This window comes from Lithobates pipiens, unplaced genomic scaffold, assembly GCF_037356315.1.
Source record: "Lithobates pipiens isolate NorthernLeopardFrog02 unplaced genomic scaffold, aLitPip1_a1.2 Scaffold_18, whole genome shotgun sequence".
Taxonomy (NCBI): domain Eukaryota; kingdom Metazoa; phylum Chordata; class Amphibia; order Anura; family Ranidae; genus Lithobates; species Lithobates pipiens.
This window is the reverse complement of record NW_027507758.1, coordinates 615,099,558-615,171,646: the sequence shown is the minus strand read 5'-3', so window position 1 is coordinate 615,171,646 and position 72,089 is coordinate 615,099,558. Positions and strand designations below refer to the sequence as shown.

The 72,089-nt window shown below is 45.3% G+C and overlaps 2 protein-coding genes across 2 annotated transcripts in view; both read right to left on the bottom strand.

Moving 5' to 3' along the window:
- Window positions 1-21,529: 21,529 nt before the first annotated feature.
- LOC143986836 (uncharacterized) lies at window positions 21,530-52,894 on the bottom strand. The gene is made up of 5 exons (XM_077485245.1): window positions 52,868-52,894; window positions 48,858-48,981; window positions 33,850-33,999; window positions 30,078-30,227; window positions 21,530-21,653 (listed from the first exon to the last, which is right to left on the bottom strand). Exons 1-5 carry the CDS (start codon window positions 52,892-52,894, stop codon window positions 21,649-21,651), a joined length of 456 nt encoding a protein of 151 aa, XP_077341371.1. The 3' UTR covers window positions 21,530-21,648.
- A 7,909-nt stretch (window positions 52,895-60,803) lies between these two features.
- The window catches only part of LOC143986835 (uncharacterized), a 65,839-nt gene continuing 54,553 nt past the window's right edge, over window positions 60,804-72,089 (bottom strand). The window contains exons 8-9 of the mRNA XM_077485244.1: window positions 66,620-66,769; window positions 60,804-60,862 (exon numbers count right to left, since the gene is read on the bottom strand). Coding sequence (XP_077341370.1) covers window positions 60,804-60,862; window positions 66,620-66,769 — 209 coding nt within the window. The remainder of the gene's footprint in view (window positions 60,863-66,619; window positions 66,770-72,089) is intronic.

Sequence of the window (72,089 nt, the reverse complement as noted above, 5' to 3'; positions counted from 1 at the left end):
CTGGCAGTATGATTCGGTATGATTCAGTCTGGTTTTAGGTGCTGAAAGCAGTACAATTATTTTGCATGGAAATTTGGCATTTTATACTGTAGTCCTGTAATTCTTAGGAATAACTCTCTTAAATCTGTTCAAACCATCTAGCAGACATCCCGGGTATGATAAAGTTTATAATATAATAAAGAATAATAAAAATTATTCAATAATGTAATCAAATCCAAAAACACTGAAAAAGGGACACTTTTTGGTTGCTATGGACAATCTCCAAATTTCAGGCAGAAAAAAACAGTATTTATAATATAAAAGTGCATGCAGGGCACTGCACAGACCACTAGGGACAAAGGGGGTGTGTAATTTTTTTATACAGTACTGTAATCTGTAAGATTACAGTACTGTGTGTGTTTTGTATGTTTTAACTTTTTTGAATTTGCTGCCGTTCTCCGCTCCCGTGCCCCGTAACGTTGCAGGGAACGGAGCTCGGCGGCATTCGGCACTGTGAATTGAGCGGAGGACGGCTCGCTCACACAGAGCAGAGGACATCGCTGGATCCAGGGGACAAGGTAAGTAACTCTCCCTGTGTCCTCCCCTGTATCCAGCGATGCGATCCCGAGTCTGGCTCGGGGTTACCGCTCCTGGTGCTGAAATCCCAGACTCGGGATTACCGCTAGGAAGGTTAATAGGATGTGGCACCTTTTACTACCATTCATGCACCCACAGTAGCACCCTGCAAAGGTGTAATCGCTGTTCAATATACTAAACTTTATCTTATGCTAACTTTTTTTCATTATCAATAGCGCAAAAAATAGTTAGAACTGCTGTTAGGGTTTTTTCCATGTGTCCCATTGGGGAAATGTACCTTCACTTTCCATCCTCCAGATCAGGGATCTACAAACTATGGCCCCCCAGTTCTTCAGAAACTACAATTCCCATCATGCCTAGTCATGTCTGTGAATGTCAGAGTTTTCCAATTCCTCATGGGATGTGTAGTTCCACAACAGCTGGAGGGCCGTAGTTTGGAAATCTCTGCTCTAGATACAGCAGGAAGTGAGAAGCAAACTCTCCGAAATAAGAAAAAAATCCATCTGAAGATTGGATCATTATATTTACCTTTTTATTACCCCTTCCACACTCCATCCAAAAAAGGTTTTATATTAAATACACTTATAGTGTACATCTGCTTGGGTGTTTTTGTTTTTGGATAGAGTTAGGGCCGGTTCACACTGCGACGCGAGGCGAGGCGACACGGCTCGCCTTGCCTCGCTCCCGCAAGTCGCCCCCATTCAGTACTATGGAACCGTTCTGAGAGGAGCGACTCGAGCCGCTCCGACTCAGAAAAAAGGTTCCTGTACTACTTCGGGGCGACTTCGGGGGCGACTTGCATTGACTTCTATGCAGAAGTCCTCTGCAAGTCGCCGCTGAGCTCCCAGCAAGTCGCGGCGAGGTAAGTCGGAGACGCCTCGCCGCGGCTCGCTGTGTGAACCGGCCCTAAGGAAGAGTTAGAAACTCTGTCAGGTTCCGGTCTATGAATTGTTCATTAAATTTATCCGATTTCCTTTCCAAGGTTTTCAATGGCATGATGATTGGAAATCCGTCCAAAAAGCGCCGAACATTCAAAGTCTTAACACTTCATACTTCAGGCAGTATATGTTTTTGTATTGACTTTATTATCTTATTAAATCTTAAAATAGTTGATTTCATAGTGAATAGGAAAGGAAGTGGTGCGCTGTACGTTGGGAAAGTATATCTATTGGTAAAAGCAATATATAAAATCCACAGTTAGGGGATATACAAAAAACAATACAGGTATAATACGAAAGTGTGCCTGTGTGGCTAATTTAAACAATAACACTCATTTCTACTAATAATCTTCAACATAAATACATAAAATAGTGGAAAAAAGATTATATAAAATCCAAAGTGAAACGTGTTGCGATCGTAAAATCGCATAAAGTGCAATTGTGCTACTGTGCCTATGTGGCTGATTAAACAATAATACTCGTTACTACTGGTATAAAATCTACAACGTAAACTAATGGAAAAAAAAGAAAAAACACAATATAACATTCAAAGTGCAACGTGTTGCGATCCTAGAAATCGCATAAAGTGCAGGTGTTCTCCTGTGATGCGCATAGGCAAACCTTCAAGCATAAACAGTAATCAGGTGACAAACAATATAAGTGTATCAGACAAAAGTCCGTTTAAAGTGCAAAGTGCTGCGATTATTTCCAAAATCGCACAGGGTGTGACTCCTTCAACATGATAAACAATGTGGAAATGTTGCAATAGGAAGGGCAGTGGTGCTGGTGGAGGGGGATATAACCTTCGTGGTTCCGTATATGCCAATAATGGATGTCCACTTACCTTACAGCTGTAAGGTAACAGCGTATATATAGAGAGCTTTGGGATCCTTTAGTGGAATTTTCCCTTTAGTGTGGGGTTCCCAGGTCCTGACCAATGTTATGGTCCCTTTAAGGGGATTTCCTCTGCGGTATTGCAGTCAGGGTTCCTCAGTAATGTGGCATATGCATGGGTTTAAGCAGAGATGGAGGAAGGATGCTCCATAGTGTAAAATGCTTCAACAGGTTTATTTTTATTTAAAAGGTTTAAAAGATACTCACAAACAAACAATCTGTACAAACAGTGTATAAACGAGCTGCGGGCTCGGTCTACGTCACTTCCGGTCGCTGTGTCCCGACGCGTGTTCGTCACGGGTCACGTGACTTCATCAGGAGATCCCCTTAACACGCGTCAGGACTTATTAAAATTGATCTACAAATTTGACAGGGTACCATATCTATAAAATTCACAAAGAAGGATCAGTAGGGAAAGCATAGGATTTGTAAGTGAGAACATCATATCGTCCGCATATGCAGATACCTTCTGTTGGGTGTCCGCTATCTTCACTCCACCTATATCCGGGTTTGACCAGGCCATACAGAGAAAGTGCTCTAGTGACAAAGCAAATAGGAGTGGCAATAGGGGGCAGCCTTGTCTTGTGCCGTTCTTAATCGTAAAGGGCTCCAATAGCACCCCATGGGCTCTTACTCAGGCAGAAGGTTCCGAATATAGTGTACATATACGGTTGAACATGACGTCTCCGATCCCCACATATCTCAGAACCGCCATCATAAACTGCCAGTCAACCCTATCGAAAGCCTTTTCCGTGTCAGTTCCTAAAAATATACAGGGGATATGCTTCTTATTTACCACATGTAGAAGATTTAACACTTTAATTGTGTTATCTCTAGCTTCACGAGTAGGCACAAATCCAACCTGATCCAGATGGATTAAAGTTGGAATGTGCTCTTGAATTCTGGTGGCTATGATTTTTATGTCAATATTTTAAGATCGGTGTTAAGCAACGAAATCGGCCTATAACTGCCACATACGGTAGGATCTGGGATCAAAGTCTTTACCAAGTAACTACGGACCAGTTAGCTTAACTACTATAATAGATTGTTTTAAGAAAGATATATATAGTGTTGTTACTTCCGCCCTACCATTAACTATAGTGTTTAGGATGCTGCTCACATTCAAATGGGTTCCCGCACGTGAGAACATACTAAATAATGACAGATAAGGCGACGCTCCTTTTCAATATTCTGCAAGATATGTGACTCAATATCTATTTGTAAGCTCAATAAAATTGTGAATATGTGACCCACATGAATACACAAATGAAAACAAAAAACAAAACTCTACAAACAATATAAATAATATACAATCAGCATTTTAAATCACCATTAGTGTCTGTGATATAAACAAAAAGTCTATAGAAAGTCTGTTATAAAGCTCCGATTTGAATAAAATACCAGAATTCCATTTTCTTCCAGGACTCCTACGCCAATCCATGTGCAAATGATATGAGGTGACCCCCACAACGTGCTCCCACTAACTTTAATCCAACGCGGTCACCTTAAGGAGTGGACCTAAGAAACAAATGTTTGTTAGGTCAACTACGCTTGGACCCTCCAGGGGTATGCATGGATATATTATTCCTCCAATACTGGTATCCTTTATGATGGGCACTTCCCTGTTGTTGTGTGATGTTTGGTGGGCTTGTATTCCACTACATACTTTTAATAAATCCCAATAAGCGTATATTGATCGGTTTGCGAAAAAGTTATAGTGTCTACCATTTATGGGATATTTTTATTTATTTATTTACATTTTTTTTTTTTTACTAATAATTGCAACAATAAGCAACTTATAACGGGACTGCTATATTGTGGAGGACAAATTGGACACCTAACTGACACTTTTGACACTTTTTTTTGAGGACCAGTGATATTATTACAGTGTTGATGTTGATACAATGATTGTTTTCTGTATTAATTTTTTGTCACATATTTACAATATTATTGAGCTTACACATGGATATTAAGTCACATATCTCACAGAATATTGAAAGGGAGTGCCACATTGCCACATGTTTTAAGAAACAGCTGGGTGCATTTCTGTATGCACAAAATATAACTGGATATTAACATTTATAGATAATAACATCAGAGAGTAAAAACATTTTTTTGCCCCGCTGGACCAAATTGGATTTTTTTTTTCCCCCTCTGGATCAACTGTGGGTATAGGATTGTATATAATGGGATTTTTATATACAGCTTACCTGTAAAATCCTTTTCTTGAGAGTACATCACGGGACACAGGAGCTTCATTACTTAGTGGGTTATATAGGCACCTCTGGTGATTGGACACTGGTTGACCCTAATTAAGGAGAATTCCTCCCCTATATAACCCCTCCCATCCGGGAGGCACCTCAGTTTTGTAGCAAAGCAATAAGAACCACGTAAAACCCAAGAGGGGCGGGAGCCCTGTGTCCCGTGATGTACTCTCAAGAAAAGGATTTTACAGGTAAGCTGTATATAAAAATCCAATTTTCTTGATCATACATCACGGGACACAGGAGCTTCATTACATAGTGGGATGTCCCAAAGCAATGCTCAGGTTGAGGGGAGGGAGACACAGATCATAAGCATAGACCGCCAGGGACCTGAGGACCTAAACTGCAGCCTGCAGTACACTGCGCCCGAAGGCGATATCCTCTTGCCCTCTGACATCCACCAGATAGAATCTGGTGAATGTGTGGATTGATGACCAAGTCGCAGCCTTACAGATCTGAGCCAGGGAGGCCTGGTGATGCACTGCCCAAGAAGCACTGATAGCCCTAGTAGAGTGCGCTTTCACCTGAAAAGGAGGAATCTTCCCCTTTAAGCTATAGGCCTGAGAAATAACCTGTCTGATCCATCTCGAGAGAGTGGACTTTGACGCTGCTTGACCCCTTCTAGGGCCTTCTGGCAGAATAAATAAGCAGTCAGTTTTTCTTATCTGAGCAGTTGCTTGAAGATAAAGACTGATTGCTCTAACCACATCTAAAGTGTGTAAGGATTCTTCCTCTATGGACTGAGGATTTGGAAAAAAAGGGATGGTAGGATTATATCTTGATTCAGATGAAAACCTGAAACCACCTTAGGTAGAAAGGACCTGTTGGGACGCATAACCACCCGGTCCTTATGGATAATTAAATAGGGCTCTTTACAAGAAAGAGCTGCCAATTCTGATACCCTTCTAGCCGTGGATATGGCTACTAGGAAGACTAGCTTCTTTGTCAAGAGGACTAACGAAGCAAGATGCAAAGGTTCAAATGGTTGGGCTACTAAGGCCGAGAGAACCAAATTCAGATCCCATGGGCATACCGGAGGTCTGACTGGCGGTCTCATCCGCATAGCCCCCTGGATAAAGGCCCGTATCAGGGAATGTGATGCAAGCGGTCTTTGAAGAAAGACCGACAGGGCCGAAATCTGCACCTTGATGGTGCTTACGGCCAGATTCAATTCAAGGCCTGATTGGAGAAAGGCCAAGATTCTGTTAATGACATACCTTCTGGGATGCCATCTCCTGGGTTCACACCAGGAAACATATGCCCTCCAGATCTTGTAATAGATACGCCTGGAGGCCGGCTTTCTGGCATTGACCAGAGTGGAAAGGACTGGCCCCGAAAGACCACGGTCTTTTTAAAATGTGGGTCTCAGCAGCCAGACCGTCAAATTCAGACTGCGTAAAGCAGGATGGTAAATTGGGCCCTGCGAGAGCAGATCCGGCCGGAGGGGGAGGGTCCATGGCCTGCCCACTGCTAGCTTCATGATTTCTGCGAACCATGGTCGCCTGGGCCAAGCCGGGGCCACTAGAAGGACAGACTTCGCCTCCCTCTTGACCCTTCCCAGGAACCGTGACAGTAGCGGGTTCGGGGGGAAGGCATAGATCAGATTGTACTGATCCCAGGGAACCGTCAGAGCATCTGACCCCTGAGCAAGTGCATCTCTTGTCCTTGACACAAAGTTGTCCAGTTTCCTGTTGAATCTGGACGCAAAAAGATCCACGTCTGGAGTGCCCCATTTGTAACATATGTCTCGAAACACATCGGGGTGCAGAGCCCATTCTCCTGGGCACAACTGCTGGCGGCTGAGATAATCCGCCTGCCAATTCTCCACACCTGGGATGAAGACTGCAGAGAGGCACGGAACATGCTCTTCTGCCCAGACAAGTATGCGATTCACCTCGTTTTGGGCCACCAGACTTCTGGTACCGCCCTGGTGATTGATATAAGCCACCGCGGTGGCATTGTCGGACTGAATCCGAACCGGGAAGCCTCGCAGTCTGTGAGACCACTCTCTGAGTGCCATGTAAACTGCCCGAAACTCTAGGATATTTATGGGCAACAGACTTTCGGTCGCAGACCATTTTCCCTGCGAGCATGTTCCCTCTAATACGGCTCCCCAGCCTGTCAGGCTGGCATCCGTTGTGACAATCTTCCATGAGAGGGGAAGAAATGTTTTGCCCTTTAGCAAATTTCTGGTTTGTAACCACCAAACAAGACTCTTGCGTGCCCGGGGGGATAAACGCATAGGAAGATCCAGGGATTGGGGCTTCCTGTTCCAAATCGCAAGGATGCATCCTTGCAGGGCCTTGGGTGGAACTGGGCGAATGGAACGGCCTCGAAAGAGGCGACCATTTTTCCCAACAGTCTCATGCACAACCGAATGGAGGAAGATCTTCTGCCCAGAATCAGGCGCACCAGATCTCCAATGGCCAAGGCCTTTGGCTTTGGAAGGAACACCCTGCCTTGAGCGGTGTCGATAATCAGACCCAGGTAATCCAACCTGGTGGTCGGTTGTAAAGATGACTTTTCTAGGTTTATAATCCAACCTAGGTGGCCCAGATGTTCTAGCGTTTTGGTGACGCTGCGACTTAGGCATGTTGCAGTTCTCTCTACGAGAAGTAAGTCGTCTAGGTAAGCCATGACGGCTATGCCCTGAACTCTTAAGATTGCTAAGAGAGGGTCTAGAATCTTCGTGAAGACTCGGGGGGCCGTGGCTAGGCCAAACGGCAGGGCCACAAATTGAAAATGGCGCTGCTCTGCCGCGAACCTCAGAAACTTCTGGTGTGCGGGAAATATTGGCACATGAAGATATGCGTCTCTGATATCTATTGATGCCATGAATTCTCCTCCTTGTAGGGAGGAGAGCACAGTGCGTATTGACTGCATCCGGAAGGTCTGGATGTGTAGAAACCGGTTTAAGTCTCTCAGATCCAAGATAGGTCTGACACTTCCGCTTGGTTTTGGAACGGTGAAGAGATTCGAATAAAAACCTGAACCCTGATCTTTCGGGCTCACTTCTACTATCACACCCTGGGATAGTAATTGATCTAAGGCCACAAATAGCGGTTTCTGCTTTATCGGATCCCTGGGGATCCTTGACCTTAGAAAACGAGAAGGTGGAATCTCCTGAAACTCTAGCCTGTAGCCCAGAGACACTGAAGAGATCACCCATCTGTCCTGAATCTCCTCCCGCCAGGCGCCTGCAAACTGCAGGAGCCTTCCCCCCACTCGGCCGAGCGGGGGCGCCCCTTCACAAGGAGGTCTTGGAGGTTTGCTTGGCAGGCTTCCGCCCCCAAGTCTTTTTCTGTCCCTGGGCTCAGCCCTGAGGCTTTCCAGCCGAGGAGGGCTGGGAAGGCCGTCGCCACTGTTTAGAGCTTGATGCTTCGGGAGAAAGAGTACGCCTGAATGAAGGACGTTTACTCTTCTTGACTGGAAGGAGTGTAGATTTACCTCCCGAAATATTTTGGACGAATTTATCTAATTCCTCTCCAAACAACCGTTCCCCTTTAAACGGGAACCCAGCCAAATGCTTTTGCATGACATCTCAGCAGCCCAATTCTTTAGCCATAGAGCCCTTCGTATGTGTACCAACATGAGGGACAAACGTGATGCTTGTTGGACAGAATCCAAAATCGCATCAATTATGAAACATAAGATGTGAGGCATTTCTGCATATTTCTCTACTTCCTCATTGGGAAGGAGTTCAAACATCTGTTTAACCTGTTCCTTAAGGAACTGACACAACCCCACGGCTGCGACTGTAGGTTGCACCACAGCGCCGGCCATGGAAAGGGAGGCTTTTAACAAGGTTTCCAGCCCTTTGTCAGCTGGATCCTTAAATACCTGCGCATTATCCAAAGGACAAGTTAGGTTTTTATTCACACAAGAGATAGCCGCATCAACAGATGGGGCCCCCCATTTCTTGGTGAAACTTTCCTCCACGGGATAATACATAGAAAACCTCTTGGGAGGAGAAAACAGTTTATCGGGATGTCCCCAGTCCTTATACATCAAGTCAGCCATTAAAGGATGAATTGGAAAGGAACAGGCAGTCTGTGGGGCTTTCCTGACTCCCAGGGAAGAGACAGAGGATGTAGCGACTTCAGTAGCAGGCATTCTGAATGTGGTACGCACCAATTCAGTATAATACTGCACCTGCTTTCTGAGTGCCTGGGAGGAGGGGACTAACTCCTCATCCTCTGACTGATCCGACTGCTCATGATCCCTTTCTAAAGATAGGGATCTCTCCTCATTTTCAGAACAACTGTCTGAGAGAGGGATTTCAGCAGAGGGAGGGGATCTACCCCTTTTTCTGCTATCTTTTAGGGAAGCAGAAATAAAATTCATTATCCTCCCTTCAAAACTCTCCAATGTAGCCCTAAGGGAGTCCTCAGTGACATATACCGGGGCTGCGACATTAGGAGAGGCTCCAAAGCCTGAAAGGGGCACTGACTCGTCTTGAGATGCAGGCTCCACTCTTGCAGAGGGGGATGGTAATCTGCATGCACTTTTGAAATGGACCTAGGCGGTGCCTGCCAGTGCTTTTGTTACCTGCCCCTGAAACCCTCTTACGAGGAGACATAGTACTGAGCTACAAAGCAGAGTTACTAATGTAAAATGCAATCACTTATTTGTGCTTAAAGTCTCACAATAAATCAATATTAGCTTAACTGCACAATATGATGCCGAGTAGGTGTCTTAGGGTTTGCCTGGATCCAATCCCACGGATGCTTACAGCCCACAGCTCCTGTGCCTCACCTTACAGTCCCCTGACGCTCTGGGCTTTTGAATCGGCCGTTTTGGCGCCTGCATTACAGCATAGAGCACCTGATTGTGCACAGCTGGCAACCACACCCCCCCCCTTTCCCCAACAGGCCGGGAGCGCGCCCGGCGCGCGTGCACGCGCCCGCGCGCGTGCACGAGGACCGCGGGATCCGGGGGGGGGGAGGAGAACCCAAAAGGAGTGACCTGGGACTCCCTGATCTGCGTGGGACCCCTTTTTTACCTTTATTGTGGCAGGGACTGCAAGGAGACGTGAGAGCTGGAGAACCAGGCACTTCACTGAGCGTGTTAGTATTGAAAGGCATGTAAGTATGCATCAGGCTGCTCTTACTCCATCTAGTGGTGGAAACCAGGTAAGACATACAACTACTCACAGTGAAGAAATCCATTCATATATTAAATATATAGGATGACTTCCCCTACCTGTTCCCCGCCGCAGGAATTGCTGTGTTCAGACCAATTCCAGCCTTCACCCATCACGGCGGGTATTGTTAGCCAACCTTCAGGCGTATCTGGGGTTCTTACGAAAAGATCCTCCTACCTGGGCCTTGTAAAAAACTCTGCCAGAAACTTACGGGCGCCCTGAGTCAACAGTACCCCAAGTCTGGTTGTCCCAGAGTCCAGTCTTCCAATGGAGAGGACTTACAGGCAAAACCTCGTGTCTTCGGCAAACGAGGCCCGGGTACCATACCATCTTGGGAGTCAAATATCGGCCCGAGGTATGGATCCGGTTTGTTGTAGCCCTTCGGCCCTCGCCGGGACCCGCATAGAGCTAAGTTTTACGTGACCATCGACCAGACACTGGTGAAAAAACTGAGGTGCCTCCCGGATGGGAGGGGTTATATAGGGGAGGAATTCTCCTTAATTAGGGTCAACCAGTGTCCAATCACCAGAGGTGCCTATATAACCCACTATGTAATGAAGCTCCTGTGTCCCGTGATGTATGATCAAGAAATGGAGTTTTTATATTGGTTGAACTAGATGGATGTATGGCTTTTTGCCATCCTGAGTAAGAATACACTAGTGTAGGGCGTCACGGATCATCACATGAGGGGTTGTCAGCACAAAGCCCCGTCCTCCTTGGAGTTGACTTATTAAACACAAATAGGCTGTTCATTTTGCATGGCAGTATTCACTTGTAAAGGATGTAGTAGTGCTAGATTACTGTAAGCTTTTAAGAAGACCTAGAGCATGATGATTCTGGTAAACTAGTGAAAGAGGAGACATTGAATCCATAAAACCATCTTATTGAAGCCTTCATACAAAAATATACCAACAGCAATGAAGCCCAAACTAAGGAGAATCCAAGACCAAATAACTTTAAGCCCTTGTACACACGGTCGGAGAATGTGTCCTATCAGACCGTGTTGTCGGATAATCCGACTGCGTGTGGTATGCATCGGACTGATTCCGTCGGAATATCCGTCGGACCCAATTTTCCAACTTGTTGGAAATATTTTCCGACCAACTAGTTCGATCGGACATACTCCGATCATGTGTAGAGAATTTTGATCGGACCAAGTGCCACGCATGCTCAGATCAAATTCCTACATCACAGCTATTGGCTACTAGCCTGAACGTAGTCCCATCGTAACGAAATTACATCATCACGTTCTGAATGATCGGATTTTTCGCCAACTTAGTCCGACCATGTGTATGCAACAGTTTCGGACAAGATCCGACGGAAAAAATCCGACGGATTTGGTTGTCGAAATCTCCGACCGTGTGTACAGGGGCTAAGTCTCATTCACAAAAACGTTGGGACTTCTGAGCCAGCATTTCATCATTTGAAGATGTTTCAAGAGTCTTATGACATTTCATTCATAACAAAATCACTATGCAACCCTATGGCAGCATGAATGATACGCCATGGGCCATTTAAATTGAACCTAATCTGGTCTGCAAGATTTCAATATTAACAAAAGTGCTATATTTGATCATCCTGTGGTGTCCGGAAAAAAACATTGTTAGTCTGGGTCAAGGAATCAAGGTGGTCTACAGGGATACAGGAATGAATCTGAAGACTAGAACACAAGGTCTTTAGGGTCCATACCCTTCAGTGAAGCCCTAGACTAATATTTTTTTGCCTTCTTCTTGACCAACTGTGGGTTAAGGTTTCCGAGGATCAGCTATGGGGTCTCAGAGTTAAATTTGGTTGATAGTGATGTACATGTGTTTGGTATTCATCTACGATTTGTTTAATTTAATAACTTGAGCACTGCACCAAAAAATATAAAATAGCATATCCATTCACTGTGCCTCAAAAATGCAAAATGATTGGAGTGCAGTTGCAAATATCTCTGTGATTCCTAACGAGATAGTAATCCAAATTCAAAAATAAATGCGGTCTCGTTAATGCAAAATGCCAAGCAAAACAGAGCGTAAGCTTTGTCTGATTTGAATTTTAATCAAAATCGTTTTGCAGGATGACAAGAACACATAAACCACCAGAGTTTGGAACATTCTAAATCAATGAAAAATATCGGCATCACTTATATTTGTATTCCTTATCTGACAACCAGAGTCACTGCTTTGTCCATGTTCTCCGGACTGAGATACACAATAATTTTTTAACTATGCAGTCAGTTTTTCAGCTTATTTATATTTATGCAACCTATTTTATTGTTATTCTTGGAATGCTACTCAACAAATTCATTGTGCTGATGAATGGCAAGACCTGGATGAGGAATAAAAGCCTTTCCGCTGGAGATAAAATTGTCACCAGTCTGTGTCTATCCAGGTGGAGCTACCAATGTCTGCATGTCATGCATCGGACCTTTTACTATTTTTTTCCAGAAGTCTATTTAGGCTTCTCCGACAATTTTTTTATGGCTATTCTACTCCTGAACTATATCTCTATCTGGTTGGCCAGTCTGCTCTGTGTGTTCTACTGTATGAAGATTACCAGCTACAAGAATCTTGTGTTCCTCTATCTCAAAGTGAGGATGTCAAGGTTGGTTCCATGGTGTCTTGGACTGTGTGTGTTTTTTTCTTTTGTATTCATAGTGCCTTATGTTTGGCCATACTTCTTTTCCCAATATCCAGCTGATGTTTTTCAAAATATGACAAAGAAAACAATTGGAGGAGGCTATACGTATCTGATAGGCTCCACACCACCTCTTGTTATATTCAGTATTGCATTCTTCCTGACTGTTCCATCTCTTTGGAGACACATCAGAAACATGAGCAGTGCTGGGACAGGGTTTAAAAATCCAGACATGAAGACCCATTACAATGCCATAAAAAGCATTGCTGCTTTTTTTCTGCTTCATATCTTGTTTATTATGTCTATTAATATTTATTTCTCTGGCGTGCTAGGATATGAAAGCCCATATAGTTTTATGATCACAATAGTCGGTACGCTCTATCCATGCCTGCATTCCGGTGTCATCATCTTCTACAACAGGAAACTCAGAGAAGGGTTTTTATTCCCATTAATCTATGTACTGAGCTACGTTCAGAAGAAAGCAGATCCCTGAGCTCTGGGTGAAAATAGAAAAATTAAGAGATTATGTACCAAAAAAATATGACATACTGCAAAATCGTAGAACTTAAAATTTGAGGGTTTTTGTTTCTCTTTCAGTTGTATGTACAGATGTTAGATCCCTGCTGTTTTTTGTGGCCTGCTGTGGAGATTTTCTCTAATTTCCTGTCCTGGTGATAATGCTATCACTGCGGCAGGAAATGAGAGGAAAATCTTTGATCCTTATGTCAGGTGTTTCATGTTAATGCAGTTAAAGTTTATCTTATGCTAACTGTTTTTCATTATGAATAGAGCAAGGAATAGTTAGAACTGTTATGTTTTTTTTTCCCCATGTGTCTCATTGGAGAAATGTAACTTAACTTCCTGTCTTGTAGACACAGCAGGAAGTGAAAGGTAAACTCTCCAAAATGAGAAAAAGTCTCTTTAAAGCTGGCCATACATGGATCAAAATCTGGACGGTTGAGCAGGGACCGGCTGAATTTCAATCTGTGTATAGGCATCCCATCGATCGGCTTGTGTACAACTAGCCTGACATTTTTCCCCCAAACGATTAGTGCCACAGACTTTAACCCCTTCATGTCTACACCTTTTTCTGACTCTTGTTGCTTACAAATTAAAAATCTGTGTTTTTTGCTTGGAAATTACTTCGAACCCCCAAAGATTTTTATATATATATATATATATATATATATATATATATATATATATATATATATATATATATATATATTAGAGACCCTAGAGAATGAAATGGCAATTGTTGCAATATTTTATGTCACACTGTATTTGCTCAGTGGTCTTCCAAATTAAATTTTTATTGGAATAAATAAACTTTCATGAATTAAAAAAAAAACTAAACAGTAAAGTTAGTTTCATATTTTTGTATAGTGTGAAAGATGATGTTACGCCAAGTAAATAGATACCTAACATGTCATGCTTTAAAATTGCATGCGCTCGTGAAATGGCAACAAACTACAGTACTTAAAAAACTCCGTTTAGAGTTACAGAGGAGGTCTAGTGCTAGAATTATTGCTCTCACTGTAACGATTGAGGCGATATCTCTTATGTGTGGTTTGAACACTGTTTACATTTGTGGGGGTGACATTCGTGGGTATGCATTCGCTTTTATGTGTGAGTACGAGGGACGGGCACTTCAACATTTTTTTCCCTTATTTATTTGCAGCCTCACTCTGCCCATCAAATGCAGCCATTGTGTCCATCAAACGCAGCCATTGTGCCCATCAATTCCAGCCACTGTGCCCATCAAATGCAGCCATTGTGTCCATCAAATGCAGCCATTGTGACCATCAATTCCAGACACTGTGCCCATCAAATGCAGCCATTGTGCCCATCAAATGCAGCCATTGTGTCCATCAAATGCAGCCATTGTGCCCATCAATTCCAGCCACTGTGCCCATCAAATTCAGCCATTGTGCCCTATCATATGCAGCAACTTGTACCCATCATTTGCAGCTACTTGTGCCCCATCATATGCAGCCACTTGTGCCAATCACATGCAGCCACTTGTGCTCCATCATAGGCAGCCACTTGTGCCCATCATATGCAGCAACTTGTGCCCATCATTTACAGCCACTTATGCCCCATCATATGCAGCCATTTGTGCCCGACATATGCAGCAATTTGTGCCAGTCAAATGCAGCCACTTGTTCCCTTCAAATGTAGCCACTTGTGCCCAGTATATGCAGCCACTTTTGCCAAACAAATGCAGCCAATTTTGCCAAACAAATGCAGCCACTTGTGCCAATCAAATGCAGCCACTTGTGCCCACTATATGCAGTCACTTGTGCCCATCATATGCAGCCACTTGTGCCCAACATACGCAGGTGTCAGTGGAAGAAATAGGGCCCTGTCATTGCTTTCAGTGGGAGGAATAGTGCCCCATCGTTGGTGTCAGTGGGAGGAATAGTGCCCCATTACTGGCATTAATGGAAGGGAAGAGTGCTCCATCGTTGGTATCATTGTTAGGAATAGTGTCCGATTACTGGCGTTAGTGGAAGGAAGAGTGCTTCTGCTGGTGTCAGTGGGAAGAATAGTGCCCCATTGCTGGTATCAGTGGAAAGAATAGTGCCCCATTGTTGGTGTCAGTGGAAAGAAGAGTGCCCAATCATTGGTGTCGGTGTGAGGAATAGTGCCCCATTACTGGCGTTAGTGGAAGGAAGAGTGCTCCATCATTGGTGTCAGTGGGAGGAATAGTGCCCCATTGTCGGTGTCAGTAAAAGGAATTATATTTCATTGTTGGTATCAGTGGGAAGAATAGTGCCCCAAGGTCCAGATAAAGGCAAGCAAAGGGCCACATTCAGCCCCTGACAATAGTTTGGAGACCCCTGCACTAGAGGGAACTGCAGACAGAAAAAAAACACATGGCCAGTAGAGGGAGTCTGCACACAGGTTGCAAGTGCTGGACACAAAACTACACATTGAGGAACTTGAGGGAGCCACCAGACATAATACTCATGCATGGGCAGTAGAGAGAGCCTCCACACATGCAGGTGATAAACGTGCATGCGCACTAGTGACCCATCTTCCAGGTATTGAAAGCACCCAGACTCTAGAGATAAACATTTCACTCTGCTTATACCTTCCAATGCTAAAGAAACTGAAGGTAGTTATATCCTGCACAAACCCTTGCTAGATCCTTAAGCCGTTTAAAGATTTAAGCCTAACCCCATGCTTTTTAAAAATATTCTCCTAGCAGAGATTTAAAATGAAAAAGCAGCTCTGGCTGCAATTCTCACTTTCTCTCCGGTGATGTCACCCACAGTACATGCATTCCACCACTAGATGAGCTTCGTCTTTAGGGTCAAAGTGATACTATGACTAATCCCTGGTGGGTGGGATGAAATGCACCAGAGTGTGTGGTTTGGTGGAGACATGTAAGCTGAGGCTGCTCCTTATCATTTATTCACATGGGCTGGTCGGAATTATTATACTTTACTCTTTACATGATAATAAAGGTAATTAAAAAAAAATAAACATGTCATACCTGTGCTGTGATCCTCCTCCTCCTCAGCCCTGATCCTCCTCTTCTTGGGTCCCCTGCCAGCACTCCTGGCTCCTCCTCCCTACTGAGTGCCTCAATAGCAATCTGTTTGTTATGGAGGCATTGGTACATGCTTGCTCCTTAGCCTCATTCTGTGTGTCCATTGAAACACAGAGCATGGCTCAGGACCGCCTCCTGCTCCCTCCTTACTGGCTATGATTGACAGCAGTGGAAGGTAATAACTCCAGCTGCTGTGTCTGAGCCCTTGAGGAGGTTAGAGAGCAGGCAGAACAGATGCTCTAGTGCACAAAGCTGGATTGATATCAGACTCAGTTAAGTATTAGGGGTGACTGGGGGAGCTTCACCCAGAAGTTTTTTTTACATTCACACATAGAATGTATGAAGGTTAAAAACCATCAGCCTTTACAACTACTTTAAATGCTGCCCATTATCTTTAAATCAAAAGAAAGAGGACTGAAAATGAAGGCCAGTCCTGTGTTTGAGCACCCAAACAAATTTTCCATGTTGGATGAAGATGGGGAGGTGAGAAATTCAGAAGTGACAGCACTAGAGGTCACTGCCATCCCTACAAGCCAGGACAGCAGCCCATCTAGTAGGAGTAGTGAGGGAAATGCCAGAAGGCCTAGACCAGTGATGGCGAACCTTGGCACCCCAGATGTTTTGAAACTACATTTTCCATGATGCTCCACTACACTGCAGAGTGCCAGAGCATCATGGGAAATGTAGTTCCAAAACATCTGGGGTGCCAAGGTTCGCCATCACTGGCCTAGACAATTGGTGGTAATGGTGATTCTATAATCAGAAGGACAGATAGAATAATTTGTCACCAGGATTGCCTTAACAAAATGGATTTCTGTTTCCCCGGTGCCAGGGTTCAGCTGGTGATGGACCAGGTTGACAAAATAGGCATGACCCAGCTGTCTTGGTTCATGCTGGAACCCATGACAGAATATAGGGAAGGTGGAGGATCCTTCAGAAACAATTTAAAGCTGGGTGACTTTTTTTAGACCTGCAAGGTAAAGCCATATTTTGCTAGTAGGCATCACATACTAGCACAAAAAAACATTGTGTCTATTACTTCTTGCTAGAGAAGTCTGTGGAAAATAAATAAATAAATGTTCTCTATTCAGTAGACATGTGCAGAGTGAAATATTTCGCTTCGTTATTTCGTTTTCGTCCGGAAACTAAATTTATTTAGTTACTCCCGAAATTCGTTTTTATTTATTTAATTTTTCGTTCAAAAATTGCATTTGTCCGAAAATCCACATGAATTAGTGGAATCTGTCTTTGAAGGCTTATGGTGTCTGTCGAATGGATAAAGAAGATTCGACGGGGCTGCTAAACTCTATATAGCCTATAGGCGGAGCATTCGATTCCTGAAATGTAGGATTGCAGTGTCGTATAGTTGCGACGATCCCGTCGAATATTATTATAAACGTGTATGTTTTAAGTTGCTTTGTCGAATCTGCGTCGTTCATGTCGAATCTGCGTCGTTCATGTCGAATGAATACTCTACGCGTGTCTCCGCCCCAGCGTCCAGGTGGTCAGTGGAGATGGAAAATGGCGGCGACAGATGAGACTATGCGTTCAGAGGCATCGCAGGAGGAGGAAGCAGGGCCATCTACTGTGGCAGCAGTAGATGTGACAAGAAAACCACAGCGCAGGAGGGGGAAACAAGCTGCATCCAGCAGGAAGAGGAACATTACCTGGACTCATATTGAGTCCCAGGTCCTTATAAGGGAAACCCTTCCTTGCTGGATGCAGTTGTGTGGCCCCCACTCCAGGGAGACCACGCCTGAGTGGAAGAGGCGGAAGTGGGAGGAAATTGCCCGGAAGGTGGAGGAGATGTACCACCACCAGCGTGACCCGACTGCCTGTCGTAAAAAATTCAGCGACCTAAAACGGTAAGTAACGTGTCTGATTTATTTAAAAAAACATTTTTTTACATTTTAACCACTTCAGCCACGGAGGGTTTGGCTGCCAAATTACAGTGGCAATTTTTGCGATTCGGCACTGTGTCGCTTTAACTGAAACTTGCGCGGCCGTGCGATGTGGCTCCCAAATAAAATTGGGCTTTTTTCCCCTTAAATAAAGCTTTCTTTTTTTCTTTTTTTTTGTCTTTTTGCTATAAAAATAAATATTTAAAAAAATGTTTTTCCTCAGTTTAGGCCGATACGTATTCTTCTACATATTTTTGGTAAAAAAAAAATCCCAATTAGGGATTATTGATTGGTTTGCGCAAAAGTTATAGCGTGTACAAAATAGGGGGTAGTTTTATGGCATTTTTATTAATTTTTTTTTTTTTTACTAGTAATGGTGGCGATCAGCGATTTTTATTGTGACTGGGACAATATGGCGGACAGATCGGACATTTTTGGGACCATTGTCATTTATACAGCAATCACTGCTATATAAATGCAGTGATTCCTGTGTAAATGACACTGGCAATGAAGGGGTTAACCAGGGGGTGGCAGTGTAGGGGTTAAGTCTGTCCTAGGGGCGTGTTACTAACTTTGCGTGGCATGGCTGTGTGTTAGTGACCTAACACTGATCTCTGCTCCAATCACATGTAGCAGAGATCAGTGTCACTTGTTGCTAGGCAGAATGGGGAGATGCTGTTTACAATGGCATCTCCCCGTTCATCCGCCCAGTGAGACGATGGCGGGTATCCCCACAGCAATGGAGCCCACGGGACCCCCGACCGGACTCATGGGGGTCCCGACTGGTGGAACGCACGCGATGGCAGGGTGGCATATAGAAATGGACGTACCTGTACGCCAATATGCCTGCCCGTGGCATTCTGCCGACGTACATTGTCGTTCGGCGGTCGGGAAGTGGTTAACTGACAATTGGACGCTCCTGCGATGTACTACCCAAATTAAATGTATGCCCTTTTCCCACCACATATAGAGCTTTTATTGGTGGCATTAGATCACCACACTGGGTTTTACATATTTTGTTATTGAAAAAAAGAGTTAAATATAAAAAAATAAATTAAACAAAAAATGTTGCTATGGTGGCTGGACTTAACCAGCTTGCGGACCCGCCACCATATGTGGAGGGGTCTAAATCCACAAGTGGTTAATGCAAAAGAAACAAGAAAGGAAATTTACACCATACACAGTTCACACAAGCGCCTAATTAGAAAGGTGGATTGGACAGTGGACATCTACAGTAGCTAGCTATCTTGCTCTTTTTAAAAAGAGTTAGCAGTCAGTTGTAGGAGATTGTGCGTGCTGTCTGTGTGCCCTGACCGCAGTATACACCGTTATATCCACCTATATAGCTAGCTATCTTGCTCGTTTTAAATAGAGCTTGCAGTCAGTGGTAGGAGATTGTGCGTGCTCCGAACCCAGTATACACCGCTATATCCACCTATATAGGTAGCTATCTTGCTCGTTTTAAATAGAGCTTGCAGTCAGTTGTAGGAGATTGTGCATGCTGTCTGCGTGCCCTGACCACAGTATACACCGTTATATCCACCTATATAGCTAGCTATATTGCTCTTTTTTAATAGAGCTTGCAGTCAGTTGTAGGAGATTGTGCGTGCTGTCTGCATGCCCTGTGTTAGGTGTTCCCCTCCTTGATTAGCTCGGGCTGGACTTTAGTGGTCACTGGAAAGCCCTCTCAATCGATTGGGTAAATCAGACAATCATACGCGTTGTGGATTATCATGACTACAAGTTCTTTATTTCCTGTATACCACTTTTATGTGCTTCAAACATTGCATTGTCAGCCAATCAGGATTATACAAGACATTCAAGACATAACCAATCATAAAACATCGACATTACATGCGTCATAAATTAAGCGGAATTTTTTAGGGGAATTTTTGATAAAAGGTCCCCAGACATATATGTATAAAAATATGTTTTATGACCTTAAACTGTCTATAATAATTTGAACATAAAACCACAATATTTCATTTCGCCTTACAATGTTTTATGTCTGTAAAACTTCAAATCCAACTGCGACCACAAATGCATCCTGTTTCTTGCAGACTTCAGAAGAAACTAGCAAAGCATGGTGTGGGAAGCAGTTTCACTAACCTTCAGTATATATCTTTATATTTAAGAAAGTTTCTAGTATAATAAAATGAGCATAGACTTAACCCCTAACTCTCCCTACCCTTACAGCTGCCATCTGAAAGAGAAATTCTCCTTCAAATGTGCAACCATGCTTTCAGACAGCGTGATATTTAGAGCTTTCATTTTATTATAATTAACTTTAAAATTGCTATGCTCAGTAAAACGCTTAAACTCCCGTATTAGATTTGGTATTGTAACAACTGGGTTCGTAATATACAATAACAAATCATCGGCATAAGCTGATGTTTTATATTCCTCAATATTTACTTTTATTCCATGTATGTCTTTATTATTCCGAATCGCTATCATTAGGTGTTCCATGGCTAGCACGTATAATATTGGAGACAGGGGACAGCCCTGTCGGGTTCCATTTGTTATTGTGACAATTTCCGATGTCTCCCCATTCGCTCTTAATTTAGCCGTTGGGTTTCGATATAGAATCGTTATCTTTTCCATTATTACTGGTCCCACCCCCATTGTCTCAGTGCTTCCTCAAAGAATCGCCATCCCACCCTGTCAAATGCCTTCTCAGCATCGATTGCGAGAAGACAGGATGGGATGGCATTTCTCCACGCATATTCTATCAGTGTCACGGTCTTCAGAGTATTATCTTGTGCTTCTCTGCCTTCTATAAATCCCACTTGGTGGAGGTGTATAGCTCTCGGTAACTTCACTGTCAATCTATCCACGATAATCTTTGAATATATTCGAAAATCGATATTTGTCAGCGAAATTGGCCGAAGCCGTGAGCAGTTTTAAGTGACATTTTGTCCTTTATAAATGTCATTTTGCTGTGACACTGTTATAAACATGTGAAAAATGCGCTACTTGACAGGCATACTAAGGACACCCCAGGCACGATATTTAAAGTAATATATAATTTTTATTGTTTCACTTTAGGCATTATTAAAATCACTGCTCTCAAAAAATGGTTGTTTTTAAACCTTTTTTTTGCATTGATACATGTCCGCTGGGGCAGGACCCGGGTCCCCAAACACTTTTTTTATGAAAATAACTTGCATATAAGCCTTTAAAATGAGCACTTTTGATTTTTCATGTTCGTGTCTGATCGACTTTAACGGTGTTCGTGTGTTTGAACACATTTTTTGCCTGTTCGCATGTTCTGCTGTGAACCAACGCGGGGGGGTATTCGGCTCATCCCTAGTTAGAACAAGGTGAGTGTCACAAGCTTTCACACCTCCCATGTTCTTGTACAATAAACATCTGCCATGACACATTCTGTGCTGATTGGATGAGAGTGTCGGAATTTCCTGTGTGGCTGGGGTATGATCCCGAGACTCGTTGCGGCTGAGGAAGCCACCAGCTGTGAAACGTCTCCAGCATTACAGAACAACACCAGTGACATGTGACTAACTACTATTAGTTATAGCATGACCTGGATTCATGAGAACCTTCAAAAGTATAGAAACCACAAAATTGTCATGGTGTAGATTGGAATGATCATTTATTAGTCATTGACATTGGTCATTAGTTATTTATTAGTCATTAGTCATTAACAGGGTGATGTCCCCACGGGAGAAAAGAACTTATGCCATTCTCATCATCTGAAAGACCTTGTGACTTGTCTCGTTCTGTTGTGACTTCACTCTGGATGAGGAGACAATGAAGGCAGGCATGAGCAATATAATCCAAACACATTACCGGTCAATATGTCACATAGAAGCGTTATTACATGAAAAATGAACATTTGTCAGATTTGGGTAGACACGACTGGGTAGAATGACCCTCCTGCTTCTTATATCAGATTTCCTCCTACCGCTGTGAGACTTCCCCACTGTAGCTTGTAGACTTGGAAAAGAAGGAAGGAGCGCCCGATGTCCAAGCAAATGTGAGTTTTAGGTAGGTTTAAAAGCTGTTTATTGAAAGTAGCGACATGTACATCAAGCCAACGTGTTTCAGGGAAAAGGACTCCCCTTTTTCAGGGCTGTTGTTGGTATGCTATGAGGAAGGCTGTATAAGCTGAAACGCTTTGCATATCTAATGCTTTGTCATTTTACATTTAGCCACAAAAAGGATTTCTTTATTAAGAGTACACGAGTATCCGACTTTATACATTATGGACGGTCGCTGCATGCTATTAGATGGGAATGGTTCCCAAACTGGATATATTAATTGCAAGATTTCAGATAGCAGGCTGACGAGTCCCGACTATACAGTAGCTGCAGAGGCAACAATCTTTCCCATCTAATAGCATGCAGTAACAGCCCTGAAGAAGGGGTAGTCCTTTCCCCTGAAACACATTGGCTTTATGTACATGATGCTAATTTCAATAAATGCCATTTAAAGTAATAGGGCAATTTTTTATTTAAAAAAAATAACAAACATGTTATATTTATATGCTATATGCAGTGGTTTTTCACAGAGCAGCCCCGATCTTCTTCTTCTTGGGTCCCTCGCTGGTATTCCTGGCCCCTCCCTCCTGTTGAGTGCCCCCATAGCAAGCAGCTTGCTACATGGGGGACCCAAGCAGACTCGCTACTGAGCCACTGCTCTGTGTATCTATTCACACATGGAGCGCGGCTCGGCCCTGCCCCTGCTCTCTCCTCGTTGGCTCACTGGCTGTGATTGAGAGTAGCGGGAGTCAATGGCTCCCACTGCTGTCTCAGCCCACGAGGAGGGAGAGAACCGGGAAAGCTGAGGCCTCCATGCACAGTGCTGGAGGAAGATTGGGCTCAGGTAAGTATTGGGGGCTGCAGCACACAGAAGATTTTTTAGACTGCATGAAGGTAAAAAAACCTTGAGTCTTTACCCCCACTTTAAACCTACCTAAAACTCACATATCTGATCAATATTTATAAACAATGTTACTTTGTATCTTTCTATCTCCTGTATGATCAATGTTTATAAACAGTGTTACTTTGTATCTCTCTATGGGTTAGCTCACACCATACAAATGCAGTCCGGATGCGTTCCAGATGTTTTTCTGCATGTATGTTTTTGGTGCCTTTTTGATGCAGTGGTGTGAACTTGCCCTATCTCCTGTCTGAAAAATATTCACAAATATGTTGCTTTCTACCTCTCTATCTTACATCTGAACAATGTTTACATCTTATCACAGGCAACCATAAGAACAGCCGACATCACAGCACTTCATTGTCCTGAGTAGGGATGAGCTCAGTGTTCGACTCGAACACGGGCGTTCGCCTGTTTCAGCAAATTCAGAACTTTGTGGACTGTTCGCACCATATTCGTGTGGCGCGAATGGCCCACAATGCACTACGCCATCACAGTGCATTGCTGGCTCATGATTGGCCAAGCATACACTGTGACCCCGCATGCTTGGCCAATCACAGCGCCAGCAGCGAGGATAGCCATAATTGGCCACAGGCAGGATGCCTGTGGCCAATTATAGCTCAGTGGGTTTTAGTACATGCCCCACACTATATAAGGCCGCCAGCGCAGCGGCCTTGTGTAGTGTGTTGGCATGCAGGGAAAGAGACAGATAGGCAGGGTCAGTGTCTTTTTGCTTGGGAACTTAGCACTGTTACATTGGCTGTTGTGTGCCTCCTGCACAGTACACACCTGAAGATACCCCTTATTGTTGGTGTTGTTCTGTTTCTGTAATACAGGCATCTGCAGCTGTTAGAGTGGGTGTTGTGTTGCCTCCTGCACAGTATACACCTGAAGATATCCTTTATTACTGGTCTTGTTCTGTTCAAAATTACAAACAGATTCTACTTAACACAACAAACCTACACAGTCCCTGTCTTGTTTGCACCGCCTGTATACTGCTGTTCTGAGTATATAGGGCCTGGGGGCCCCATGCCTTTCCTTTTTTTAAGTTGGGTACGGGGTTCCCCTTAATATCCGTACAAGACTCAGAGGGGCTGGTAATGGGCAGGGGGGCTACCCATGCCATTTTTCTCAATAATTTTCATCCGTATTGCCGGAACCAGACATTACATTAAAACTGCAAGCAGTTTTAAATTACTTTTTTTCCGTTAAATGTCATTTTGTGCAGGGACTGTTCTAAACACGGGAAACATGTGGCACTTCACAGGCATACATTTAAAAGAATATTTAACTTTTTTTTCCACTTTAATCGTTATTAAAATCAGTGTTCCCAAAAAAGCGGTCATTTAAGAATTTTTTTTTGCATTGATCCATGTCCCCCGGGTCCCCAAATCTTTTTTAGGACAATATCTTGCATATTAGCCTTTAAAATTAGCACTTTTGATTTCGAACGTTCGAGTCCCATAGACTTTAATGGGGTTCTAAAGTTCGTATGAATTTCCGGTCCGTTCGAAGGTTCTGGTGTGAACCGACCCGGGGGGGGGGCTCATCCCTAGTCCTGAGACAATACAAGTCTACGTTACAACTCCTGGGGATGGGGGGGGCGTACATTTTACAAGGGTGTTAACCACGGGACAGGTGCCCGGTTTCACCAACTCTGCAGGAAAAAACACATTTATCATTATTATTTTTACAGGTAGTTATATTTACCTAGCGCTTTACAGATACATTGTACATTCACATCAGTCCCGGCCCTCCAGGATATAACAAGGCAATAACTGTCTATACTGAGAATGAGTCTTTACAACCACTTTAATCCTACCTAAAACTCGCATTTCTTTGGACATCGGGTGCTCTTTCCTTCTTTTCCAAGTCTACAAGCGGAAATTACCATAAGGCCGAATCGTCAGTCCAGTGCGGTCTCCAGTACAAACCAGTTACCACTGTAGCTTGTGTTCCTGCTTCTCCTTCTAAGCCCCTCCACCAGTTTGTCTTTGCGCATCCCAAGACCATAGCGAGGGTGTTATCCACTCACGGTTTGATTCCTACAAACTTGTCTTTATTCTACATTATGGAGAACCATTAAGGCAGGGTGACACCTTTATTTGGCTTTCTATTGGCCATGGGAGTTAGGATGAAAATGGGCCATGTAAAGGGAGCCTAAAGAGGAACTTCAGCCAAAAGGGGATCTGCCAATATAAACAGAGAGATCCCCGTTCTGTCAGGGAAGTAGAGAGAGATCTGCTGTTCCTAGTGATCAGGAACAGCGATCTCTCTCCTCCTCCAGTAAATCCTCTCCCCCCACAGTTAGAGACACTCCCTAGTGAACACTTAACCCCTTGATCAACCACTAGTGTTAACCCCTTCCCTGCCAGTGACATTCATACAGTAATCAGTGGCTATTTTTAGCTCTGATTGCTGTATAAATGTCACTGGTCCCAAAAAAGTGTCAAAAGTGTCCAATCTGTCTGCCGCAATGTCACAGTCCCGCAAAAAAAAAAATGCTGATCACCGCCATTACTTGTAAAAAAAAAAAAGAGTTGATAATAAAAATGCCATAAATATATCCCCTATTGTGTAGACACTATAACTTTTTTCAAACACCAATTAATATGCACTTATTGCATTTTTTTTTTTTTTTTTTTACCAAAAATATGTAGAAGAATACATTTTGGCCTTAACTGTAAAGCAAAAGAGCAAAAGTAAAAACATTTTTTTTTCAAAATTGTCGCTCTTTTTTTGTTTATTGCGCAAAAAAAAAAAATGCAGAGGTGATCAAATACCACCAAAATACATTTATATTTGTGGGGAAAAAAGGACATTCGTTTTGTTTTGGCTACAACGTCGCACGACGGCCCAATTGTCAGGTAAAGCGGAGCAGTGCCGTATCGTAAAAAATGGCCTGGTCATTAAGGGGTAAATCCTTCTGGGGCTGAAGTGGTTAAGGTTGCAAGGGTGTTATGAGTGCGCCTTTCAGAGGACTAACAGAAATGATCCCTACCCTTCCATGACTTCCTTCCAACAACTTGGTTTACTTTCTACCCTTGAAAAGGAAGGGAGGTATCTGGGTAATGGTTGTCAGTGTGGTAAGTGTGGATTGGCTACATATACCGCACACTTACCCCTTCTCTGTCATTCTGAATAAAGAGAACTTACATATAATGTGCACCTTTTCCTGTCATAGTCTTGTTTAATCTTCTCCTGCAACCAACTTGTTGAAAAAGTTGTATTATATGATTAAAGGGGTGTCTTTGGAGGCAGGAGGGGTGACTTTTGGACTCTGGTTTCTAACAGGCCACCTTTACCACCATGTATCACCCCCTCCTCTCTGGTTTCCATGGCGATATGCGCCATGACTCATCGTGCTGGTGGGACTCTATTGCGTCGTGCCCCTCCGCTGCGCTTCTGGTGTGACATCAGCGCGCTTGCGGCGCTGGACTGTACTGGCAAGTTGCCCGGTCTATGCTTTGTTTGCGGCGCCTGCGCGGTGTGGAGGTGTGACTCAAGTCGCTCCGACTTAGAAAATGGTTCCTGTACGGCTTTTGGGGCGACTTGAGGTGACTTGCATTGACTTCTATACAGAAGTCATTTTGCAAGTCGCCGCAGGGGTAGCGTCCAGGTCGCCTGAGGCAGTCGTGCTGTAAGTCGTGCTGCCTCAGTGTGAACCGGACCTTAAGCATGGATTCATTACCGACTAAACAGGGCTAGGAGATGGACGCTCACTTTAGGTGCTCTTGGGATCCATGATTCAGACCAGACTGTGCCAGTAATTTATATTTTCTTCAGCCAATATTAAAGGGGTTATAAAGCTTAGTTTTTTATGTTCTAAATAGGATCCTTTAAGCTAGTGTATTGTTGGTTCACTTACCTTTTCCTTCGATTTCCCTTCTAAATGTTTTTTTCTTTGTCTGAATATCTCACTTCCTGTTTCTCCTCAGTAAACTTCACACCATCATCTGAGTGGTGTTTAGTCCGCCAGAACAGCTTACTGAGGAGGAACAGGAAGTGAGAAAATCAGACAAAGAAAACAAAGAAAAAAAACATTTAGAAAGGAAATCGAAGGAAAGGTAAGTGAACCAACAATGCACTAGCTTAAAGGAACCTATTTAGAAAATAAAAAATGAACCTTTATAACCCCTTTAATGTCTCTTGGGTTTGATGTATTTCACATCTACTCTAGATACTACATGATGTACACAGACATATTTGGCTTTATAATTTGGTTTACTGTGGTTTACTGTGGTTTTCTTTTTGGATTTTTCTTTTCTTTATGATAGCATCTTTAACTGCCAGCGGGTTCATATTCATTGCATTCCCGGGGTCCCCAGGGCGCCCCTCTCTGCTCTGCTATTGGCCTGCAAGCGACATTACTATTTGACTGAGGTGAGGTCTTATTTTTTACAATATGTCACGGACCTCTCTCTATTAATTTTTTTCATGCCATTTCTGTACATCATAATTACTTTTGTTTTTTTTAATGTCTACCCCTCTTTTTCAGATCTCCATCTATGGGGCCCCAGTATACGTGTTTGCCTGCTGCCGGCCTGGTAATCTAGACTCCGATGTGGCTGGTAGGACATGTGATATAGCGAGGGACCTTTTCACATTATCCCCCTTTATTTCAAGTATTTATATGATCCCTATTAACATACGGGCAGATGGGATCAGTGCGGGGCCCTGTGTCATGACGTCTCTTCCTTATTTATTTTTAAAAAAAATCTAGTGACTAGGACATAAGTATATGTTTTGTACTAATCTCATGATATTGTAATAGTCTATGCCAGGATTTATTGGTTGATTGCTCTACATTTAAATTTTGTAGATATGGTATTATCTGAGAAATCCCCCTGATGAAGGAGAATACAACTCGTCTCTGAAACGTTGTTGGGTTTGGGTTATTTTTATTCTACCAATCCACTATTGTTGGTACATTACTATGCATCCTTGATTATTCATGTGTTTTGTTGGCTGATTGCTCTACATTTAAATTTTGCAGATATGGTATTACCTGAGAAATCCCCCTGATGAAGGAGAATACAACTCGTCTCTGAAACGTCGTTGGGTTTGGGTCATTTCCATTGTATCAATCCACTATTTTTGGTACATTACTATGCATCCTTGATTATTCATGTGTTTTTTGTAAATGTAATTATATATTTTTTCTCTTCGTACAATAAATTTTATATTTTTCTATTAATGTTGATATGGTATTACCTATTAAGCCCCACTCATAGGTTTTTTTTTCTATTCCCGTACTTTGGATTACGAGCATTCTCCTGGAACGGATTATTCTCGTAATCCGAGGTTCCACTGTATGGTGATATCCTATTACCCCTGAGAGGTAATTCTTCACTATTATCTGATGGTGGGATATACGATCTTTATCAATAACTGGTAACGTTTGATGGCTTTCTTTTTCTTTTTCTCTATTTTTATTGTGAAGTAACTGCTATGCTATCCTGAGTTCTCTTGACTTCTAGATGCACACCTGCTAGGCTCTAGCATGATAAATGTAACGCACCCATAGCTGAGTGAGTATTTGCTAAAAATAAAAATAATGCTGTCTTGCCGGTTGAACATATTATCTCAGCTTGCTGTTTATTGACAGCACTTATTCTTTATATGATATAGATCTTTGACTTACTATCTGGATATTTGCATGACCTCCGGTATAATACAGCCACTTTTGGGACGACGTGGGGCATGCCACACCCATGAGACTTTGCTGTTCTATGTCTTCACCCCTGAGATTTATGTGTATGTGCCCATTGTCCATATGTAAAATATGATTATTTCCCCTTTCTTACACAGAATCCCTCTGCTTGTTGTCAGGCAATTAGGTCCTGAGGAAGCGAGAGCGAAACGTCGACCAGCCTTGTCAGGCAATTAGGACCTGAGGAAGCGAGAGCGAAACGTCGACCAGCCTTGCCAGGCAATTAGGTCCTGAGGAAGCGAGAGCGAAACGTCAACCAGCCTTGTCAGGCAATTAGGTCCTGAGGAAGCGAGAGCGAAAACGTCGACCAGCCTTGTCAGGCAATTAGGTCCTGAGGAAGCGAGAGTGAAGCGTCGACCAGCCTTGTCCAAGCATTAACAGGGACTACATACACAAATCCATGTGCGATCTCTCTTATTGAGAGCCAAATACCATTTGCTTTTAATGTGATATTGTCTTTTTAATATTTATATTTAATAAATATTTATTTTTCTAATAATACTTTGTATTCCTTTTCTGGTGCCTATAAAGTCTGCTCCCCTTTACCCCCTTTTTTCTATATACAATGTTTATAAACATTATTACTTTTTGTATCTCTCTATTTCCCGTCTGATCAATGTTTATAAACAATATTACTTTGTATCTATCTCCCGTCTGATCAATGTTTATCAACAATGTTTATAAATGTTTTCGGGTGGCACAGTGGTGTAGTGGTTAGCACTCTCGCCTAGCAGTAAAAGAGGGTCACTGGTTCAAATCCCAAGCACGACACTACCTGCCTGGAGTTTGCATGTTCTCCCTGTGCCTGCATGGGTTTCCCCTGGGTACTCTGGTTTCCTCCCGCACTCCAAAGACATGCAGGTAGGTTGATTGGCTTCTGTCCAAAATTGGCCCTAGTATATGAATGGGTACCTTGGATTGTGGGCTGCTTGAGGGTAGGTACTGATGTGAGTGTGCAACGTACAGGGATAGAGACAATTGTAGACACCTCACACTGGATGGGCTGGCATCTTTATTCAACCTTACTAACTATGTAACTATGTTACTTTGTATCTGTCTCTCATCTGATCAATGTTACTTTGTATCTTTCTATCTCCTGTCTGAAAAATATTTGTAAATATGTTGCTTTCTACCTCTCTATCTTACATCTGAACAATGTTAATAAAAACTGTGTCAGATGTCCTTTTTTGACAGCAGCAGCTTCTAAAGCTGCTGTATTTACACAGGAACTCCCTGCTGTCATTTTGACAGCCATTAGTGACAAATGAGATGGGGAACAGCAGCGAGGAAGAAGGACATGATGTACTACACACACCCTGTTTACTCCCAGTGTGTACAACTGGATGGACGCTTTTACAAAGCTGCTAAAATCTGGATGAAAGCTCTGCAAAGGCTTTGTAAAAACTTGCTGTACACATTGTTCTTATACAAGCTGCACTGGGAGAAGGAAAGGAAGGATCGGATTATTGGCTCCTAGGGGCAATACTGACAGTTCCACCCTCACATTTGGGTAAGATCTGGTCTGTACCGGGCCACTTAATATCTTATCACAGTCATCCACTTACCGATGGGTTCCTGGCAACCAGCAGAACAGCCTGTTTTACAGCATTTCTTTGTCCCGGGACAATCCGAGTCTAGGTAACAACCCGGGGGGATGGGCAAACATACTGCAAGGGTTTTAACCATGGTGGGACAGGTGCCCGGTTTCACCTCCTCTGCAGGAAAAAAACATTTATTATTATTATTATTTTTACAGGTAGTTATATTTACCTAGCGCTTTACAGATACATTGTACATTCATCAGTCCCGGCCCTCCAGGATATAACAAGGCAATAACTGTCTATACTGAGAATGAGTCTTTACAAACACTTTAAGTCTACCGAAAACTCGCATTTCTTTGGACATCGGGTGCTCTTTCCATCTTTTCCAAGTCTACATGCGGAAATGACCATAAGGCCGAATTGGAACATTTAGCAGCCCAAGCCCCAAGAGAGTTCACCGCCACCATCCACCATTGGGCATAACCTACTGGAAAGGGATTTCTTCCTACTCACCCACACAATTTCCCATCCATTACAAGTGACTGATCCAGTCAGTCCAGTGCGGTCTCCAGTACAAACCAGTTACCACTGTAGCTTATGTCTGAATAAATGAATGAAGTATTTGTATAGCGCACACAGCGAACTGAATCACCTCAAGGCGCTGTGAAGAGCTTGGTTGTCCAACATCTAGAAGAGGAAGGTCTTGAGTTTTTTCCTAAAGGCAGTTGGTTTCCTTCCAGGCGGATGTTGGCTGGTAGAGCGTTCCATAACCGAGGTCCTTGGACAGCAAATCTCCGATCCCCCTTCGATTTGTACCGGGATTTGGGCACGAGGAGGAGGTTTTTGTTGGCTGATCAAAGACTGCGGCTTGGTGTGTAAAGATTTATTTTCTCAATTAGGTATTGAGGAGTGTCTCCATGCATGTATTTGTGGGTGAGGCAGAGGGTCTTGAATGTGATCCGATCTCTCTGCTTCTCCTTCTAAGCCCCTCCACCAGTTTGTCTTTGCTCATCCTAAGACCATAACGAGGGTTTTCCTGCCATAGTCTTGTTTATTCTTCTCTTGCAACCAACTGGTTATAATTTGTATTATATGATTAAAGGGGTGTCTTTGGAGGCAGGAGGGGTGACTTTTGGACTCTGGTATATGGATGTCATGCCAGTTCTGTGCATCCTACCTTTGGTGCCTGTGCATATATACTGGCAGCCCGAGAGGCAGCACTTCTGTTCACCTTTACAATCCTGGTCAGTGTTGGATTGATGAGGCTCCTTGGGTATCTCCTGCAGAGAGCAGGGCACGATGGGTATTGGCAATCTGGGACATGAAAACAGCAATGTGTAGGGTCATCTTATCTGTTTTCTTAAAGTGGGAGTCTGCCGGGAGTTCCGCCGTTTTTTTTTTTTTTTTTAAAGCCAGCAGCTACAAATACAGCAGCTGCTGACTTTTAAAATAAGGACACTTACCCGCCCAGCGTGCCCGCGGTGTCGGCACCCGAAGCCGATCTCTCGATCGTCTCTCGGGTGCTGCCGCCGCCATCTTTGGTATGGGAATCAGGAAGTGGAGCCTTTCGGCTTCATTTCCCGATTCCCTACTGCGCATGGATCTGTGTGTTTCCCAGCAGGCAGCGGGGGACTTTCAGAAAGGGGCGTAGATCTATGCCCCTTTCCGCAGAGAGCTATCCCGGAAGTGGGTGCAGATACCTGTACTGTACAGGTACCTGCACCCCCCTCCCCCCTGAAAGGTGCCAATTGTGGCGCCAGAGGGGAGGAGGATTCCAGTAAGCGGAAGGTCCACTTTAGGGTGGACCTCCGCTTTAAGCCCCTTTCACACTAGCAGTCTGATCGAGTCCGCCTGTCCATTTTGTGGGAGGACCCGAAATGACCCTCCGTTCTCCTCTATGGAGTGGCGGGTGTAAGTGGACATGTGTCTGTTTACACCCACCTACATCTAATCTGCTAAAAATGAATGGATGGGGTTCTGTTACCCTCCATCTGGGTGGATCAGATGGCAATGGGGGTTCGTTACATCCGACTGCCCATAGAGGAAAGCAGGCTGTGTCCGTGTCTACTCTTCATAAGTGGAGCGGACACGGACCAGCTATCCGCCTTCTCAGTGGAGGATCAGCAGACAGATTCCCCGCTGAGCAAGTGGCATCCTAATGGAGTACGGCCCATGTGAAAGGGGCCTTAACCTCAAAAGGGAGGCCTGATGTCCCAAAAATGTATGCTGCCATCCCATCTGATCAATGTTTATAAACAATGTTACTTTGTATCTCTCTATCTCCAATCTGATCAATGTTTATAAAAAAAAATTGACTTTGTATCTATCTCCTGTCTGATCAATGTTTATAAACAACGTTACTTTGTATCTCTCTATCTCCTGTCTTAAAAAATATTCGTAAATGTGTTGCTTTCTACCTCTCTGTTTATAAACACTGTGTTAGAGGTCCTTTTTTGACAGCAGCAACTTCTAAAGCTGCTGTATTTACACAGGAACTCCCTGCTGTCATTTTGACAGCCATTAGTGGCAAATGAGATGGGGAACAGCAGCGAGGAAGAAGGACAGGATGTACTACACACACCCTGTTTACTCCCAGTGTGTACAACTGGATGGACGCTTTTACAAAGCTGCTAAAAGCTGGACGAAAGCTCTGCAAAGGCTTTGTAAAAACTTGCTGTACACATTGTTCTTATACAAGCTGCACTGGGAGAAGGAAAGGAAGGATCGGATTATTGGCTCCTAGGGGCAATACTGACACTTCCACCCTCACATTTGGGTAAGATCTGGTCTGTACCGGGCCACTATATATCTTATCACAGTCATCCACTTACTGGTGGGTTCCTGGCAACCAATAGAACAGCCTGTTTTACAGCATTTCTTTGTCCCGGGACAATCCGAGTCTAGGTAACAATTCCTGTGGAGGGGGAACCTACATGCTACAAGGGTTTTAACCACGGGACAGGTGCCCGGTTTCCTTACCTCTGCAGGAAAAAACACATTTATTATTATTATTATTATTACTATTATTTTTTACAGGTAGTTATATTTACCTAGCGCTTTACAGATACATTGTACATTCATCAGTCCCGGCCCTCCAGGATATAACAAGCCAATAACTGTCTATACTGAGAATGAGTCTTTACAACCACTTTAAACCTACCTAAAACTTGCATCTCTCTGTCCTTCTTTTTCAAGTCTACATGCGGAAATGACCGTAATGCCGAATCGGAAAAGGTAGCAGCCCAAGCCCCAAGAGAGTTCACAGCCACCATCCACCATTGGGCATAACCTACTGGAAAGGAATTTCTTCCTACTCACCCACACAATTTCCCATCCATTACCAGTGACTGATCCAGTCAGTCCAGTGCGGTCTCCAGTACAAACCAGTTACCACTGTAGCTTGTGTCTCTGCTTCTCCTTCTAAGCCCCTCCACCAGTTTGTCTTTGCTCATCCCAAGACCATAGCGAGGGTGTTATCCACTCACAGTTTGACTCCTACAAACTTGTCTTTATTCTACATTATGGAGAACCATTAAGGCAGGGTGACACCTTTATTTGGCTTTCTATTGGCCATGGCAGTTAGGAGAAAATGGGACATGTAAAGGGAGCCTAAAGAGGAACTTCACCCAAATGGGGGGGGGGATCAGGTACCTTATACAAGCTGCACTGGGAAAAGGAAAGGAAGGATCCGATTATTGGCTCCTAGGGGAAATACTGACACTTCCACCCTCACATTTGGGTTTGAGATCTGGTCTATACCGGGCCACTTAATATCTTATCACAGTCATCCACTTACCGATGGGTTCCTGGCAACCAGCAGAACAGCCTGTTTTACAGCATTTCTTTGTCCCGGGACAATCTGAGTCTAGGTAACAACCCGGGGGGATGGGCAAACATGCTGCAAGAGTTTTAACCATGGTGGGACAGGTGCCCGGTTTCACCTCCTCTGCAGGAAAAAAACATTTATTATTATTATTGTTTTTACAGGTAGTTATATTTACCTAGCGCTTTACAGATACATTGTACATTCACATCAGTCCTGGCCCTCCAGGATATAACAAGGCAATAACTGTCTATAGTGTGAATGAGTCTTTACAAACACTTTAAGTCTACCGAAAACTCGCATTTCTTTGGACATCGGGTGCTCTTTCCTTCTTTTCCAAGTCTACATGCGGAAATTACCGTAAAGCCGAATTGGAACATTTAGCTGCCAAAGCCCCAAGAGAGTTCACCGCCACCATCCACCATTGGGCATAACCAACTGGAAAGGGATTTCTTCCTACTCACCCACACAATTTCCCATCCATTACCAGTGATTGATCCAGTCAGTCCAGTGCGGTCTCCAGCACAAACCAGTTACCAATGTAGCTTGTGTCTTAATGAATGATTGAATGAATAAAGTATTTGTATAGCGCACACAGCGAACTGAATCACCTCAAGGCGCTGTGAAGAGCTTGGTTGTGAAGAGGAAGGTCTTGAGTTTTTTCCTAAAGGCTGGTGGTTTCCTTCCAGGCGGATGTTGGCTGGTAGAGCGTTCCATAACCAAGGTCCTTGGACAGCAAATCTCCGATCCCCCTTCGATTTGTACTGGGATTTGGGCACGAGGAGGAGGTTTTTGTTAGCTGATCGAAGACTGTGGCTTGGTGTGTAATGATTTATTTACTCAATTAAGTATTGAGGAGCGTCTCCATGCATGTATTTGTGGGTGAGGCAGAGGGTCTTGAATATGATCCGATCTCTCTGCTTCTCCTTCTAAGCCCCTCCACCAGTTTGTCTTTGCTCATTCCAAGACCATAGCGAGGGTGTTATCCACTCACAGTTTGACTCCTACAAATGTGTCTTTATTCTACATTATGGAGAACCATTAAGGCAGGGTGACGCCTTTATTTGGCTTTCTATTGGCCATGGGAATTCGGTGAAAATGGGACATGTAAAGGGAGCCAGAAGTGGAAGTTCTTCTCTTCCTCCTCTCCCCCCTCCTCCTTTACTTTTGGCACTTTTTTTGGAGGGGGGGGGAGCGGGTACCTGACTTTGACAGGTATGCATTCCTCCACTTCTGGTCAGATCTCAATGTCCGCCGACGACCCATGATCACTCCTCAGAGAGCCAGAACGAGGATCTGTCAATGTAAAGAGACAGGGAAAAAAGGACATCAATTTTGTTTTGGGTACAGCGTCGCACGAGTGCCAAATTGTCAGGTAAAGCGACGCAGTGCAGTATCGCAAAATATGGCCTGGTCATTAAGGAGGTAAATCCTTCCGGAGCTGAAGTGGTTAAGGTTGCAAGGGTGTTATGAGTGCTCCTTTCAGAGGACTAACATAAATGATCCCTACCCTTCCATGACTTCCTTCCAACAACTTGGTTTACTTCCTGCCCTTGAAGAGGAAGGGAGGTATCTGGGTAATGGTTGTCAGTGTGGTAAGTGTGGATTGGCTACATATACCACACACTTACCCCTTCTCTGAATAAAGAGGACTTACAAATGATGTGCACCTTTTCCTGCCATAGTCTTGTTTAATCTTCTCCTGCAACCAACTTGTTAAAATAGTTGTATTTGATTACAATCCTGGTCAGTGTTGGATTGGTGAGGCTCCTTGGGTAACTCCTGCAGAGAATAGGGCACGATGGGTATTGGCAATCTGGGACATGATAACAGCAATGTGTAGGGTCATCTTATCTGTTTTCTTAAGCCCCTTTCACACTAGCGGTCTGATCGAGTCCACCTGCCCATTTTTCGGGGGGCCCCGAAATGACTCTTCATTCTCCTCTATGGAGTAGCAGGTGTAAGTGGACATGTGAGAAGGCTGGCCGGAAGCCAGCCTGTATTTGTAGGAGTAGTCTGAAGGGTATATTTCCCTCCTCCTCCTCTGATCGTGCATCGGCTCGTCTTCATGGTTACAGCCGACGCAAGTCATTTCCGGGTTGGCCGCGTCACCTCCAGTTTCTTTACAGTATGGCGGTTGGCTGCAGGAGTCTCGTGTCGGTTTGGCATTATTTGGGGTGGGTGTGCCTGCATTGGTTAGCTGTTTTAGCCCTGGAATGGATGGGCTGGGGGGTGCCAATAATGAGGAGGGGGGGCTGCTTGCAGTACAGCAGAGAATGGAATTTCAATTTCATTTAATTGCTCACAGATTCATACCATACCCCCATCAATTGGATCCATACCCACAAGCGGCACCCCTGTTTAAGAACCCCTGCTCAAGCCTACCTTTTAGTTTTGCTTTCTACACAATGTGTCACCAGATTCTCAGTAAATCCTAGTGACATGTTTGGCTTGATCTGTCCTGGCATGGCCCTGAGAGCCGGGAGAGCAAGCCAACTGAGCCTTCCTTGATAGTCAAGGCTACCTTGGGGTTACAAATCATGGGGGGGGGGGTTGGGTGTGGAGACCAGCAGGTGGGGGGCTGATTGATGGGGTTGCTCCAGTTCTATGGTCATTTCATGATTCATGCCTCACAGTGTTTTCTGTCATTAGCATTTTCTGTCATAGCGGTTCTGTCATTAGCCTGTTCTGTCATAGCGGTTCTGTCATTAGCGTGTTTCTGTCATAGTGGTTCTGTCATAAGCGCGTTCGGTCATAGCAGTTATGTCATTAGCGTATTCTGTCATAGTGGTTCTGTCATTAGTGTGTTTCTGTCATTAGTATGTTCTGTCACAGCGGTTCTGTCATTAGCGTGTTCTGTCATTAGCGGGTTCTGTCATTAGCGGGTCCTGTCATAGCCTTTCTGTCAGTCTTTCTTCTGATTAATTCTGTTGTGCATGTTAATCTGATCTTTCTGTTCCAGCATTACTGTGCCAATGTGGACAAAGTCAGCTCCACTAAGACATGGTTTGACCAGTCTGGTGTAGAGGAAATGTCCTACACAGATCCCTGACCTAAACCTTACTGAACACCTTTGGACTTCAACCCTGCTGAACACTTTTTGGACCTCATCCATACTGAACACCTTTAAGCTTGAACCCTACTGAACACGTTTGGACCTCAACCCTACTGAACACGTTTGGACCTCAACCTTACTTAACCCCTTTTGACCTCTACCCTACTGAACTCCTTTGGACTGCAACCCTACTGAATGCCTTTGGACTGCAACCCTACTAAAGTCTTTTGTACCTCAACCCTATCGAAGTCTGACTCCTTTGTACCTCAACCCTACTGAACACATTTAGACTTCAACCTTAAGATCTTTGGAGGTCAATGCTATTGAAAGCTTTTGGACCTCAACCTTTCTGAACCTTAACCCTACTGAGCCCCTTTGGACCTTAACCTTACTGAATACCTTTTGACCTCAACCCTACTGAAGTCCTTTGTACCTCAAACCCTACTGAACACCTTTGGACTTTAACCCTGTGGTACATGTTCGGACCTCAACCCTAACGAATGCCTTTGGATCTCAACCCCACTAAACACCTTTGGATCCCAACCCTACTGAACAGTGAACACCTTTGGACCTCAACCCTACTGAACGGTTTTGGACCTCAACCCTATTGATCACCTTTGGATCCCAACCCTACCTTAACACTTTTGGACTTAAAACTTACTGAACACCTTTGGACTTTAACTAACCCTGTGATACAATCCTAACAAATGCCTTTGGATCTCAACCCTACTAAACACAAATGGGCACAAATTCCCACAGATCCGCTCCAAAATCTTGTGGATAGCCATCCAAGAACAGTGGTGACTATTATAGAAGTGAAGGGGGGTCAGTGTTGCCAGCACCTCAAAATTTACTGGCAGGATGCTGAAAATTTACAAACGCCACCAATTTTTTACTGGCACTGCAAAAAAGTACCTAAATTACAGTTTTCACTGCCAAACAGTGCAAATATCAATATTTAAACTATAAACACATAGCTAGTGCTATTAGCAATGTGTTTAAGTTAAACAAAAGTAAAAAAACATATTTCTCCATTGACATGAAGGTCAGGTTACTATAACCCAGCCAGCACAGAGTTCCCCCTCACATCGGTGTCTGCAGGGATCCCCCTTACAGTGAAACGGAATGCTTATGTAAAGGGGAACGCTGCAGATCATGATCTAAGGGGGAACTCTTATGCAAGGGTGGGGCATGATACAGGAGGTGGAGGAGAGAAGCTGCGGACATGGTACAGTAGGTGGAGAGAAGTTGCGGACATGGTACAGGAGGTGGAGGAGAGAAGTTGCGGACATGGTACAGGAGGTGGAGGAGAGAAGCTGCAGACATGGTACAGGAGGTGGAGGAGAGAAGCTGCGGACATGGCACAGGAGGTGGAGGAGAAAAGCTGCAGACATGGTACAGGAGGTGGAGGAGAGAAGCTGCGGACATGGTACAGGAGGTGGAGAGAAGTTGCGGACATGGTACAGGAGGTGGAGGAGAGAAGCTGTGAACATGGTATAGGAGGTGGAGAGAAGCCGTGGACATGGTACAGGAGGTGGAGGAGAGAAGCTGCGGACATGGTACAGGAGGTGGAGGGAAGAAGCTGCGGACATGGTACAGGAGGTGGAGGAGAGAAGCTGCGGACATGGTACAGGAGGTGGAGGAGAGAAGCTGCGGACATGGTACAGGAGGTGGAGGAGAGAAGCTGTGAACATGGTACATGAGGTGGAGAGAAGCCACGGACATGGTACAGGAGGTGGAGGAGAGAAGCTGTGGACATGGTACAGGAGGTGGAGGGGAGAAGCTGCGAACATGGTACAGGAGGTGGAGGAGAGAAGCTGCGGACATGGTACAGGAGGTGGAGGAGAGAAGCTGCGGACATGGTACAGGAGGTGGAGGAGAGAAGCTGCGGACATGGTAGAATGAGGTTGATGCCCCTTAGCTGATCTCTACATATCACAAATGGCACAGGACAGTAATAAGTGTCTTATAGGGGAATCCCCTATAAGGCAGGTGTCCCCAATGGGAGATTTGCCCTCACTTCCTGTTCTGGTGACAACTGGTAATTTTGGCTTTCCATAAAAAAGGAAGGTAATTCCCCCCCCCAACACGGAATTAGAAGAAGGAAGGGGTGATCACTGCACACTGGTGTATACCACCCCCCCAAATTACCTGTATATCACACACAGGTGTATACCACCCCCCCATATATAACACTCACCCCGGCCTCTCTGGATGGAGATCTCTCATGCGCTCTCTATGGAAGTGTCTGTGTTGCACATTTGACTAGAGGACGAGTCTCCTGGGTAATGGCCGGGAAGGGGGGGGCGGTGCTAATTCACTGAAGGCAGTGCAGTACGTGCAGGCGCTGGGGTATGCTGTGGCTGTGCTCTGGTCCAGTAATAGTATCAGTGCCACTGGCCAGTCCGTCCACTCCAGTCCCGAGAGAGTCCCCTGCACTGCGTGACGCATCTCCTCTCCTCGGGACCCCAATCCGCTGCTCAGATCTCTGCTCTCCAGTCCACACAGACTCCTCTCCCTGCTCGGCTCCTGCCTGTTGATAGGCTGGCGGCGGTGTTGGCGGGAAAAAATTTGATGATATAATTGGTTGCGTGGGCCGCGGTGGTGGTGGGCTGGGCAAAGGCTGTGCAGGTAACTCGTTCGGCGCTCAAGATCGCATCTTCTCGGGGATTTCCAGAATTGCACATGCGCAGTTCTGACCCGATCGCTGACATTTTTACGGGCACTTTTCCCTTACTACAGGCTTTCACGGGCACCGGAACTCGAACATTGCCTGTTCGCCTGTTTGGTGAATAGTGAACAATTTGGGGTGTTCGCGGAAAATTCGAAAAGCCGCGGAACACCCTGTGCAAGTCTATTGGAGAAATATAAAGTGCTAATTTTAAAGACTAATATGCAAGTTACTGTCCTAAAAAGTGTTTGGGGACCTGGGTCCTGCAAAAAAAAAAAGTTTTAAGATTTTTGTCGGGAGCAGTGATTTTAATAATGCTTAAAGTGAAACAATAAAAGTGTAATATTCCTTTAAATTTCGCACCTGGGGGTGTGTATAGTATACATGTAAAGGGGTGCATGTTTCCCGTGCTTAGAACTGTCCCTGCACAAAGTGTCATTTCTGCAGGAAAAAAAGTCATTTAAAATCACTCTCGGCTATAATGAATTGTCGGCTCCCGTAATACAGAGAACACTCATTGAAAGTCGTGAGGGTGACCCCGCCTCCCTCTGATGTAACGCAGGTTTCTGTTACATCAGAAGGGGGCGGGTCACCCTCACGTCATTGGGGAAGCCCGGCTTTCCCCCCTGCGTCAGAGGGGGCGGGGTCAGGTGACGGGTGCCCCCGCCCTACTCATATAAGAAATGTCAGGCTGCCGGGATCCCTGCAGTGTCTCGGGTGGAGACAGAAGAAGGATGGATGGACTGCTCTGCGCTGGACTGAGAGATCACCTGTCGCTGGATCAGATCAGCCATCACTGGACCCCGGAGAGATGATCATCCGTCGCTGGATAGTAAGAGTGGATTAGCACCGCTGGAATCTTTTTTTATTTTTTTATTTTTAATACAGAACTTTTTCAAAAGTGTGTTTGTCTTATTTAACTATTTTTTACACTTTCTTTGTAAAATGGTAGGGGTACTTTTGTACCACCCCCTTACCATTTCAAACAGGGGGGCCGGGATCTGGGGGTCCCCTTGTTAAAGGTGGCTTCCAGATTCTGATAAGCCCCCCGCCTGCAGACCCCCACAACCACCGGCCAGGGTTGTGGGGATGAGGCCCTTGTCCCCATCAACATGGGCCTCGGGGGGTGCTGCATGACAGGAGGCTTTTCACCAAGTGTTTACAACCCTTTTAGCACAGTATCACAGTAGTCACCACTAGGGATGAGCCGAACACCCCCTGGTTCGGTTCGCACCAGAACTTTCGAACGGACCCCACGTTCGTTACGAACGTTAGAACCCCATTGAAGTCTATGGGACTCGAACGTTCAAAATGGAAAGTGCTAATTTTAACGGCTAATATGCAAGATATTGTCCTAAAAAGGGTTTGGGGACCTGCCTCCTGCCTCAGGGGACATGGGTCAATGCAAAAAAAAGTTTTAAAACGGCCGTTTTGGCGGGAGCACTGATTTTAATGACGATGAAAGTGAAAAAACAAAAAGTGAAATATTCCTTTAAATATGGTGCCTGGGGGGTGTCTGTAGTATGCCTGTGAAGTGCCACGTGTTTCCCGTGTTTAGAACAGTCCCTGCACAAAATGACATTAAACGGAAATAACACCATTTAAAACTGCTTGCGGTTTTAATGTTATATCTGGTTCCTGCAATATGGTTAAAAATCATTCAGAAAAATGGCATGGGTAGCCCTCCCTGCCCATTACCAGCCTATTTGGGTCTTGTACTCATATTAAGGGGAACCCTGTACCCATATTAAAAAAAGGAAATGCGTGTGGCCCCCAGGCCCTATATACTCAGAACAGCAGTATATAGGCGGTGCAAACAAGACAGGGACTGTGTAGGTTTGTTGTGTTAAGTTGAACCTGTTTGTAATTTTCAACTGGTACATTTTTAAAGTGTAGCTCCAGTCAAAAAAACTATTTTTAAGCTTTTTGGAAAACATAGGGAAGGGTTATCACCCCTGTATAATTTGTTTTGTCGTCCATCTTTTTTCATCTCACTTGCTGCTGTCTCCTTGCGTTTGCAAGTAGGAGATGTTTGTAAGTTGGATGTTTGAAAGTAGGGGCCTGCCCTATATGCTCTGCAGAAATGGCGGAACAAGGTGTTGGTTTTGCCACAACATTGTAAGCCCTCAAAGTGACTCTTGGTGGGCGCTGGAGCGCCCTGCTGTGAACGATTATATCAAGAATTGGAATTACATGCCATTGTTGAACAGTGGTAGAAAAATTGACCTTTGGTGGTTGTGGTGCTGGTGCCACAACACTATAAGTCCTCACCGTTACTCTGGGTGGGCACAGGAAGGGGCGCTCCTGTGAAATATTATATCAAGAATTGTAATTACATGTCCCTGTTAAACAGGGGCAGAAAATTTTGGCCTTAGGCACTGCTGCTGGTGCCACCACACTGCAACCTCTTCCATATACTCTAGTTTTTTTTCTGGAATTAGCCCTGCTGCAAAGCATTGCATCAAAAATTGTACTTAAACGCCCCTGTTAAACAGGGGCAGAAAAATTGGGCCTTAGGCACTGGTGCTGGTGCCATCACACTGCAACCTCTGCCATATACTCTAGTTTTATTGCAGGAATTAGCCCTGCTGCAAAGCATTGCATCAAAAATTGTACTTAAACGCCCCTGTTAAACAGGGGCAGAAAAATTGGGCCTTAGGCACTGGTGCTGGTGCCATCACACTGCAACCTCTGCCATATACTCTAGTTTTATTGCAGGAATTAGCCCTGCTGCAAAGCATTGCATCAAAAATTGTACTTAAACGCCCCTGTTAAACAGGGGCAGAAAAATTGGGCCTTAGGCACTGGTGCTGGTGCCATCACACTGCAACCTCTGCCATATACTCTAGTTTTATTGCAGGAATTAGCCCTGCTGCAAAGCATTGCATCAAAAATTGTACTTAAACGCCCCTGTTAAACAGGGGCAGAAAAATTGGGCTGCTGGCATCACCCAGAACCAAAAATGTTCTTCCAACATATCAGCGGAGGAGGAAGAGGATAGACAATCAACATAACAGGACAGTCACTCAGCATCAGCATAGGCAGTCTTGAAGGGATGTGGTATTTCAAAAAAAATTATTCGGTTACATCAGCTTCAGGTGCTTGGTAGCTGTGGGTGATCCAAGACTGATTCATCTTGATGAAGGTCAGTCGATCAACTGATTCGGTGGACAGGCGCACCCTGTGATCGGTAACAAAGCCACCAGCAGCACTGAAGGTGCGTTCCAAAAGAACGCTGGATGCAGGACAGGCCAGTAGCTCAATTGCATACTGTGCAAGCTCTGGCCAGTGATCCATCCTCAAGACCCAGTAAGCCAGAGGATTTTCGGTGGGAAAGGTGTCCAAGTCTGACCTTGCCCCTAGGTATTCCTGCACCATGTAAATTAGACGCTGGCGATGGGTGCTGGAACCGATCATACCTTGGGGCTGCGGACTAAAAAATTGTCTGAAAGCATCAGTCAGATGGCCACCTTCTCCACCGCTCCTTCTGACCGATGCCTCAGCAACACGTTGTCCAGGACTAGGAGTTTGTAACCTCCCAGTCTCTGGGAACGCGTTGCACAGAGCTTTCTGCAAGGCCTCCCGGAGATGTCTCATCCTCTGCTCCCTCTGCGATGGCAAGATAAGGTCGGCAACCTTACCCTTGTACCGTGGATCAAGGAGAGTGGCCAGCCAGTAATGGTCCCTCTCCTTGATCCGAAGAATACGAGGATCCTTCCGCAGGCTTTGCAGGATCAGGGAGGCCATGCAGCGTAGGTTAGCTGAGGCATTCGGTCCGGAGTCCTCTGGGTCACTAAGGACAACATGCAGCTACCTCCACCCAGCCACGTACAAGTCCACGTGTTTCTTGGGACTGTAAATCATCCCTATAAGACTGCTGCTGCTGATGCTGATGCTGAGTGCCAGCCTCCACCTCCATGCTGACACAATCATCCTCCTCCTCCTCTTCCTCCTCCTCACCCTCTTTCTGTGTGATGGGTGGCACAGCAGGAACACTGTCTGGATAAAGGGGGCCTTGAGAGGCAAGGAAGTCCTCCTCTTCCTGCCTCTGTTCTGCCTCAAGTTCCCTGTCCATTATTCCACGCAGCGTATGCTCCAAGAGGTGGACAAGAGGTACAGTGTCACTGATGCATGCACTGTCACTGCTCACCATCCTTGTGGCCTCCTCAAACGGTGACAGGACAGTGCATGCATCCCTGATCATGCCCCACTGGCGTGGTGAGAAAAAACCAAGCTCCCCTGACCCTGTCCTGGTGCCGTAGTCGCACAGATACTCATTGATGGCCCTCTGCTGCGTGTGCAGCCGCTGCAGCATGGCCAATGTTGAGTTCCATCTGGTGGGCATGTCACATATAAGGCGGTTCTTGGGCAGGTTCAACTCCTTTTGGAGCTCAGCCAGCCGAGCACAGGCATTAAATGATCGGCGGAAATGCACACAGACTTTCCTGGCCTGCTTCAGGACATCATGTAAGCCGGGGTACCTGCCCAAGAACCGCTGCACCACCAGGTTAAGGACGTGAGCTACACAGGGCACATGGGTCAGTTGTCCCTGTCGGAGGGCGGAGAGGAGGTTGGTGCCATTGTTGCAAACCACCATTCCTGGCTTAAGCTGGCGTGGCGTCAACCACCTCTCGGCCTGCCCCTGCAGAGCTGACAAAACATCCGCCCCAGTGTGGCTCCTGTCCCCCAAACAAACCAGCGCAAGCACGGCATGGCATCGTTTTGCCTGCGTACTTGCGTAGCCCCTGGAACGCCTACGGAGCACCGCTGGTTCTGAGGACAGAGCACTGGAAGAGGCCATGGAGGAAGAAGAAGAGGAGGAGGTGGAGGAGAGAGGTGTGTCACAACCAATAGTAGCATTTTGGAGGCGTGGTGGCGGAGCAACCTCCAACACTACTGCACCTTGTCCTGCATCCTTCCCAGCAGCCAGAAGAGTGACCCAATGGGCTGTGAAAGACAGGTAACGTCCCTGTCCATGCCTGCTGGACCATGAGTCAGTGGTAATATGCACCTTACCGCTGACCGCCCTGTCCAGCGAGGCAAGGACATTGCCTTCCACATGCCGGTAGAGAGCCGGAATCGCCTTCCGTGAGAAAAAGTGGCGTTTGGGGACCTGCCAATGAGGAACCGCACATTGTACAAACTCACGGAAGGGAGCCGAGTCTACCAACTGAAAAGGCAGCAGTTGAAGTGCTAGCAATTTAGCCAAGCTAGCATTCAACCGCTGGGCATGTGGATGGCTGGGAGTAAACTTCTTCCGCCGGACCAGCAGCTGGGGCAGGGGCATTTGCCTGCTATAATCAGACGTGGGTGTACCACTAGCAGAGTTCCCGGAAGCACTTGGCTGTGACACACCTAATTCTACACCTTCATTCCTCTCAGAGCAGGTTTCAGAGAGGACTGAAGGTCTAGTGGGGTTGGAGATGCCAGCTGATGAGGAGCAAGGAGAGGTCCGCTTTGTTCTTTGGTGTGGGTCTTTGAGGTACGCTTGCCAACAAGCTGCATGGCAGGTCAACATATGTCTGGTCAAGCATGTGGTGCCCAAGCGGCTGATGTTTTGGCCACGTGAGATACGCTTGAGACATATGTTGAAAATAGCAGCGGTGCGATCTGATGCACTCGTCTCAAAAAAGGCCCACACCAAAGAACTTTTAGAATAACGCGCAGAGGAAGCGCTCTGCGCAGGCGGAGCTCTGCGGTGTGATTCAGTCGGTGTGCTGCCCCTAAGCTGGCCCCTGCCTCGTTGGACATGTGCCTCCTCCTCCTCCTCCTCCTCCCTCCTTCCAGGCACCCACGTGGAGTCAGTGCCCTCATCATCCCCTCCCTCTTCATCGCTGTAGCAAACCTGGCAGGATGCTGCAGCTTGTGGAACATGACTGCCAGATTGCTGTCCTTCTTGAGCATCCCCTCTCTCTGCGCTCACGCTACTGCCTTCCTCTAGCTGAGTGTCATCATCAGAGCCCACCAAACACTGGGCATCCTCCTGGAGCATGTACCCAACACTGTACTCAAAGAGTTCAGGAGACTCCTCAGGAGGACGTGGTGGGTCTAGGGAAGGAGTCACTGATGATGACATTGAGAGGAGGGAAGACGATGCGTTGGCAGCTGCTTTGCTACTACCCTGAGACTGGGTGAGAGAGGATGAGGAGGATGAAGAGGGCTTGGTCATCCACTCTACCAAGTCATTGGCATGTTGCGGTTCAACATGTCCAGCTGCAGAAAAGAAGGACAAGCATGTCCCATGGCCACGTGCTGATGACAATGCACCGCGTCCACGACCAGCACTGTTGTCTCTAGACACAGAGCCTGCTTGCCCTCTTTTATCGGCTTGCGCCTGTCTGCCTCTCCTTGCTGGCCTTCCAGACATGGTAATGGCCTGAAGGGAGTTGGGTAAAACAGTAGTTGGGTAGTTTATATTGTGCTGGAGGCACACAACACCCACTAACTCCTGCAGATGCCTTTATTATAGAACACCAGAGATAAAGGGGTATATACAGATGTATACTGTGCTGTGCTGAAGGCACACACAACTTCCAATAACTCCTGCAGATGGCAATTGGGCTCAAATAGAGAACAGCTATGTAGGTGGATTATAGCGGTATGTACTGGGTACAGAGCACGCAGACAGCACGCACTATCTCCTGACACTACTGACTGCAAGCTCTATTATTAAAGATGGACCACTAGCTATATAGGTGAGGTGAATATCACGGTGTATACTGCGGTCAGGGCACGCAGACAATAACCAGAAAACAGCAGAGATAAAGGGGTATATACAGATGTATACTGTGCTGTGCTGGAAGCACACACAACTTCCAATAACTCCTGCAGATGGCAATTGGGCTCAAATAGAGAAGAGCTATGTAGGTGGATATAGCGGTATGTACTGGGTACAGAGCACGCAGACAGCACGCACTATCTCCTAACACTACTGACTGCAAGCTCTATTATTAAAGCTAGATCACTAGCTATATAGGTGAGGTGAATATAGTGGTGTATACTGCGGTCAGGGCACAGACAATAACCACTACACAAGAGCAAGATAGGAAATCAGCCAAATCGATTGGTGTGTAACTGTGTTGAAGGTACACAGAACACCCACTGCTTCAGATGCCAACACACTACACGAGGCCGCCTCAAAGGCGGCCTTATATAGTGTGGGGCGTGCACTACACAGCCTGAGCTATGATTGGCCACAGGCATCCTGCCTGTGGCCAATCATGGCTCTCCTCGCTGCTGGCGATGCGATTGGCCAAGCATGCGGGGTCACAGTGCATGCTTGGCCAATCACGAGCCAGCAATGCACTGCGCCATCGCAGTGCATTGTGGGCCGTGCGCGCCACACGAATTTTGACGCGAACGGACCAAGAGTTCAGATTTTGCCGAACGGACGAACAGCCAATGTTCGACTCGAACACGAAGCTCATCCCTAGTCACCACTTGGAGCAGTAGCACCCCCAGGAGCAGGGCCGTCTTTAATATTAATTTGAGCCTGGGTAAAACTTTTCTTGCCCCCCCCCCCATGCAGTTTTGCTCTCCACCTGCTCTGAGACATACAATAAAATAGCAGCTAGACTCAAAATCAGTTTACTGAATCAGATCACGCAGCTATTGCGATTGGTTGCCAGAGGTTGCAGCTTATCATTACCGCTCACTGACTGGTTGCTAGAGGTTACAGCACACATTACAGCTCGCTGATTAGTTACTAGAGGTTACAGCACATGGTTTCTGCTTGTTTAGATTACTGTACAGTAATACTGCTCACTGATTCGTTGCTAGAGGTTACAGCACATCATCTCCTCACTCCAGGGACCATGCTATACATATGGATGCCGTCTTTATTTATATATCTATTCAGCTATTTACATATGAAAGCTGCTGATATTTACATATGAATGCTGGTTATTTACATGTAAACACAGGGTCTGCAGTTGAGTCATCTGTACACAACAATAGGGCAGAGTTGGGCAGCATTAGTAGCAGCACTTCACACACAGCAAGAGACAAAGACATTTAAACTGGCATAGTTGGCAAGTATGAGGCAGCTGCTTTGGGCCCCACAACAATGACAGGGCCCAGGGCAGCTGCCCCTTTTGCCCTGCCTTAAAAACGGCCCTGCCCAGGAGGATAGATAGTACAGTGGTTGATGTGAATGGCTCAGTGATCTCTGTACAGCACTGTGGTATATGTCTGAGCTATATAAATGTATAATAATAGACTGTGACAGTGTGAAGGACATTAGAGTGTAAGCTCCTCTGGTACAGAGACTGATGTGACTGGCTCAGTGTTCTCTGTACAGCACTGCGGTATATGTCAGAGCTATATAAATGTATAATAATAATAATATGTGACTGTGGGAGGATATTAGAGTGTAAGCTCCTCTGGTACAAAGATTGATGTGACTGGCTCAGTGTTCTCTGTACAGCACTGCAGTATATGTCAGAGCTATATAAATGTATAATAATAATAATATGTGACTGTGGGGGGATATTAGAGTGTAAGCTCCTCTGGTGCAGAGACTGGTGTGACTGGCTAAGTGTTCCCTGTACAGCACTGTGGTATATGTCAGAGCTATATAAATGTGTAATAATAGACTGTGACAGTGTAAAGGACATTAGAGTGTAAGCTCCTCTGGTGCAGACTGATGTGAATGGCTCAGTGTTCTCTGTACAGCACTGTGGTATATGTCAGAGCTATATAAATGTGTAATAATAGACTGTGACAGTGTGAAGGACATTAGAGTGTAAGCTTCTCTGGCGCAGAGACTGTCCATGTTCTGTCTGTACACAGCACTGTGCAATATATCAGAGCCATATTTGTAGTAACAGAACAAAAACTCTTGCACATAAATGTGTTAGCCCGACAGTTCAAGGTTCAGGATGGACGGTAACTTTCAGCCTTGCTGCCCTCAAGGATAGGGATATCCTAACGATCAAACAAGAAAACAGAAAAGAGAGGGCGCACCGACCTTGTGCATTATCCATTACAAGTTTATGTAAAAGAACACGTAATAAAACTACTCACAAAGGCAGATGAAAATCACACTTAAGATCCTACGAAGAGGATGTACAAAATGCTGCTGTCTGACGCGTTTCGAAGGTTACACCTTCTTCTTCAGAGACTAATAGTGTTCATCTCTTACAGCTACTTAAAGTTAAATTAAATAAACTTGTTAAAGGATAATGCACAAGGCCAGTGCGCCCTCTCTTTTCTGTTTTCCTATAGTTGTAGTAGACTTAGCACAGAATCACATACCTGCAGTCACCACTTGGAGCAGTAGCACCCCCAGGAGGATGGATAGTGTCAGTCCCACCAATCTCATGTCTGCAGTCTGGATGGAATAAATCCTTATTCTGTGGATGGTTTTTATATCTGTGTTCTAGAATGAAGAGATGTCAGAGGCGTGCCACAAACCTGTCATTATCTGTTATTGTTTCCCCAATTTCACAATAATCAAGATTTGCATATTTTGCAGCACATGTTTAAGCAAGCCCTATGTGGAATTTTTTAATTTGTATTTTAACTTTTTACAAGGGAAGAACAGCAAGATTTTATTTTCAACTGAAGCACTTGAAGGCGACAATAAAATGAATGGTTGCTTCATGATACAGTGCCTGGAAAAAGTATTCATACCCCTTGAAATTTTACACATTTTGTCTTGTTACAAACAAAAACGTAATTGTATTTTATTGGGATTTCATGTGATGGACCAACACAAAGTGGCACATAATTGTGAAGTAGAAGGAAAATGATAAATGGTTTTCAATTTTTTTTAGAAATAAATATTTGAAAAGTGTGGCTTGCATTTGTATTCAGCCCCTTTTCTCTGATATTCCTAAGGCCCCTTTCACACTGCCGGCGCCCAGGCATCAGCGGTAAAGCGGCGCTATTTTTAGCACCACTTTACCGTCGTTTTAGCTGTGATATTTGGCTGCTAGCTGTGCGGTTTTAACCCCCAGCTAGCGGCCGAGAAAGGGTTAAAAACCAGCCGTGAAAGGGTTAAAACCACCACAAAGCACTTTGCTGATGGTATAGCTGTGCTGCCCCATTGATTTATATATGTATACACCGCTCCTTCACCGCTCTAAAGATGCTGCTAGCAAGACTTTTTTTAGCGTCTTGCCAGCGCACCGCTCCAGTGTGAAAGCCCTCAGAATTTTCACATTGGAGAAACAGCAGCGGCTGTTTCAGAATGCTTTGCATGCGCTATTTTTAGCGCTGTAGCGCCTGCAAAGTGCCTCAGTGTGAAAGGGGTCTTACTAAAATCTAGTGGAACCAATTGCCTTCAAATGTCATCTAATTTGTAAAGTCCACCTGTGTGTAATTTAATCTCAGTATAAATACAGCTGTTCCGTGAAGCCCTCAGAGGTTTATTTTAGAGAACCTTAGTAAACAATCAGCATCATGAAGGCCAAGGAATGCTGTGTACATACGATCAGACTATCCGGCGGACTTAGTCCTAAACTTAGTACTAAACTGCCGGAAAGTCCGCTAAATTTCCGAACGAGCGGACCTGCCCACACACCAGACTTTTCCAGCGGACTAGGTCCGGCGGACATAGTAGAAGAACAGAAGGCGGCGAAGACATTGGCGACAGAAGACCGGGCCACCGCACGCAAAAGAGCTGGAAGAAGGCACGGAGGCCCGGCAAGAAGAACCGAAGAGGGGGACAAGACCCCCGAAGAGGGGGACAAGACCCCTGAAGAGGGGGACAAGACCCCCGAAGTCGGAAGAAGACCCCCGGATGGTGGCGACGAAGAAAGGAGTCCGGCGAGAAGACCCCCCAAGACAGAAGAAGACCCCCGGAGCTGTGCAATAAATTATTTTTAACCCTTGTGTCTTGTGTTTTATTTAAATTTTTTTCACAGGTGAATGGGTAGGGGTACATTGTACCCCATACTCATTCACATGGGGTGGGGGTCTGGGATCCGGGGGCCCCCTTATTAAAGGGAGCTCCTGGATTCCGATAAGCCTCCCTCCCGCAGACCCCGACAACCAATGGCCAGGGTTGTCGGGAAGAGGCCCTTGTCCTCATCAACATGGGGGCAAGGTGCTTTGGGGTGGGGGGGTGCGCGGCCCCCCTTCTCCAAACCACCCCCCCATGTTGAGGGCACGCGGCCTGGTACGGCTAAGGAGGGGGTGGGGCGCGCGCTCGCCGGGGGTGGGGCGCACGCTCGCCCCCCACCCCCTTTCCTGACCGGCCGGGTAGCGTGTTTAGATAAGGGTCTGATATGGACCTGGGGAGGACCCCCACACCGTTTTTTGGGCATAGGGCTTCCCCTTTAAGTCCATACCAGGTGACGGGGCCAGCGACATGTCAAACATTAACTTCCTTTGCTAGTCCCGTCTACCTGGAGCCACACTCAAAATGAACGGACTTTTCTCCATGCGGGAAAGTCCGTTCATTTCAAAAGTACGGTGGACTAGAACACACACGCCCATATTGTCTCCGTCGGAATGTGAGTCTGGCGTTTAGTTTTTGAGTCAAAACTACTTTCCTGGTCCGCCGGACTTTTCCGCTGGATAGTTTGATCGTGTGTACGTGGCAGAACACACCAGACAGGTCAGGGATAAAGTTGTGGAGAAGTATACAGCAGGGTTAGGTTATAATAATATATCCAAAGCTTTGAACGTCTCAAGGAGCTCTGTTCAATCCATCATCTGAAAATGTAAAGAATATGGCACAGCTGCAAACCTACCAAGACATGGCCGTCTACCCAAACTGACAGGCCGGGCAAGGAGAGCATTCATCAGAGAAGCAGCCAAGATGCCCATGGTAACTGTGGAGGAGCTGCAGAGATCACAGCTCAGGGGGGAGAATCTGTCCACAGGACAACTATTAGTCATGCTCTCCACAAATCTGACCTTTATGGAAGAGTGACAAGAAGAAAGCCAATATCGAAAGAAAGACATAAGAAGTCCTGTTTGCAATTTGTGAGAAGCCATGTGGAGGACACAGCAAACATGTGGAAGAAGGTTCTCTGGTCAGATGAAACCAAAATTGAACTTTTTGGTCAAAAAGCAAAACATGATGTTTGGTGGAAAACTAACAGTGCACATCACCCTGAATACACCATCCACACCGTGACACATGGTGGTGGCAGCATCATGTTGTGGGGATGCTTTTCTTCAGCAGGGACAGGGAAGCTGGTCAGAGTTGATGGGAAGATGGATGGAGCCAAATACAGGGCACTCTTAAAAGAAAACCTGTCAAAGTCTGCAAAAGACTTGAGATGGGCGGAGGTTCACCTTCCAGTAGGAGAACGACCCTAAACATACAGCCAGAGCTAAAATGGAATGGTTTAGATCAAAGCATATTCATGTGCTAAAATGGCCCAGTCGAAGTCCAGACCTAAATCCAATTGAGAATCTGTCAGGAATTCGAGAATTGCTGTTCACAGATGCTCTCCATCCAATCTGACAGAACTTGACCTATTTTGCAAAGAAGAATGGGCAAAAATGGCCCTCTCTAGACGTGCAAAGCTGGTAGAGACATCCCCAAAAAGACTTGCAGCTGTAATTGCAGAAAAAGGTGGTTCTACAAAGTATTGACTCAGGGGGGGCGCCATACAAATGCCCCCCACACTTTTCACATATTTATTTGTAAAGAATGTTGAAACTCAGGGCTGGAATGGGACAAAAAGTTGGCCCTGGACTTCATCCAGACCAGCCCACTTTAATTTTTCAAACACGCACAAAAACAGTGTCCTGTGCAATTGCGCAAGAGTGACGTCATCACGGCCCGGCTATCCACACAGCAGGAGCATGCGAACCCAGATGGAAGACCGGGTGAAGGGGGTAGCCCCCAGTAGCAGTGACAGCATGCTGCTGGTGGGCTTCACTTCTCTGGGTAGTGTGATCCCGCTTGCTTCCACCTTTCACAAGAGGGATCACACTACCCAGAGTTTTTTTTTCTTGCACTGGTACACTTTATTGTTACTGCTTTGATTGCATATTTTGCACAGTTTTTTTTTCCCTGCACATTCGAAGAGACTAATTTGCAATTTTTTTTCACTCTTTTTGCACTTTAATACCATGGACATAGTTTGGATATAAAGGTTTTAACTATAAGCATGTTTTATATATGAATTATTTGCTGAAAATATTTTTATGCACTTATTTTTTGCACATTTCAATATTAATTGACACTTTTGATTAACTTTTAGCTACGTTGGATTTTGCATATTATTTGAATCATTATTTGCACCGAATGGATTTTTTAATGTTATTTTAGTTAGTGCAGCTGTGCCAGGCCAGCCAGTTACCTGAACTGGTTCCTGCAGCACCGTCATCCTCCGGCCTCCCTTGTCCTCTCTGTGGACCTCGCTGCCTGTCAGCTGCTCTCAGAACATCACACGGGCGGCTCCGGCTCATTTAAACTTACAGCGTCCATTACCACGGAGGCCGCCAGAGATAGCCGAGTTTTGCCAGACGAAGCCAAAGAGCTGTCAGAGAGAAGGGGGGTGCGGGGAAGTTGAGCGGTGATGGAAAAGGACAAGAACGGGCTGGAGGTGGCTGAAGATGTGTGCAGTGTCTGGAAAGAGCCGAGTGGGGGCAGAAAGAGCTAAAGAGTGCCGTGCTGAGTCCAGCAGTACAGCGGTTACTGAAATGATTGGATGCGTGAGTCGCTCAGCCATTAATTTAACAGGATGTCTGTGAATGAAACTGGCCCACTGAGCCATTGGCCCACCAGGAAACTCCCGGTAGTCCAGATGGCCAGTATATGCCTGCTGAAACCTATTTAGCATTTTCCTTTCACTTCACAATTATGTGCCACTTTGTGTTGGTCTATCACATAAAATCCCAATAAAATACATTTACACTTTTGTTTTTAACCTGACAAAATATGGCAAATTTCAAGGGGTACGAATACTTTTTCAAGGCACTGTATGTTCATCACACTTGGGCATGTGGGTGACTAAAGAAGAGGATGATGGAGAACGTACACTAGTCCTCTACGTGACTTCATTATCGTGATCATGTTGACTCTTTAAACACAGGAAGACCCTGGTTCCACACAGGCTGGGGTATTCCTATTCCTTAAATGTTCTTTATTGTTCATCAGAACATTTATTTTTTCTACTTAATAGGTGCTTTGGAGAAGTTAATAAAGCTCACAACTGCAGGCAACCTCAACTTATACTTACCTTCTCCCACGATCTTACTACTGGTATGAACCCAACTGGCTTCTCTTCTCTCTGCATTCATTAATTTCTATGGGTAGCTGCACTCATGTTGGCCTCCAGCTCTCACTTTGGTAAGGCTCTCCCACATTGGAACCAACAGGCCATGGTACACATCTTGTATGGGGGCCTGTGACATTGGTGGCAGCGGTAGAATTGTACTTCCTAACACATTCAAGCCACAACCGGGGTCCAAGGTTTGGATGGCATTAGAGGAGAGGTACAGATACCAGCCGCCATGGAAGAGGAATTCAAAAGGAGGTTGCGAGAGATGTGGATAAAGCACAGGGACCAGTGTCAATGCAGGTCTTGCTGGAATGGTATGATTCTATCCGCCTTCAACTCTGGAAAAAAATGTTAGCTCATGAGTAACACCACCAGGGAAAAAATCCCCCCTCCCTCCACCCTGCCCCTGGTCTACATGCTAGAAACACATATACATCCCATAATAGGTTGTTCCCAAGGCAGACAAAGAATAGAAAAATGGGATACAGCCACACCTCAAACAATTTAGTAAAAGTATACAACAATTTATGAGACCAAGCTCATACACTATTCCAGCAGTTGGAAAGGTGGAATTTATCTTCATATTTTCTTGAGAGATATTGTTCAAAAATATTTCTGTCCAAAGTGATAGAGCCCCTTCATTTTTTCAACACAAACCAGACATACAGAATCCAGGGGTAAAAGGAAAACAGGGGTAAAAGGAAATGTTGGGTGTGGTTGTACGGTGAGTCTGATTAGTGCAGATCAGACTGGGGTTCTCGTTACCCTGTGCCCCTAATAGACACAGGTTAACTTACACATAAGAGGGGTCAAGGGAGCAGGACAAGGAGTTTCCAGAGCTCTCTAAGGTAAGCTGAGTTCCACAAGCCCCCCACTCAAAGTGACTCCTGTCACAATTAGGAAGATCTGGTTGATGCCTGAACTGCCTTATCCTACCAGAATCCCTGTAGACAAAGCCAATCCAATTAGTACATTTGGATTGTATTCTGTCCTAGGTGTCTATTGTTACATCTAAAGATTTCATTGAGCATTGTAATCTCCACCACCTTTATCCAGACCCCAACCCCTTTATTTTGGTTTACAGGAAGTGGGCTGCTTTAGTTTGCGGGTGTGGCCTAATACTTTTCCAGGATGTACTCAAGCAAATTCCCCTTTGTGTACCAAATACAGCAAGTTTCTTGCTCCTGCACCTCCACCACTCAGGAGAAGCTTTTTCTTTTTCAGTGAATACAAGGTGTTCTCTGATTGGAGAGGAGGAGCTGATGGCATCACAATTTCATCTTTAAGAATGCTGAGTTCCCAAAGATTTATAGCCTTACCATACACAAGACTGCACCCTGCACAACCGTCTCTCCCACTTAAGCTGGCGCCATCTTTATCCATCCTGCTACCAACATTCTACATGCCTTCATACTTCCTCCACTGATGTCACCAATAAATCCTGCACATGCCAAGCCTCACTTTAGATCAGACAGGGTGTGGCCCAATTGCAGGAGGGACCACCTGACGCTACTCAGACTATGTGCTCTGTAAATCCTGGCACAGTGAGAATGCTAGGTACACAGCAGTAACTGGGCATGGTCAGTAGACATGGGCGCCGTCAATAAATTTGTTTAGTTCTGTTCCGTGTCCGAAATTCCATTTAGTTTCGTACGATTTCCGTTAGGTTTGTTAAATTGTATGAACGACATTCGTTACGATGAATTTAAAGGCAAAAATAGACCTCAATATGACAGTCGATGCTGATGGAAGTTTGGTTTTTATCTGAAATACGAAATTCCGTTGAAGAATTTCCTATCCGAAATACGAAGTTTCATTAGATGAGAAAGAGAGAAGCGGATTGTCTGCCATGCACCGCTGGTCTAGTTTGCGCCTGCTCCTCCTGGGGCTGCTTATTATGAGGGGCTCCCACCATCCCTGTGCTATGCTGACTTCCTCCTGGGGCTGTACCTCTGCTGTGCATATTATGAGGGGCTCCCACCATCCCTGTGCTATGCTGACTTCCTCCTGGGGCTGCTTATTATGAGGGGCTCCCACCATCCCAAATATTATCTTGTTTCAGATGGAAAACAATTTGATAATATGTAAGATGTAGTTTCACTATTAAAAAAAAAACATACAGATACACTCACAAATCATCATGGAGCAGAATTGAATTATCCTTTATTATGTATGTAGCGCACTACTCCCTTGGGAGCTGCTGGGTGTGTTCATACCTTTCTGTTAACTTGCTCTGCTCTTCAACCCCTGTACCAATTCCAATAGACAGCAATCAGTCCATGATAACTTTTGGAAAACTTTTATTATTTTATTGAAAAATGAAAAATGTTACATAGAGTGTGAATGTTATAGAATATGAGTTTCCTCTAACACTCTCGTTCCTATTTCTGTCCCATGTCTTTTCCTTTAGTAAACTGACCAATGTCCCTCTGAAAGACATTGTGGTATGTGGATGTTAGAAGCCTCAGGCCTCACCTGCCTATCTTGACTCCTGCAATCCTCCCGGCGTCAGTTCAGGAAAGTCCTTGACGGATAAGCACTGCTGGGTTGCACTCCCTTTGCGCTCTCCCATCGCCAATCCTTGATTGCCACAGAAGGTCGATCCCAGTTTACTCCGTCCTCTTTTCAGGTACTTCTTCCTCTGCATGGTCAGGTAACATCCCAGGCTGGGATGCCCGGTCCACTCCTGCAGATTACATTGTGGCTGCTGTTGTGACTATCCAGCACTGAGGTCTCTTAACCCTCAGGCCTTCAAGCCTGCTCCATGTTCGCTACATCTTTCCTCCTTCTCTGCTTCCGACTACTCCCATGAAACTCCCAGGAAGCATGTGGCACCAGCTTAATATGCGAGTCCTGCCCCTGCCAATACAATTTAATGATTGGTCCAGGGCTCTCCATACAAGCTGCCTGCACCCCAGACTCAAGTCCGCCTCCCTTCCAGAACATTTCCAATGGAAGGTAAAGAGGGATCCTTCTGGATCAGAGTGTAGGTGGCCACACCCCCCCTCTACTCTGTCACTCTCCTCTCCCAAAACAGACAACCAGGCCTAAAAATGTAAGGCCCTGGCCAATTTTTCTAAACCTATTTAGCACCCACCCAAGTGTGGTGGGCGCTATATGTATATTAATGTCATATACAGGTGTAGCGATGGTGGACTACAGTTATAACATGCAATTTTCCCAGTCATTCTTAATCTATTGTTATATCCCTCTAGTGCTGGGCGCCAGTGACTGTCATTATATCTCTAAACCCAACCAAAAGGATTGTGGGAACAGTAGTTTTTCAGACTAGCGATTCTGTTGTGTGACAGTACACCTGGACTACAAATCCCAGGGATCCTTGCTACAACCCGAAGAGATTTCTGGGATGAACTATAAAAGATTCAGCAGATCTATCTGTGCTCTCTTCTTCCTGAGGCTTGCCGAATGCACACCTCGGTGTAGCAGAGAGAGGAGGCTGTGGTCTACCACGTGGTGCTTGAGTGATTCCCACCCAGCCCCGAAGGGCCTAACTCTGCTTGCTGTTCGTCAGACATCTATGCAACACCAACCCATCAGATCGACACTACGATCGTCCACATTCACCAGCTGTGGGTCATCGCTTGTCTCGTTACTGAAGGACTCTCTTCCAGGGTCTCTGTCTGCAAGGCGTCTAGACAGTCCAGTCGTTGGTGAGAGGGCAATTGCCCATCTTATGCGATCCTTCCCTGGTTATCTTATTTTAAAAGATGTGTACAGACACCTTTACCTTGGGAACACTTTACTGCGATTCTATTTGAACACTGTACATAGACACCTCTACCTAAATCCACTTCAATGAGTACCACTAACCTGTTTAAGCTATTTGGCTTGCTATCACATCACTGTGCCTTATTGGATATAATCTAATGAGCTCCAACTGCCAATAAAGACTATCAGGCCTGCATCTTGGACATGGCTGTTGTTACTATTTAAAGGGCCCTATCTTAACCCTATTCTGTCTGTTCTCTCATTAGGCTATAAAGGTTGAATAGGCCTGGGGTCCCATTTAGTGTGTGTGTGACTGCCAGAATTAAATAGCTAACCCTTTACTGCCTTTACAGGTCATGCTCCAGGTGGTATTTCATTGTACATATATGTACAGTATATCGTGCTCTTGTACCATTGAACTGTTCCTAAGCTGTCTTATTCAGGGAATTCCTGTGTGTGATGTGTCATTTAAAGGTGCATGTAAAAGATGTCTGAACGCAGAGTGTCAGGTGGCTTGGAGGGTTGACAGGGTGATGGCAATGCAGATGAACAGGTAAATCCAAGCAATCCTCAAGGGGGCCATGCTACATTTGGGGGCTCGTCTGGGATCTGTTCTGCAGCCGGCCCTAGTCAACCTAGACAAGAGCCTCGATCCTCGTGGGAGGCAGCTTCTATGGCTGCAGTTCCTTGGGGCAGAGCCCAGGGAGCTTAAGTGGAGCGAAGCACTGTTCTAGAGATCTCAAGAAGGGAATGCACTGAGGAGATTCAACAATGGGTGAAAGCTCTAGCCCCAGGACAGAGGGCCTACATTGTGGATGTGGAAGTTGAGTATGACCTGGACCAAGTCAGGGTACTGTTGGAATGGCAGGAAGAGATACCTGTTTGCTTTCAGGTAGAGGAGGTATGCCTAGCTTAAGGGGTAATTGCCAGGGTGATCCCACTGAAAGTGCGAGGAGAGACAGGTGAGAGGCAGCCATCATCCGGGGCCCAGGAGAGGGGCCTAGAGTCTGTTTGGACAGACTCTCATGGGGCCAGTGCCCCTGTTTTTTTCTTTTACAAAAGTTTTTATTATAAAGTAACAAGATTATGGATCAATACAATAGGCTTACAGTGGGATGTCGGTACAGGAAGTTTCAGTTGAGTACAATTCAAGCAGAATTCCAGGTAACCATGTACACATTCCCGGATCAGAACAGACCGTGGGTTTCACATATATGTAACTCATACATGGCCTGGAGTATGCCCAAAGCCTATAATGATCATATCTGGTGTAGTGGAAAGATGAAAAAAAAAGGAGGGAAGGAAGGAGGGGGAAGGTTAAGGGACAAGAGGAGATTGGAGGGGACAGATGGTGTTGAGGAATAGGGGGGTCTGGAGGGAAGAGAGGGAAGTCAGAAAGAGGAGGGGGGGGGGATGGACCCACGGGGTGCGCCCCACCGGGCTCCTACAGTGACAGCAGGGTGGTATTGAATCTAGGAGAATGGTGGTACTCTATCCAGGGTTGCCAGACTCGAAGAAATTTGGTATGAGTGTCAGAGAGAACAGAAGACAGTTTCTTATTGACCATGACATCGTTCAGACGGTTTTTGACTGCCTAAAAGCTGAGGGCCGGGGTTCTCCATGCTATAGTCAGCTTAGTTGCGGTAAACAGATGCTGTGCCAACTGCCGTTCTGGGCGTAGTAGTTCTGGTATTGCTTTGCCGAGAAGAGCCTCGAAAGGATCCATTTTTAGGTTCACCCGGAGTGGACTGCGGAGTAACGCGTAAACCCTGACCCATAATCTGCACACCTTCGGGCATGTCCACCAAATATGGGCCATTGTACCGTCCTGGTCGCACCCCCTGAAACAGAGAGGGGAGCAGGTGGTAACGAAGTGGGCTAAGCACGTCGGGGTGTAATACCACCGGTATAGGACCTTGTAGGCGTTCTCTAGGATCGTGACGTTGCATGAGCATTTGGACAAGGTTAGGGTCATTGCCTGCCAATCCTCCGGATCTAGCTGTTTCCCCAGGTCCTTCTCCCACCGCAGGTGGTAGGATCGCACCAGGGGTTTTTTCCCGGAGATCAAGGCTGAATATATTAAAGATATCAGACCAGGAGAGTGAGGCCTGGATTTGCAGATACTCTCGAACGGTGACAACCGGTGTGGGCCATCCTGGGACTTGATGAGGCTTCTGAGGAAGTGATGAATCTGGAGATATCTAAAATACTCCCTTAAGGGTATATCGTGAGTGTTTTTTTCTACACAGACATAAGCGGGCTAGTTAATAGCTTAGTGAAGAATGGATTTGGAAATGCCAATCAGAGATTCAGATTTTTCTCAGGGCAGCTACTGACCCCTATCAAAGAAGATGTGTTTGAGACCTGGATGAGTCAACCCATCCAAGCTATGGAGGAATGGAGTGTTTCAGGGGCTGTGAAACAACAGCGGCTCAGCGAGAGCCTCCGAGGCCCTGCTGCTGATGTAATCCATAACTTTAGAATGGGAAGGAAATCATGTATTGTTATGTACTACATAGATGCTTTGTATGCTGTATCCAGAAGAGTTGAAACAACTGCAGATCTCTTGTACAAATGTAATCACACTTATCAACAAAAGGGAGGAGTCTCTCTGGATACATCTCCAGAGTAGACAGAATGTTGCACCAGATTATTCTAAAAAGGAGTATCGATCCCAAGGAAGATTGATCAAGCTCGTTTAGATCGGGTCTTGCAAGGGGCTCGGCCAAACCATCCCATTGTCTTAAAGTTATTACTGAAAAGAACCAAGGTTGTACCCACGTATCCTGAACTGATAAGAGAAGTGCAGGAAGAGGAATCTATATTGGAAGTAAAGAGTCAGAGAACGAGAGAATTCAATTCTATTTCTGCTAAGAGGGAGAAAGTAGTTGCCCGATCTGTCCATGTTGAAGCAGGTTTATCGGATGAGGACAGTGAAACTGAGTCAGAACAGGCTGGGCTGGCCATTTCTGATACTAACAAGCTGGTGGGCAAACCCGGACCAGCTGAGCTGATGACCCAAGTAGTTCAAGCCCAAACTCAGATGTATCATGCACTAATGCGAGTAATGGAAACTCAAGCAAAGGTCCAAGAACAAGGACTTCACCAAAGGTCCAAGACCAAGGATTTCCAAACTTCAGAGTGCGAGAAAATAAATTTTATGGATGTGGAGAAGTTGGACACTTCCGGACTGAGTGCCCCAAGGCTGGAATCAGCCCACAATTACTCATGCAAGTTTTAAAAGATTTACAGAAGCTGCTTTTCTAAAAGCCGGCAGGAAACTTCAAGGGACCTCAGTGAAGGAGCTATTTGAGAGTCCCGAGGGAAAACTGCGCTCCAAAGCTAAGAAAGAATCAAAGAAGAAAAAAACAAAAACAAAAGCTGTGTGCTACCTCTTTCCCTTCCTTGCCTGTTAAAAAGAAAACTGGGCCCCCGGGGAAGGAAAGACGGACACGGCAAATCAATGCACACCTTTCTGATCGAGTTGTTAAACAGGCTCCACTGCCCTCAAGCTGATTAGGGCTCAAACTATAGTCATCAGCTAGAAAACTACCCAAGAAAAAAACTGCCCAAGATAAAAGTAGAGCATATCTATATTCAAGCTTTGCTGGATACAGAAGCCCAGGTGACTTTTCTGTATCGGGACTTCTATAACAAGTACTTAAGGCACATCCCTTTGTGTAAGCTCGAATAGTTGGAGATCTGGAGTATAGGTACCCAAAAGTGCCCATATGACGGTTATATCCCTATCAAGCTAACTTTAGATACTTCCTTGGCTGGAAAGCCGAAGACTTTCGGCACTTTGGCTGTTGTCTGTCCTCAACCTCCTGGGGCAATCTGAAATTCCTTGCTGATAGGCAACAACACCAATCTTGTGAGGCTATTACTCACGCCGCTGGCCCTGGAGGGAAGATCCATCCTCAGTTGCAAAAGGCTTTTCAGCATGTATTGCAGGAAAAAAAGGCCCCCACCGAAGGAGTAGGAAAATGTGGTGACTAGATACACAAGAAAAGGTGTTGCAACATAGTGAAAGAACTTGTATGAAAGCCACTGTTAAGCGATCATGGGATCAACCGGGTCTCTATGTGGTAGTAGAAGCTGATCCACTGGAGGGTAGATAGTGGAATAGAACTAGTTCCAGAGATCATATCCACTAGGGCCTTACTGAGAAGCAGGGGATGAATCCCTGTCAGTGTGAGGAATGTCACCAGCCTATGCAATCAGCCTGAAGCCTTGTATGGTCATTGGGAAATTGAGTGCTGCCACCCCAGTGACAGGGGATGACTTAATCCAGAGGGAAAATGGAAGAGAGACCACTATCCAGTGTCCAAATCTGTCCCCCAGATGGGAAGAGAGGATTAAAGCTCAGTTAGCCCGATGGGAGACAAATGTACTCCAAGAATGACTTTGATGTGGGTTGCACCAAGAGTGCTCAACACAGAATTCGGCTGAGTGAAGATACTTTCCAAGAAAGAGCTAGACAAATCCCTTTGTGTGACCTGGTGGACCTTCGGGAACAATTGGCTAAACTGAAGAAGTTGGGGGTCATTAGAGAATTGAGGAGCCCTTACACCTCTCCTATTGTGGTCGTGAGAAAGAAAGATGGATCCCACTGGATGTGTATTGACTACCGAACTTTCAATTGACTACCCCAGATCAGTACACAACCCCTTGAATAGAAGAGGCCCTGCAATGCCTACCAGGAGCTAAATAGTTCAGTGTTCCAGATCTGAAGAGTGGATATTATCAGATACCCATGCATCCGGACGACCGAGAGAAGACAACCTTTATCAGTCCTCTTTGAATTCGACTGCATGCCACAGGGGTTAATAGGGGCCCCCACCACCTTTCAGAGACTGATGGAGAACACAGTGGGCGACATGAACTTGATAGAAGTGCTCGTGTATCTGGATGATATCATCGTTTTTGGCAAAATGTTGGAGGACCACGAAGCTCGATTGGAGAAAGTCTTCCAATGATTACACACTGAGAGGCTGAAGTTGTTGTTAGAGAAGTGTCAAATCTATCAGACTTCAGTTACGTATCTTGGACATGTAGTCTCAGCCGAGAGAGTGGCCACTGATCCTCAGAAGGACAGTTTCTAATACAGTGCAGATGGTGTACACAGTATCTAGTACAGTTTCTACTACACTTCTGGTGGTGTACATAGTATACAATACAGTGCAGCCGTTGTACAGTTGCTAATACTGTGTACACCGCCTGCACTGTATCTAATACAGTGTGTACAGTTTCTACCACACTTCTGGTGGTACAGTGTTGTGGCACCACCACCCAAGGCCCAATTTTTCTGCTCCTGTTTAACAGGGGCATGTAATTACAATTTTTGATATAATATTTCACAGCAGGGCCCGTTCCTGTGACCACCGAGAGTATCTGTAAGGGGTTACAGTGTTGTGGAGCCACCACTACCACCACCGCCCAAGGCCCAATTTTTCTGCCCCTGTTTAACAGTGGCACATAATTACAATTCTTGATATAACATTTCACAGCAGGGCCCGTTCCTGCACCCACAACTGTGAGGGCTTAGTGTTCTAGTACCACCAACACCTAAGGCCCAATTTTCTGCAGATTATATAGGGCAGGCCGTATAGTATATATACTGCTGTTCAGAGTATATAGTTCCTGGGGGCCTGGGGGATCCCCACTCCATTTTGTAAAATATTTGGGTGCAGGGTTTTCCTTAATATCCATCCCAGACCTGAAGGACCTAGTTTGGATTTTGGGGGTGACATCCACGCCATTTTTTTTTGGTATTTTTATCTATATTGCCGGGATCCGACAATTCATTACAGCCACGAGCAGTTTTAAATTACATTTTTTTCCTTTTAGAAATGTCATTTTGCTGTGGCACAGTTAAAACATCAGAAAGATGTGCTACTTTACAGGCATACTAAGGATACCCCCAGGCACAATATATTACAGGAATATTTCACTTTTATTGTTTCACTTTAAGCATTATTAAAATCACTGCTCCCGAAAAAACATTTGTTTTTAAAACTTTGTTTGGCATTGATATATGTCCCGTGGGGCAGGACCCAGGTCCCCAAACACTTTTTAGGCAATAACTTGCATATAAGCCTTTAAAATGAGCACTTTTGATTTTTCACGTTTGTGTCCCATAGACTTTAATGGTAACTTAACTTTACATTTTTTGCCTGTTCGCATGTTCTACTGCAAACCGAACCGGAGGATGTTTGGCTTATCCCTAATCAGAACAAGATGAGTGTCACAAGCTTTCACACCTCCCATGTTCTTGTACAATAAACATCTGCCATGACACATTCTGTGCTGATTGGATGAGAGTGTCGGAATTACCTCTGTGGCTGGGGTATGTTCCCGACACTCGTTAAGGCTGAGGAAGCCACCAGCTGTGAAATGTCTCCAGCATTACAGAACAACACCAGTGACATGTGACTAACTACTATTAGTTATAGCATGACCTGGATTCATGAGAACCTTCAAAAGCATAGAAAGCACAAAATTATCATGGTGTAGATTGGAATGATCATTTATTAGTCATTGACATTAGTCATTAGTTATTTATTAGTCATTATTAGTCATTGACAGGGTGATGTCCCCACGGGAGAAAAAAAACGAATGCTGTTCTCCTCATCCGGAAGACCTTGTAACTTGTCTTGTCCTGTTGTGACTTCACTCTGGATGAGGAGACAATGAAGGCAGGTATGAGCAATATAATCCAAACAAATTACCAGTCAATATGTCATATAGACAGGGCTGTCTTTAAGGCAGGGCAAAAGGGGCAGCTGCCCTGGGCCCTGTCATTGTTGTGGGGCCCAAAACAGCTGCCTCATACTTGCCAACTATCCAGGTTTAAATTCCCTTGTCCCTTGAAGTTTTATTCCTGTGCTGTGTCCTAATATCTGTGAGAAGTGCTGGTACTAATGCTGCCCAGTTCTGCCCTATTGTTGTGTGCAAGTGACTCACCTGCAGGCCCTGTGTTTACATATAAATAACCAGCATTCATATGTAAATAGCGACGACAATACTAACTAAATAGCTGCGGCTGGGGGCATTGATATGTAAATAAAGGTGGCATTCCTATGTATATCATGCTCCCCTGCTGTGAGGAGGTGATGTGCTGTAACCTCTAGCAACTAATCAGTGAGCCGCAACGTGTGCTGTAACCTCTAGCAACTAGTCAGTGAGCAGTAATGATATGCTGTAACTGCTGGCAACCAATCGCAATTGCTGCCTGATCTGATACAGAAAACTGATTTTAGGTCTAGCTGCTATTTATTGTATGTTTCAGAGTAGGTGGAGAGGGAAATTGCATGGGGGGGGGGCGCCCAAGAAAATTTTTGCCCAGGGCCCAATCTATATTAAAGACGGCCCTGCATATAGAAGCATTATTACATGAAAAATGGACACATGGTATTTCAGATCTGGGTAGACACGACTGGGTTTAATGACTCTGCTGCTTCTTATATCAGAGTTTCCTCCTACCGCTGTGAGACTTCCCCACTGTAGCTTGTAGACTTGGAAAAGAAGGAAGGAGCGCCCGACCTCAAAACAAATGCAAGCTTTAGGTAGGTTTAAAAGGTGTTTATTGAAAGTAGCGACATGTACATCAAGCCAACGCGTTTTGGGGGAAAAACACTCCCCTTCTTCAGGGCTGTTGTTGGTATGCTATGAGGAAGGCTGTATAAGCCGAACACATTGCATATCTGGTGCTTTGTCATTTTACATGTAGCCGCAAAAATAATTTCTTTATTAAGAGTACACTGAGTATCCGGCTTTATACATTATGGACGGTTGCTGCATGCTATTAGATAGGAATGGTTTGCCAAACTGGATATATTAATTGCAAGATTTCAGATAGCAGGCTGACCGAGTCCTGACTATACAGTAGCTGCAGAGGCAACAATCTTTCCCATCTAATAGCATGCAGTAACAGCCCTGAAGAAGGGGTAGTCCTTTCCCCTGAAACACGTTGGCTTTATGTACATGATGCTAATTTCAATAAATGCCTTTTAAAGTAATAAATAGGGCATTTTTTTTATTTAAAAAAAATAACAAACATGTTATATTTATATGCTCTATGCATTGGTTTTACACACAGCAGCCACCGATCGTCTTCTTCTTCTTGGGTCCCTCACTGGTATTCCTGGTCCCTCCCTCATGTTTAGTGCCCACATAGCAAGCAGGTTGCTACAGGAGTACCCAAGCAGACTCCCTCCTGAGCCAAAGCGCTGTATATCTAATCACATAATCTGCCCTGCCCCTGCTCTCTTCTCATTGGCTCACTGGCTGTGATTGACAGTAGCGGGAGTCAATGGCTTCCACTGCTGTTTCAGCCCATGAGGAGGGAGAGACCCAGGTGAGCTGAGGTCCCCGTGCATAGCGCTGGAGGAAGATCGGGCTCAGGTAAGTATTGGGGGGCTGCAGCACACAGAAGTTTTTTTTTTTGGCTGCATGAAGGTAAATAAACCTTTGAGTCTTTACAACCACTTTAAACCTACCTAAAACTCATATATCTCTCTAATTCCTGTCTGATCAATGTTTATAAACAATGTTACTTTCTATCCCTATCTCCCATCTGCACTGTATCTAATACAGTATGTACAGTTTCTACTACACTTCCGGTGGTACAGTGTTGTGGCACCATAACTCAAGGACCAATTTTTCTGCTCCTGTTTAACAGGGGCATGTAATTACAATTTTTGATATAATATTTCACAGCAGGGCCCGTTCCTGTGCCCACCAAGAGTATCTGTGAGGGGTTACAGCATTGTGGCGCCACCACCACCACCACCCAAGGCCCAATTTTTCTGCCCCTGTTTAACAGAGGCACATAATTACAATTTGTGATCAATGTTTATAAACAATGTTACTTTGTATCTCTCTATCTCCTGTATGATCAATGTTTATAAACAATGTTTATAAATGTTTATAAACAGTGTTCTAGATGCTTTTCTGCATGCATGTTTTTGGTGCGTTTTTGATGCAGTCGTGTGAACTTTCATCTCCTGTCTGAAAAATATTCATAAATATGTTGCTTTCTCCCTCTCTATCTTACATCTGAGTAATGTTTACATCTGATCACAGTCATCCACTTACTGGTGGGTTCCAAGCAACCAGCAGCACAGCCGACATCACAGCACTTCATTTTCCCGAGACAATCCGAGTCTCCAATACATCTCCTGGGGATGGGGAGCTTACAATCTACAAAGGTGTTAACCACGGGACAGGTGCCCGGTTTCACTACCACTGCAGGAAAAAACACATTTATCATTATTTTTACAGGTAGTTATATTTACCTAGCGCTTTACAGAGACATTGTACATTCACATCAGTCCCGGCCCTCCAGGATATAACAAGGCAATAACTGTCTATACTGAGAATGAGTCTTTACAAACACTTTAAACCTACATAAAACTCGCATTTCTTTGGACATCGGGTGCTCTTTCCTTCTTTTCCAAATCTACAAGCGGAAATGACCGTAAAGCCGAATTGGAAAAGGTAGCAGCCCAAGCCCCAAGAGAGTTCGCCGCCACCATCCACCATTGGGCATAACCTACTGGAAAGGGATTTCTTCCTATTCACCCACACAATTTCCCATCCATTACCAGTGACTGATCCAGTCAGTCCAGTGCGCTCTCCAGCACAAACCAGTTACCACTGTAGCTTGTGTCTCTGCTTCTCCTTCTAAGCCCCTCCACCAGTTTGTCTTTGCTCATCCCAAGACCATAGCGAGGGTGTTATCCACTCACAGTTTGACTCCTACAAATGTGTCTTTATTCTCCATTATGGAGAACCATTAAGGGCGGGGTGGCACATTTTATTTGGCTTTCTATTGGCCATGGGAGTTAGGTAAAAATGGGACATGTAAAGGGAGCCTAAAGCAGAACTTCACCCACAAGGGTAAGTTCCTGTCTTCCTCCTCTGCCCCCCTTCATCCTCCTATACATTTGTTACTTTCTTTATCGTACATCAGGGGACACAGAGCCTTAAGTAATAACTTAATGAGTATATGGGCACCTTCAGGTGATGGACACTGGTATACCGAATCCAGGAAATTCACTCCCTATATATCCCCTCCTCCTTCCAGGAGCACATCAGTTTTTTTGCCAGTGTCTAAGGTGTTGGTCACGAGAGGAAGAAGTGCTCTGAGATTGTAGCATTGCGATGCACGTCCACCTATCCCTTCCAAAAAACTTTTTTTGAACATACACGCCATCACTCCCCAGGGTCCCCGGGCCTCATTTCGGCCATTTATGCCTCCCTGACTGGTCGCCCGCCATCGGCACCCCTCTCTTATATGACTCAATGGGAAAAGGACCTTCAGGCCCCAGTAGACCCAGAGGATTGGAACAGAGCCTGGCACACGGTCGCCAAATGCTCGTTCAACACAAATACCCTAGAGGCCGCATATAAAGTAATGTTCCGATGGTATTGGGTACCTGCCCGCACGGCTCGGGCATTCCCTGGGAGTACTGACAGATGCTTCCGCAACTGTGGACAGCGAGGTGATGTCATGCACACATGGTGGGCTTGCCCAAGGTTGGTGGGGTTCTGGTCTAGGATTTTTGGCTTACTGCAGACACTCTTTCATCTAACGATTCGAAGGGATGCTAGGCTAGCTCTCCTACATTGCCCGGTTCCTGGCCTGCGCGGCCCTCAACAGAAGCTGGCTACCTATCTGTTTATAGCGGCCAAGCGGGCCATTGCCCAAGCCTGGAAGTCACAACGGGTAGATTTTCAAGGGGTTAAGACACGCATGACTGCTATGTTACTTCAGGAACGTATGTCCAGTATTGTCCATGATTCTCATGCTAAATTTCTAAAGATCTGGGAGCCGTGGATCTCTTATGAGTTCCCCACGCTCCAAGCGGCATGCCTGGGCTTGGTCTAAATTCCCCTGGCGGGGCGTCCGAGCCCGAGCTTCCCCCCTTCCTATCCTCCCCCTTTTTTTCTCTTTACCCTTCTTTCTTCTGTTCCCTATCTCTCTTCACTCTCCTTAGTAATCCCTCCCATTGCTAATAAAAACTGCTGCCACCCATGGACGGGGGTAGTAGGAACAGGGCTTACTCGCAGGAAATGATAAAGGAACGAGTTGTTTGGTACTGAACCAGTTTAGATTCCATCTCTTGCTCATCTCCCTTCCTTATCTTGAGTTTACTAGAAATATATTGTTATGGTTAGCCCTTTGGGTTTGTATTCATGATTAGTGGCCCCTGCGAGGGCTCACAAGGAGTTGATTGTAATCTCTTGTTTATTAATGTTTATTCAAAAATTCTCAATAAACATATTGAAACAGAAGAAGTGCTCTGAGGAGCTCCAGGAGGGATCCATGCTGGATTTAAATAGCCTCCACAGACCGGATCCATCCAAAGTGCCACGGGGGCCAAAGTAGATGGTACCCGGGCCTTGTATCCGAAGCACAAGGTTTTGCCTGTAACGCCTCTCTTTGCAGGGCTGGACCCCGGGACCCAGGGCTTTGGTCATGTTACATTACCTAAAAGCTTTTCCTGGTGGGGTGCTTTTTACAGGTCCAAGGGACCCGGTCCTTGAAGGTTTGCTAAACGCAGCCCACCGTGATGGGTGAAGGTTGGAGTGACTGTTAATTCAGCAAATCTTGCGGTGGGGATAAGGTAAGGGAAGAAACTTAGGAACTAAAAAGTTCATCAATGCTTTCTTCTTTAAGGGAAAAAATGTTGTCATGCCTTAAAATCTCCACTAGAGAGAGTATATGCACATACCTTAAAGCGGTTGTATACTCAAAATTATCACTTTGCATGTCTTTTTGCGTATAATTATTACAAACCGATTGCCAGTAGTCATTTTTACTATGTTTCCTTTTCAAGTTAGTGATATTTTGAAGAGTGGAGACGTGTAAAGCGCATGCGCCGTATCCTCGTTCATTCCGGCAAGCCGAGGCCCTGTCGGAAAAATTCATTGTTTATGTTGGGGCTGCGTAATTTTCTGTTGTAGACGTCAGCCCCGACATCCCGCGATGCTTCGTCAAGATTCTTCCCTAAGAGCATCATGGTTAACATGTGACTTGCACGTCACAGAATCAAGGAAAGACAGATGTGCGAGATACAGGGAAGAAGAGGCTTGAATATTTTGATCGTAGTGCGCACGTGTGGGATTACGGAGGCAAGGATGAACTGTGGGCGGAAATATAAATAGATTCAGACGCAGAAGACCACAGTGGAGATGGCGCCGGCTTATAGGATGAAAAACGGTTTACAAGATCAAGATTATCTACAGTAAGAAAAAAATTTAGATACATATATTATGATCAATCGATTTATAAACACCTTGTCTTTATGAATGTGGTACCGTAATTATAATGTTAGTATTGGAGGGGTTTCTACCACTTTAATCTGTTGTCTTCACTGTAAAGCTCAATGTCAGTCTGTGTGTGGCGGCAGCAGCTTGTGGGGAGGGATTCCTCTCAGGTAGGAGATCTTCAAAATGCTTCTTTCTCCCCCCTGAAGGGACCAGAGGGTTAGGGAAACATCGGCGGTGTACCCCCTGGCATCACCCCTCCCCCCACTGCGGGGGGTGCGGAGGTCCCGAAGTTTGCTCAGACTGTTTTCTTTGCCTGCTGGTGACAGTGCTCTGCCTCTCCCCCTCTTCTGTTGAGTCTGCGGACCCGAAAGCCGCCCGTTCTTTTCAAACGAAAGGAGGGGGGCGGGTTTTCAAAGGGGGTGGGGCCTAGGCGAGGACGCACGGCAAGGCTTAACAACCAGCTGGAGCAGTCTCTCCTCCGTTGATAGCGAGGAGAAGCAATCAGGCTGCACACAGGGACACAGGAGCGGTGGGGCACGTAAGGGCTGCAACTGGCATTCCTGATACAGGAAGGACATTTATTCCCAGCAGTAGGCTGAACTTAATAGCGGCATCAATCTGTCATGACTATGTTAAGCAAGTAGTGCAATTTAATAGTACCTCTGCTTTTGTGCTTAGGACTATGCGTACCAAAAAAGACACCACAAAAAAACAAAAAAACTAAAGGTTTCACCCCCAGGCATTAGGAATTCCAGTGGCACACTGTCATCCTCTCCTGAAATACCAATTATGGCCAGCCAGGGTGAGCCATTGGAACAAATTGATGGTGCAACTGCTTCTCACATCTCAGCCCCTGTATACGTGACTGAAGATGTCTTTTCCTCCACCCTGCAAGGCCAGGAAGGAAGATTAGAGGCTTTAATCGCATCCTATATTCAAATGGATAGGAAACATGCTAGATCCCCTCCCCCACTTTATACCCTTTGCAAGGGGAACAGTGGGCACAGGATGAGGTGTTACCCTCAGGCGATCAGGAGGAAAGACAAACCGATGATTCCTTTGCTGAGAAAACAATAGTAGATTAACCTTTTTCAGCCTCGCAATCTGAGAAATTGCTGATACAATGTCTTATGGAGATGGTTCGTTCTACTTTCATGCTACCCCTAATGGAGTCTGCTGAAAGCTCGGTTTCTTCCATAGGTTCTTTAAAACCTTTAAAGCCTTTGCATGCATTTCCTGTCCATGCATTACTAGAACAGCATATTTACGCTGAATGGGATCACCCGGATAAGCATTTTCTTTCTCCAAAGAGATTTTCAGTTCTCTATCCCATGGAGGAGAAATTCGTCGAAAAATGCAAGGTACCAGCAGTTGACGCTGCGATTTCCAGTGTGAATAAAAGTCTAACTTGTCCAGTAGACAATACACAAATGCTTAAGGATCCAGCAGATAAAAGGTTGGAATTCCTGTTAAAATCTGCTTTTTCCTTGGCAGGTGCCGTTACTCAGCCTGCAGTCGCAATAGGCGTCTGTCAATCCCTAAAGGATCAATTTAGACAGGTCCTTAAAGAGGTTCATGCACAACAAGCCCGGAAATTGGCCGTACTACCAAAAGCATTATGCTTTGCCATTAAAGATTCTATTCACCAGGCGTCCTGCCTTATGCTTATGCTTGTACATATGCGTAGAATCCTGTGGTTAAAAAATTTATCAGCTGAAGCTCCTGACTGTGTTCCCTTTTCATGGAAATTGGCTATTTGGGGATGATTTGGACAAATACATCCAAATTTCTAGTGGGAAAAGTACTCTTTTTTTGGTCTCTTCAGCCTGACATTCTTTGGGCTATTTGCCAAAGATGGAGGACTCTGGACGTAGATCTTCTAGCATCCAGATTCAACATGAAGTTAGTCAACTTTGTGTCCAGTACAAGGGATCCACTCGCATGTGGAACAGATGCGTTGGTGTCCCCGTGGGATCAGTTCTCACTGATCTATGCATTTCCCCCTATTCAGTTGCTGCCTCGACTTCTTTGCAGCATCAGGCTGGAAAGAAAGCCAGTAATTCTGGTAGCACCAGCATGGCCCAGAAGGCCATGGTATGTAGAAATCGTAAAGATGGCAGTGGAGGGTCCATGATCCCTCCTACTATGGCCAGACCTACTCTCACAGGAGGCGATATTCCATCCTATATTCCAACGCTAAATTTAACGACTTGACTATTGAAATCCACATTCTGAAGAAACCTGGGCTTTCCGGGTCAGTTATCTCTACCTTGATTAGTGCAAGGAAGCC

Coding starts and splice junctions, on each gene's coding strand:
- LOC143986836 (XM_077485245.1), bottom strand. CDS start 52,894: ATGACGGTGCTGCAGGAACCAGTTCAG. Junction 34,000..48,857: donor GCTCCAAGTGGTGACTGCAG/GTATGTGATTCT, acceptor TTTTTCCTGCAG/AGGAGGTGAAACCGGGCACC. Junction 30,228..33,849: donor TGGTTGCCAGGAACCCATCG/GTAAGTGGATGA, acceptor TTTTTCCTGCAG/AGGAGGTGAAACCGGGCACC.